The sequence below is a fragment of the Silene latifolia genome, chromosome 11, assembly GCF_048544455.1.
Source record: "Silene latifolia isolate original U9 population chromosome 11, ASM4854445v1, whole genome shotgun sequence".
Classification (NCBI taxonomy): Eukaryota; Viridiplantae; Streptophyta; class Magnoliopsida; order Caryophyllales; family Caryophyllaceae; genus Silene; species Silene latifolia.
Window position 1 is genome coordinate 3,296,687 of NC_133536.1, and position 72,089 is coordinate 3,368,775.

A 72,089-nucleotide genomic window follows, 5' to 3' on the forward strand; every position below is an offset into this window, starting at 1 on the left:
TGTAAGTTGAATCGGATCTATCATATACCTCAACAATGTAGGCCTTGAGACCGAAAATGTTTACATTATTCAATTTCAATAAGTCGATATTCTTTCTTTTGCGTATTAGTCCATCAATCATCTGCTCGTGTTAGTTGTTATTACTAACTACTAAACAACTTAGACATTTCTTGGTAAGGCTAGGAAGGCCGCGTCCCCTTGAGCTATCTCGGAAATGTTTTTAATTAGATTATGGAGTTGGGATGTAAATTCAATTTGATTGTATTTTCTTGTATTCCTTTAATTGTGTTCGGAGAAAGCCACCCATGACATTGGCCACTACACATGCACACACCCTTAAGTTCTCAATTCGAGTTTGGATGAACTTGTGTATTAGAATATGTCTACATACATAAAATATTCTATGTATGTAGGCATATTCTAAGAGCAAGTCCAATGATTTGTGTTAAGGACTTGCATGCAATTTTCAGAAATTGGAAGCTAGTGACTAAGAGCATCTCCAATGGTTACCTAAAAGGACTTGCTTGCAAATAAAAAAGATTTCAAGCTACTTGCTTAACCATTGGAGCACTTCACATCAACTAGCTTAAATTGAGCTAGTAGCTCCATGGAGCTAGTAGCTCAAATGGTCCCACAAGAAAATATAACCAATAGAAAAATAGTTGTCTCATTTATTTTTTATTTAGTAATTAAGAATTAAATAAATTAATAAAAAAGTGTGTTAGTTAGGTCTCATCAAGCTAATACTAAATAGGATTCACCATTGGAGTAACTTGTAGCTTGAAATTGTTGTTGCTCAAAAAAATGATGTGGCAAAGGTAAGCTAGTATCAACTAGCTTACCATTGTGGATGCTCTAAACCATTGGACAAGTTCAGGTAGAATAGCTTGAGTCAAGCAAGTAGTTTCATTAAACTAGTAGCTTATTAAATGATCCTACCATTAAAATACAACCATTAAAATTAGTTTGATTTATTAAATTTTTTGGTTAAGCTAGTTAAAATACTCCCTTCAACCCCATTATTTTATATCGGTTTTTCTAAAATGTGCCATAAGGGCACATGTTAATAACCTTAATATGGTAAGATTAACAATATATTCTCACTAATTATGGTAACAATGAGTTTATAGTTAAATATCTCATGAGAATATGCTGTCACTCTTACCATATTAAGGTTATTAACATGTGCCCTTAGGGCACATTTTAGAAAAACTCATTTTCTATATGTCGTTTTAGAAATTTTCACAAATATTAAGAAAAACACATAGAAAATATTAATGCATTAATTAGTCATAATAAATTACCATTGAGAGTTGGAAAAAACAAAAACTAACGGTTTATATAATGGGAAATGCTATATACAACCCAATGGGTTGTATTTAAGCATTTAATACCCTTCCAAATTTGGTATTAATTTAGAAATTAAACAACAAATTACACATAAATCCATGCAATTAATGCAAATATTAAGTGTTTATTTCCTTTTTTAGTTTCTTAAATACAACCCATTGGGTTGTATTTATCATAACCCTTATATAATTGGGTTTGTTTTCAAATAATGTCTTTACTACATTAATGCTCCTCCAATAAGATTATACTTCAAGAAGAGATATATGAAAAAATAAATGAGAAGTCCTTGTTTGAATTTATTTTCTTTGTTTATTTAGGTAAAACCTAGAAAATTGTAATGGGGGCAATTAATATGGATTTAAGGCTAAACGTCATATATTGTGGAAAAAAAGAAAGTGCTTAAACGACAAATATTAAGTAATGGAGGGAGTATAAGCTAAACCATTGAAATCAATTAGTAGCCTAAAAACAAACTAGTTTAAAATGTGATATGTTAACTAGCTTACTATTGAACTTGCTCTAATATTGTGCCCTGATGCGATTAATGTTGTTGTCGGACTTTACCTAATTAATAAAATACCCGTTTTTTCCCCCTAAAAAGTAAAATAAATCCGATTTCGATCATAAAGGCTGGCAATAATTCAATGCCAACCATCTCTCGTACGTAGTAGTAAGTGTAGCATATGCCATGTTTATCGATTTATATCTAAAAAGCGTACCACATAACCAATGCCAACCCTCTCATGTTCCTGAATATGCCATGTTTAGTGCTTGATGGACCATTCTTGCAAAATAAGAAGTAATTAATGTGTCGTAAAACGGAGGTATTCATTTTATAGTTAGAACATGTTAAGTAGTAACTACGAGTATCATTTTGTTTCATTTATGCAAGTGGTAATATTATATACTTGATGTTTTAACTCCAATTTCCATCCTAAATAGAAATTTGTCATATCAAGTTATTTATCAAGTATCAACGGTCCATTTATATGGAGTATTAATATGTCTGATTCATCTAGTCTTTCTTAAGACGGAATTATCTATTTTAATATTAAAACTATTGGGGTAGCAACCCAAGTCCCAACAAGTGGTATCAGAGCCAATGGTTTGGCTGGGTCCAGTGTGTGGAGCAGAGGCGATTCTAGGATTTTATGTAAAGGGGTGCGTAAAATTACCTAACAACGAAAATATCGAGTTTATGGAAAAAAAATTGTTTAGTTGGACAAAATGTATAGTGATATACTGATATGGTATTAGATAAAAAATGTTCATTACAAGAATTGAACCCATGACCTCTAATTAAAAATTAGTCTTAACAACCACTAGACCCACGTAATTTATATACTCCTTTAGTAAGCAAAATTGTACTCCCTCTGTTTCTGTTCAACTGAGATGTTTACACTTCCTTTATTTTGTGAGGAGGAAATAAAGGAAGTGTAAACATATCACTGAAACGGAAGAGTAATTATTTTTGGGAAAACGGGGTGCAGATGACCCCCCTGCACCCCCATGAGAAACGCCAATGGTGTGGAGGACAGGGGCGGCCTAGAGAATTTGGAGGCCCTGTTCCAAATTTTATTTTAGGCCCCAAATAATATCTTTGTGATTCTTGTTACAAAAACATTTGAACTTTGTTTTAGACATATTGAACTATTGAAGGTTATTTATACTTTTTTTGTCCCCTTTTTTCATCCAATTTTATTTTTAGGAGAATTGTGAATAAACTAAACTGTTATGGAATGTGTAGTAGCTACTTCAGTAAAGAAAATTTTGAAGGTTCACTTATTTTAGTTAATCACGATTCTTGTTTAAGACGGGTGATATCGTCTTAAACTTAAGAAGGGTCAGGTAGTAAGAATAAAACAAAAGCAAAATGCATGGAGAAAAGTAAAAGATTTGCTTATATGCTTAAATGGGATAATATTTTAATCCGTTTTTAGTGTTAAGACGGATACCTCCGTCATATGGGAGGCTAACTGTTGATTAATAAATTTAGAAAGGGACGATCAATTTATAATATATTTGATGCACAAGAAGGAGAATAAAAACGAGAATAGAAAAGTTATTTATCTACAATAGATGGATTAAGCAAAGCAATTTTTTTGGCAAAGCGTCTTGCTTGTGACGGGCTAATTCCGTCACAAGCTGAAGACCTCTCACAAAAAGGGAGAGGGGACAAGGTGGGGCACTCCCCATGTGCTTCCCCTCTCACCTCTCATGGGTCATTTGTGAAAGAAAACGGTATCCGTCACAAGCTTTTGACGAATATCGCCCGTCTTCAATGAAATTTGTTGTTTTTTTTGGTTTTTTCACACTGTGAAACACATTTACTAGTAAAAAGAGAAGGTAGGGGCCTACAGTAAGCCAAGCAAAATGACAAAAAATGTCAGATGTAAGTTGAACGAGCACCTCTCTTGAAATAGAACTTTACTGCTTTAAGCTTTTAACACAATGTACAACCAGATAAATAGTTGCAAATTTACAATAATGAATGAAAAAGGAGGCCCCTCATTCGGTTGGGCCTCGGTTCCTAGGACCAAATTGCACGCCCAACGGGTCGCCCCTGGTAGAAGAGCCCGAGGTAGTGGGTTGCCTTTGTCAATGTGAATGAGCGCCCTCGGTATGACCTCGTGATTGGAGATCTGTGGTTGCCTTGTGTCGAAAGTCTTCCTGATAATGTGGTGATCAGGTGGCGGGTCCCGTTGGGTGATAACGATGGTTCAACATGGACAGATAATATCGTTGGAGGGGAGAAAATTTTGTGGTCCTTGGTTTGAGGGGAGAATTCGTTGGGGGTGATCAACCTAAGTCCACATTGGAGTAGAAGAGGAGTATTGCCTTGTTTATAAGGGACCCACCACTCTATTAAGATGAGGCCGTTTGGGAAGGAGCCCAAAGACAAATCCGTGCGAGCTTGATCCAAAGCGAACAATATCATACTAATGTGACGGAGTAGTGGAGGCGGCAGACGACTGTCCAACAAAAACCGATTAAATAATTGTCCCAATGTGTATGTAGGACAAATTTCAGCTTTTACCTATGCATTTTATATTCATACTATATGGACATATTTGAGACTTTTTAAGCTTAAGACGGATATTAATACCCCGTATAAATTAGGCAAATGAGAATTTGCCTAATAATTTCCAAGAGTCATGTACGAACTAATGGTTTATTTTGACAATTGTATATGTTGTATACTTGTACGTAATGTTGACGCTTGAGCACTATGCAAAGCCAGGCAATACTACTCACAACCTAATCTAACATAGATTGTCAATTTGTCAAATCTTAATTAATTGTCACAACCTACTACTTTTCGATTAAATCTATGTTATTTTGATTCGGTTGTAAGTTTAAGAGATGATATATAATCTGTGTTGATCAAACACGTATTTCGTAGACTAGTTTCATGTTTTGGACTAAAAAGTCGGAATGTCAATTATGTCGAAAGATAAGAATGTGAAAATATATTTGATACACACGACATTTCTTTGGTATAAAGGAAGTTATAACACAATAATGATTTTGGTTAGGGCAAGTTCGAACCAGGTCATGAGTACTACAGCTCATGAATTTATTTATCAGTTAAGTTAATTAACATTTGCTACTATACACACCACATGCTACTAAAGTATCGGGATAAAATTGCCACAAACTAACATAAGGCCAGATTTCCCAACTTCCCCACTTCCCCCTTCTTGGTGATCCCTTTACCAAACCCATGTAGATAACTAGTTTATCTTCAATGGATCAAATGTCTTACCTACATCATTATACTCTATAGTTTATGCACTCTCTTCAAATTTAATAGTAAGAATATTACTTACAATAAGCTATTATCTCAATCTCTATAAATAATTTACATTTACTTTATTTTATATGTAAGGGGGAAAATAACGTAAATTATTGACTGGTTTGTCTCGGTCATTTGTTTACCTTTATTTTGGTACAAAGACTAAAAAAAAGAAAAGGGGCCATTTGAGGGTAGTGTTATTATAGGTGACAATGCAAGTGGATAATAATAATGAGGTTGGATGAGCAAATGATCATTATATTAGAAACATGTCTATTAGTAAGGTAAACAAAAGAATGAGACATTCAAAAATAAAATAAAATGGTAAATAAATGATTGAGACGGAGGAAGTACGTGAGTAAATATCTGTTTTAAACTTAAAATGTGAAAAATCATAAATAGGATAAAAATAAAATATTTAAATTTTTATCCAATTTATACAACAAAGCGTCTTGCTTGTGATGGGCAGCTAAAGACCTCTCACAAAAAGGGAGAAAGGACAAGGTGGGGCACCCCCCATGTACTTCCCACTCACCTCTCAATGAGTATTTTGTAAGAGGAAACGGTATCCGTTACAAGCTTGTGACGGATATCGCCCGATTGAGTTACATCACTTGTTTTACTCTTACTCTTAAAAAGTAATTAGTCAATAGTATCCTACCGGCTACAAAAATACCACCTACAAGAACTACGCGTCAAACCATGCATGAATATTGTGCATGCAAATTGCAAAAATGTCAATAATCTTGACAATCTTTTGCAAAATAATTAAAGTGATGATCTCATTTAGTAGTGTCGTACTGTCGTATGAATTTGTTCTCCTACCCCTTTATAACATCAGCATTATGTAAAGCTCTTCCAATAATTTTATACTACTAGTACTTAAAATAATACATTTTATAATATTACTCTTTCGTTAAAGATAATCAATAAGTCTTCTGAGAGACCGTTTCTTATTAATGTAATGAGAAACAACAAATAAATAACTAAGAACTAATTAAAAAGAAAAAGATAAAAATTAAATATAAATGATAACTACCTATTATGATTTATGAGAGAGATCTCTTACTAACATTAATGAAAAACCGTCTCTTTTAATAATTTGTAAAAGACAATAGGGATGACGGGACTATTGTTTTTATCTTTTTAATGGGTAATGATAAATACAGCACTAATGACTGTATTTAAGAATTAAATTACTTTCTAAAATGGAATTAAATTAGGAATTTATGACACAATTACGCGTAAATTGATGTCATTAATGCTTGATTTAAGTTTTTCTTTCCTTTTTTGGTACCTTAAATATCATTTTCCTTGTTTTAATTGTAGATATATTTAACAATGATAAATCATAAATAGTTAATATTGTTAATAAACTAAACATTACAGAAACAATAATAAAACAGGACAAAGCTAAGTCAAACAGAAACAATAATAAAACAGGACAAAGCTAAGGCACTATTATTTTATTAATCAAAATATATAGAAAGGTCGTCGACTATTACAGAGTACACAAATTCTCATTTTTGATGTGTTATAAGCTTGTAACGGACAAATATATCATTTATGATAAAATGTAATTATTATCTGATATAGTTACTCTATTATAAAAGGGATATATTTTATCAGTTATAATTTGTGATCCATCGCAAATACTTGCTTCTTATTACACTAATTGTTTTTAAGTGATCGCATCATCGCAATACTAAATTAATGTTTAGGGTTTGTTTGGTCAACTAATTTTTTTGGTCCTTTATTAATCAAGTCAACGAATGTTGCATAGTAAAAGTTAGTATTTTTTTTGGTCTAAAACATTCGGTAATCCGAACCACATTGGGCCGACTAATCCGGATTTCGGGGCGTGTCCAAGGATTATGGTATTTAAACCCCTCCCAATCGCAGTTGTGGGGGATCGATCCGCAGACCTTCCTACCAAGCGCAGCCCCATGCTACCACTGTGCCAACCAACGATTGGTATAGTAAAAGTTACTCCCTTCATTATTTTATATATGTCGTTTTAGAAATTTTCACAAATATTAAGAAAAACACATAGAAAATATTAATGCATTAATTAGTCATATTAAATTACCATTGAGAGTTGGAAAAAACAAAAACTAACGGTTTATAAACTATAATTGGGTTTGTTTTCAAATAATGTCTTTACTACATTAATGCTCCTCCAATAAGATTATACTTCAAGAAGAGATATATGAAAAAATAAATGAGAAGTCCTTGTTTGAATTTATTTTCTTTGTTTATTTAGGTAAAACCTAGAAAATTGTAATCGGGTAATTAATATGGATTTAAGACTAAACGCCATATATTGTGGAAAAAAAAGAAAGTGCTTAAACGACAAATATTAAGTAATGGAGGGAGTAGTATTTGATTCACACATGTATACACCTGAATCTTGATCAACCAAAAGTTAATTTATAATTAATACTCACCTAGATTCTTGAGCAATTCAATTGTCACTTAATTCATATATATCAAGTGAATATATATGAAAAAAAAAATAATTCTTCCACCGTGGTGGCTCTGTCACGATCAATAATTACCTTTTACGGTTTACCCCTTACAAAGAATAGTAAAAGTAAATAAATGATTTAGACGAGAGAATATATGACTGACAAATGCTACAAATTCGATGTTTATACACAAAGATGTAGTAATTTTAGGTTTCCTAATTTCTATATAGGATAAGTGAAGAGATAAAAAAAGGAATGTTAATTGTTAAATTAAGATATTAGAGAAAGGCGCAATATATATAGTTAGTATAGTACAAAATTGTGAGGTTAAAATTTGTGTGAAATTTAGTTCGCAAAATTTCTTATGACACTACTAATAACATTTATTCATTACATACCCTTTTTTTTTCCAATTATCCGAATTCTTGTCCAATCTCCCCGTGAACAACCAAATTCATATTTAAAAATTTGAATACCATATTCTTAAAACTATTACAGTACAAAAATATATACTCCATATAATAATAGCTGAAATAAAACCCTTATATAGTAAATATATTACGGAGTATATATACTAGTACATGTTGAGTATATAATACAATCCTATACCGAATTCAGCTATCATATACTCCGTATTCCTTATTTCCATTTCTTGCTAATTTTACCACTTAAATTAATCAACATTTTAGAATTTTGTCCTCCAATATGTATAAATTCAATTTTTATTTTTCATATTTTCCTATATAATATGTATATACATATATAGATATGTATTCGTATATCACAAATTCTTGTTTTAGACGGACACTTTTGGTCTTATTTGTCAGACGAATAAAATGTTGCCATTTTTTAAGAAAATGTAACCAATTAATTCCAAAATGTTATGACTAGAGGTGTCATTTTTTACCCTGAAAATGATGTGAACAACAATGGTAACATGTTGTCAAAAAATAACAACATTTTATTGTAAAATGATGACATGTTACCCGTCTTATTTCAGACCAAAAGCAATGATCTTAAAAAAAAACGGACCGTTCATATATTAATCTCTCGTATATCTCAACCAAAACACTCCACCTACTTTATTTGTATCCACTCATTATTTTTATTTTTATTTTTATTTATTTTTTGTGGAACAACTCCTTGTTGTCAACTTAAACAACTACACACACTCATCTTCTTATTGGCCTATATATTTAGAAAGTGCTCTTTAATATTTTCTTGCACCATTCTCCTCATACACATTTCTCTCTACCAACTAAGAAATAAATATTTCTTCTTACCATTTTCACATTTTTTTCCCCTCAAAAATGGGTTCATTGGACATTAACAACCTAGAATCATCACAATTGCTTAAAAACCCCCTAGACCCGGAAGAATTCCGAAAACAAGGCTACATGGTCATTGATTTCCTCACTGAATACTTCAAAACTGTTCAGAAGTACCCGGTCCGTAGTCAAATGGAGCCGGGTTACCTAAAAAAACTCATACCCACCTCCGCCCCATATGACCCTGAGTCAATGGAAACCATCCTCAAGGATGTACAAAATGACATTGTACCGGGAATAACACATTGGCAAAGCCCTAATTACTTTGCATATTATCCCAGCAGTGGCAGCACTGCTGGGTTGCTAGGTGAAACCCTAGCAGCTGGTTTTAATGTGGTGGGATTTAACTGGATATCGTCTCCAGCTGCAACAGAGCTGGAGACGATAGTCATGGAATGGCTAGCAAAAATGTTGAGTTTACCGACTTGTTTTACAAAACAAGGTAATGGCGGCGGTGTTATGATGGGGACCACATGTGAAGCCCTATTAACCACCATTGCCGCCGCCAGAGACCGTGTACTAGACAAGGTCGGAGCTGATAATATTAATAAACTGGTGGTTTATGGGTCGGATCAAACACATTGTTCGCTTTTTAAGTCCGCAAAAATAGCGGGTATTTCACCTAAGAATTTTCGAGCTGTGACTACGTCAATAGCTCATGGGTTCGCATTAAGCGCTCCCGATCTTAGAACCGCCATACGACATGACGTCGAAGCCGGGTTGATACCCTTCTTTCTTTGTGCCACAGTTGGAACAACTTCAACTGCTGCTGTGGACCAACTTCGTCCTCTTTGTCAGGTAACCTAGTGCTTGACTGCTTGAATTTTGAATTTGTACTATTTTCCACGTGTTAATACTCAGAATTAAATTTGTCGTTGATCATATGAACTGTCCTACTCCCTGTCAGTAAATAGTTTATGCTGGTTTTGTTTTGCGAGAAAAAAAAACAAAATAAACGTAAATTATTAACTGGGACGGATGAGACGGTTGAATTGAAGTACTTTTTTTAAACAAAACAAAGTAAATGTAAACTATTAACTGCGACGGATGAAGTAATTTTTTTTTAATGCATTTTTTTTGGTAACGCGGAAACCCGCAGCCAGGTTGAATAAGATACAAAGTGGAAAGACTTGACGTAAAATGTTTACCAAAACCCGACATGAAAAGTAGGAAACCGATTATGAAAGATTGTACAAATTTTACGTACAAGTATTATTAACGTAATAAATGTCAATTTTAATATAACACACTGTACTACGGAGTACAGGGTAAATAGTAAGCACGTCTTAATATTGAATTAGAAACGGAAAAAAAATTAATAAACATTTTAAAAGGTTTAATTGAGGTATAAATAAATGATTACACGCTTAATTACGCTCAATCAATAGTTCTATACCTTAATTACGAATTTAATCTAATTCCAGGTTGCCAAGGAATATGACATATGGGTCCACGTAGACGCGGCTTATGGTGGAAATGCATGCATATGCCCGGAGCTCCGGCACAACATAGACGGCGTAGAGCACGCCGATTCCTTCAGCTTTAATGCACACAAGTGGTTCCTAACCACACTTGATTGTTGTTGCCTGTGGGTGCAACACCCAAGTGCACTTATCAAGTGCCTCTCTACAAACCCTGAGTATCTTAACAACCACGCAACCGATTCTCAACAAGTTGTGGACTACAAAGACTGGCAAATCACCCTTAGTCGTCGTTTCCGGTCCCTCAAAATGTGGATCGTGATTCGAAGCTATGGTGTCAATTATCTCCGCGATTTCCTCAGGAGCCATATCAGTATGGCTATCCATTTCGAGGATCTGGTCCTGGCAGATCCAAGATTTGAAATTGTTGTTCCCAGAAGGTTTGCCCTGGTCTGCTTCAGGCTCTCGGCCAAAGCCCTCAATAAGGGCTCTGGCCGAGAGTCAGTCGAGCCAGAGATGCTGAACCAAGTGAATGCTGAGTTACTCGAGTCTGTTAACTCGTGTGGTCGTGTGTATATGACTCATAGCATTGTTGGCGGAATTTTCTTGATTAGGTTTGCGGTTGGTGCGACGTTAACGGAGACTCACCATGTTACGTGTGCATGGAGGATCGTTCAAGAGCATGCAAACGTTGTTTTGGCTCGTAGAACATGACTTAATACGTACGGAACCCAAGAATGTACGTAACATGTCATTTTAAAATGTGTCAATGTCTATTTGATGCATTTATTATTATTATTATTATTATTATTATTATTATTTCCTGCTATGTCATAGCCCTTGTAATTTTATTGCCTACGTGTATTCGTAATAATCGAGTTCATGTCATAATTTTTCTGAATAATGTCAAAGTTCGTGTTGTCACATTCCGAATTTGAGCAATATATTATTAATTATATTGTTTTTGTATTACTTCTTGTGTCTTACTTATTTATTACCTCCAATTTTGACACCTACATTAAGGGCTTGATAGCGATGGGAGTAATTATTAAGGGAGTAATAGAGTTAAAATGAACTAAAAAATGAAGGGAATGGATGAGGGTTGAAGGTAGAAATGGGGAAATATAGTGTAAAATCCCTCCATTAAGGGAGTAATTGTTACTCCCCTCCCCCCTCAAGTAATGCATTACCTCCTTGTGGAGGTAATAATTCCTCCCTTACCTCCTATTTCCACACTCCACAACCACCACTAATCACCAATCTCCTCCCATTTCTTCTTATTTTAGCTCTCATTACTCCCTTATTAATTACTCTCATCCCAAGCAAGCCCTTAAAGAAGAGGAGGGAATTATTTATAGATATAATTATTGGATGACATGCGGATCAAGATAAGATGCCTAATTAAATAATTTAGGAAAAACATTCCTAAATTAAAAATAAACAAATAAATGTAACACCGAAAAATGAAATAGTAAATAATAAATGACAGGATTTGGACGAAGTATTAGTTTATCATATATTATGTTGAAAATTACAATTTACCACGATATACAATTTACCATAATTTCTCCAACTCCCCCATTTTCACTATAGACCCCGGCAATTGACCCCAAAATTTATTACTCCCTCCGTTCCGGTTAATTGTTGTCCTTTGGTTTTGGCACAAATACAAGGAAAGAGAAAGGGGCAAATTACTAAATAACAAGTGAAACAAGTTGAGTGTGAATGATCAAATTGTTCATCAAGTTCATTCTTAAAATCGAAAAGACAACAACTCACTGAGACACCTCAATATGTAAAAGGACAACAAATGACCGTGACAGAAGGAGTATCATTCGCCGGAAAAACCATTGTTCGAAATCGGTAACTGCGATAATTGATTTCGATATTCCGCCCGAAAAATTATTGTAGAGAGCTCGAGGCTCGAGCAGATAAACATGCGGAAGTCCCCAAAACTCTAGAATTAGGATTGTCGTAGATGGCGGGATCGGGTTTTGGGAGGTGCATGTGTAGGAGGTCGATTCGTTGGGTTGTGATGGAGGGTGATGCTAGTGGTAACACTGTGAAACTAGTGATGGAGTTTGTGGTGGGATTAGGTAGTTTAGGAGATAAGAGGTGAGCTAACCAGGGTGGAGAATTATTGTGAGTTTGTAAGGGTAGTTTAGTTATTTCATTGTTTATCCACTTAAAATGTCGAAAATTAAGTTAAATGAATATCAAGACAGAAATACAGTGAGAGTTGAATTGGGGAGTATATGGTAGGAGTATAACTTAGGTGATAATTTGTAATAAACGAAATACTCCGTACATGGTAGTAAATTGTAAAATAGAGGAAATACATGGTTGCAATAAATTGTAATTTTCACTATATTATGTGTGAGCATAATCAAGTAGGGTAACGTGAATGTCATGATGGGATTACATACGTATGATGATAGCTACACTCCGTAAAAGAGTACGAGAAACTAACAACTACTCCGTATTGATGAATAGAAATGGACCATTTTTATTTGTTTTACTTGTACCGTGATTGGTAGAGCTGGCCATCAGCATGGATTGACTATTCCGATTCGCCCTTAGCCCGTTATTTTAGGCAATCTGGCTTGGCTCAACCCAGCCTTAGCCCGAGTCCGACCCGGGTCAAACATACTCCCAGCCCCACGCGGCCAAGCTCAGCCTTCCCCTGGCCGGTTCAAGGCCTAACCAGAAGAGCCTGACCCGCGCCAAGCCCGACCCAACCCGAAGACAGCTCTAGTGATGGATGGGTGAACGCACATTGAATATACAAAATCTTAACTAAATCGTTTTATGGCGAACAACAACCTCATAATTCTGTGTCACTTCCCCTAGTAAACACCTACTTTCCAAAATATGGAAATTGTACTATATAAGAAGAATTAATGTAAACAATAAAACACACATAATAATGAAAGTGGGTCAAGTCACTAAATGTATGGCTTTGATAAAACACATAAAATGCAAATGGAATCTTGAATTGTATGGTAATTCAGAGACAACCAAATAGTAACACAAACTAGTTGATCCTGTGCAACACGGCATATAGATTTTTTAATTTTGAATAAATTTCTTAATAATAGTTATATCTTTTTAATTGTACATATTTCTCGTCATTGTACATTAGTTTGATAAAAAAAAAGGAATGGGAAATTAATCAATGTACTACAATGTATTTTACAGAAAAAAAAAAAAAATTATACCACAAAACTAATTATTTCAATTTATAAATCCTCTCAATTTTCCTTTTTCTTACCACAAAAGTAATAATAGTGTTTTACAACTTTGTTTTATACATAGTATGGTTTAAATCATTCTCAAATATACAAACAACTAGTTTTATGCCCGTGCAGAAAATGCACGGTTTTAAGATTATAATATACAAAATATGTTATATTAATTAATACAAATATAATTAAATATAATACGGTTAATACACATATGTGTTCCATATTAGATAATTTGAAATTTCAATAGTTAGGTAAAAGCGTATCGGATAATATTGTTAGTGACATAGGATAATAATAACTTTTCAACAGTTATTGGCATGAGACGGTCACACACGGTACGGTAAAAATGACCCCATTGATAAATAGCTACAAATATTATTTTAATAATAACCGTCTTACAACCCCTTCTTATTCTATAATTTGTGTTTTGATAAACCCGTCTTATGATTCAATAACAAAATATGAGCCTAAATCTAAACAACTCAACAAACTCCAAGCTATTATATTCTCCTACTCCGTAATACGAATCCTATACTTCCGCCTCCTACCACATAGCCCCTCTCTCCCAAACATTAATACCTCTCATCTGGTCATCTCCCTCATATCACTCCCTCCTAAAGTCCTGATATTTTAGTATAAAAATTAAAAGTCACCACCATTGAAAAGAGATAATATGAGTAATTATTATTTTTTATTATTTTATCATATATCCATCTCCTTATTTGCTTACAAAATTATTTTAATTGTCTTTCTCCTCTTTAATTTTGTAGGACGTTTTCTTTTATTAGCATTCAAGGCATCCCTAATTTTTTTTCCCTCAAATATTCTTGTTAATCGTAGTGAGTTTGTTAAAACGATTTTTCATTCTTTTTTCATTATTAATTTTTTTTAAAATGTTTTGTACTATTATTTTAGTTATTTGTTAGAATTAATTTTCAGAAAATTTACTCGTCTATAATTATTTTGGGTCTTATTTGATGTCTTCTTCTATTTTTTTTTTTTGAATATATTTGTTGCGATTTTAGTATCTGCAATTTTCCCATTTTTTTCCAATAGTTTCAATATTTGAAGTTTTTTTCTTATTTTTTTGTAATTTATTATTTTTTAATGTTTTGAATTATTTTGCATTGATTGATTATGTAAGTTTTCATATTGTAAATTGTAATTAGGAAAGAGAGTAATTAAATAAAAAGTGAACATGGAGGACCCTACTTTTGGGAAAAAAAAGTTTGCTTTTTACAATCTCCTAAAAAAGGGGAGCCAATGAAAAGGCTTAAAAAAACCTAGTTTTTATACTAGGTAGATAGCATTTAAGAGATTTAACAATTTATAATTTTTTATAAATTTTATTTATATTTTAATTAAAAATATTATAGTTTAAATTTTTGTGAAAGTAATATAATTTGATGAATTTAATTTTAATAAAAAGATAATAATTTAATGAAATAAATCATAATTGTTAGTTTTTTTTAGTGAATACTTAATTGTAATTAAATAAAAATATGATTTTTGGAGGGAAAAAGTACGAGATTACCTATTCTTTTAGTAGATAGGTGATGGAACTCAGTTACATTTTCATGTAATGATAGATATAATAATTTCATAGAACAATTTTATACTACAACACCAATGCAAATTGATTAGGTAACTTTATTAACACTTTTATTCTAGGAGTGAACATTAATATGCCGTTTTAAAACGAAATGGATCATCTTCATTTCCTTAAAAAATAGACGTTCATTTTCATCAACCCTACAAAATGCTTTTAAATTTCATCCTACATTGTCTTAAATTTTGTGTCCGTCACTAGAACAAATACCGTCCATTGAATAAGAAATGGTCCTTCAAATCTTTTTAAGAAAAATAGAGATCTATGTTGTACTAAATTTTGGCGTTGTAGTACTAAATATGGTTGTCGTATTTCTGGTGTTATTTAGTCTAATAACTTAATTTGTATCGTATGGGATATTGTAATTAAGTTATTTCTTGGTTGTAAAAAAAAAAAGGATATTCTACGGTGTACCCTCGAGTTTTTCGGTTTTCTATGTTGTATCCCTACATTTTTGAAATTCTATTGTGTACCCCTGAATTCTATACATTAGTCTATACCATGACCTTAATTATTGTCTTTGTTAGAGCATCCACAATGGTAAGCTAGTTGCTACTAGCTTACTTTTGCCACATAAGATTTTCAAGTTAGAATATTTGTAAGCTACAAACTACTACAATGGTAAGCTACTAGCTTAGTGTTGTAGCTTAAATGCACCATATGTCAACTACCTTGCACAACACTCTTTCAATTAATAAATTTACTTATTTTACCTAGAAAATAAAAATTAAAAATATTTAGTGTCGTTTTAATTGGTAGATTTTTTCTTGTAGGCCCATTTGAGCTACTAGCTCCATGAAGCTACTAGCTCAATTTAAGCTAGTACATGTAAGAGCATCCACAATGGTAAGCTAGTTGGTACTAGCTTACCTTTGCCACATCATTTTTTTGAGCAACAACAATTTCAAGCTACAAGTTACTCCAATGGTGAATCCAATTTAGTATTAGCTTGATGAGATCTAACTAACACACTTTTCTACTTCCTCCGTTCTTATATGATGTACCCATTTGTTGAATATATGAGTGTAGTATTTTAATAAAATGGGTACATCATATTAGAATGGAGGAAGTATTAATTTATTTAATTCTTAATTACTAAATAAAAAATAAATGAGACAACTATTTTTCTATTGGTTATATTTTCTTGTGGGACCATTTGAGCTACTAGCTCCATGGAGCTACTAGCTCAATTTAAGCTAGTTGATGTGGAGTGCTCCAATGGTTAAGCAAGTAGCTTGAAATCTTTTTTATTTGCAAGCAAGTCCTTTTAGGTAACCATTGGAGATGCTCTAAAGTGCTCAAATGGTTAAGCAAGTAGCTTGAAAACTTTTTTATTTGCAAGGAAGTCCTTTTGCTTAACCATTGGAGATGCTCTTAACTTAACTTCTTAATTAACCTATTAACCATTTATTTATCATTTTAATTACTCGATAACCTACCCATTTACTTATTAGTTCGCCGAATAACCCATTAACCCACCAAATACAATACGAATCGAACTAAAAATTGATCAAAACTCCATTATCGTATCATGAATCATAACGGATATTTTTAATAGTAGCTAGTGCTCATCAAAAGTGATTTGTGATGCTTCTCATATAGGATGGTGATATGATACAACATTAATGAGTCCGCATAAAGGTCAAAGTACGGTTGTTCGATAGTTATAAAGTTAATTGAAAGTTCAACGAGGTCATGAACTCATGATGGAGAAATAAGTAAAATGTTTAGGGGTATAATGTAGAATATAAAAAAAGAAGGATATAATATAAAAAGCTAAAAAACTCACGGATACACCGTAAAATATCCCAAAAAAAAAAAAAAAAAAAAATCGTCTCCATGATTAGGGTGTTTTGTTGATGTAGATCGATGTTCATATCAAAGGGCCATATGCACATGCCCACTTACACATCTCAACAAAATTTGGAGGCCTGGATAAATAGTGTACACACATTGTCCAATTAAAAACGTGATGTTTTCCCTAGTTGAGAGAGTACACTTTAAATCTAAAAAGATCTGGAATTCGATTTCGATTTTCAATTTCTCAGTGAAGTAGGGATAATATGAATGTGTGATGAAGGGACTGGGTTCCCTACACCCGTGATGAAGGGACTAGGGATACAATTAATCTTCCTCGTGAAGAAAATATTATTCTTGACCTACCTGTCTGTCTATTAATGTGGGTATCTCGGTATTAAACAAACATTTGTGATTAGGAAAGTGTGTTAGAACTTAGAAGCTATGGATACATCTAGGTCATTTTGATTTTCTAGATTTATACCACATAGATTAACATAGATTCGATATATCAAACTTTAAAACTGTTTTACTGCTTAAGTATTTTCTTTAATGACAGCAACAACAATGTTGTATCGAAGCGGTCTTTACCTAGTAATCAAGATTTGGATATATGGTTCAAATCCCCCGTCCCAACATTGTATTGGGCTTATGGCTTATTTTTTTTTTTTTTTTTTGAAAAAGATCATTATCATTAATAAAAAGTCATACGACATCTACAACATATGTCAAGCTCGATCGGATACAAATCGATTACAACCATAGAAAATAAATTCTTGTTCAAAAAATGAAACACTGCAACAGAGTCTCTATCATCGATTCGCCGCAAAAGGCTTTCATCCATAAGAGGGTCTCCGAATCTTCCTTGACGAGTATCCATTTCTTCTGACGTGATTGATTGTAGCCATGAATCGGGCAAAATATGTAAAACCATATAACGATTTATAACAACGCTGATCTTCTGCGGACTTATTAGAAAACTGCAAACGAACCAGAAAACGAAAGCTCTCAAACTGAAAGAAGGACACCACCGATAGACGGGGACAGAGCTCTTATGGCTTATTTGATACTCTCTTTTTTAACACACCAAAGGTAACGTAAGGAAAAATGAAGTATTTAAGAAAATGTGGAAAAAGTAAGGGTAAAGAGGGAAATTGAGGTGAGGTGTGTAATTGTGGGTTTAATTATGAGTTGATAGGTAGGATATGTAATGACATTTTATTTAAATATAATTAAATAAAAAGTTTTTTTGATAGAAATACTCTAAACTACTTAAGTACTTCTCAAAATACTCCAAATTATAATTTAACTACAAATACACCTAACTATTACACCTTTTCTCTTTGTATAAAATTAGTTTTTTATTGACCTATAACAATAGGTAAACATAGACCTGTACTCGGACCGGGCTGGGCTCTTCTGGTCAGACCCGGGCCAAGCCAGAGGGATGGGCGTGGTTCGTCGGGCTGAGATATGCTTGACCCAGCCAGGGCCCGAGGCAGGCCAAAGGCGGGCTGAGCTGGAATTTTAGGATCCGGAGCAGGCCCGGGCCATGACGAGCTAAGGCTACGTCGGGGCGGGTCCTGCTAAGTTACATAAAATAACGGGTCAGGGCGGGTCGGGTCAGAGCCGGGTCGGGCCAACCGGTGGAGATGACCAGCTCTAGGTAAACACAAACGTGGACCCCACATCAAATCAAAAATATCAATCATCGTCTTGGGTATTAGACTATGGTGTATCATTTCACTCTTTTCCAGACAATAATTTTTTTCATAAGTTAGTTGGTGGAAGGTGTGGTACTCAGCTGTACCGATTATGAGAAAAGGTGACATTAAAATTCGTACCCTGATTCGGGGTAGGTGGGAGCTAACAGATGTCATGTTCATCCCGAACTTGAAAAAGAAATTGATATTTGTTGGAAAGCTCGATAAGCAGGCTTTACAAGGTTGTCTTTGTGCAAAGTCAGTGACTTAAAGGCAGAAGGTGGTCCGAGAAAGCACAAGGTGAAACTGGCACTCTCAAATGTGTGTGTGAAAATTCAAGAAGTTCTAATATGGCATGTAAGGGTATTCGTTTAGGTGGGAATGCACGCCCCGAAAAACGACGAATGAAGCTCGACAAGTATGGTTGCCGGTGAGAACAAACTTGAATGGCAAAGGGTTAAGGTTAGGTAGTACCTTGGCTAGACTCTTGCATGAGGCATGAGTTGAACATGGTTGCATTAGGTGGAAAAGGTAAAGTTGATGTTACCTCCATAATTGTCGGGATGTGGGAGAATGTTGGGATTAATTCCCTTCATTATGGAGTGATATGTTTCATGATAAACATATAAGAATGAAGTTCTAACTTACCGAAACTTACCTCTTCTTTGAGTATGGCTATCAATACGAAAATGTTACAAGGAAGTTATAGCTTTGGCATTTAGCTATAAAAGAATGACAAATGCTATGTAATTTTTATCCTCATATTGTGATCGGAGTGATCAATAAAATTCCTAGTGCGACTATAGTAATGATGTAGCCAATTTGGTGAACCTCGTAAGTATTGTCCTTTTTATTTTTCCGGTTCTTATATTTATTATTATGTGTGTGGCTCATACCAAAAATCCCTACACAATAAAACACACATATAATGATAAAAGTGGATATTCCAACATTATATTAATGTTTTCTTGGCCGTAGAGAGAGAAAAAAAAATCCAAAAAAAAACCCCCAAAAATCGATCACCTCCTCGCTGACGACTACTCCGGTCGCCAGCGAGGCACCTTAAACCCTTTATATTTCCGGTTCTCATCGTCATCCGGTGAGCTTTTCCGTGTTTGAACCGGTTTCTTTCTTAAAGGTTTAGATTTGATCCTCTTTTGTATATTTTTTTTACTCGCTTTTGATCGATCGCTTCTTGCTGTGGTTGGTAAATCCGTGGCTGAATTTATCACCATCTTTTTCGACCGACTTTCTTTCGTGTTGGTATTCGTATGCCACTTTGTTTTTCTCGGTTAAGTTTTTCAATTGAAACCTGGTTGCCCCGGGTTTTGTTCAGTGTTGAGGGGTCTGCTCTCGTTTTCTGAGTTTGGCCATCTTTCTCTTGTGATTAGTTGGTCGAGGTGTTGGTTTTTTCAATTGTGATTTCAGCTGGGTTTTTGGTCAGTGGTGAGAGACTATTGTTCTCTTTTCATTGATTTATGATTAAAATCGGGGTTTGAAGTGTATGTGTATCCACTTCTTCGGTATTATAATTATTTCTTTTTTCTACCGGTCACTATAAATTTCTTGAAACTTTTGCTTGTGCCCATGTTAGCGATGGCCCCGATGGGTTTATGGAGAATGATGGGGATAAAATGTTAGGCTATTTTATGAAAATGCTTGGGGTCAGCTTGGTTAGCCTTAGCTGAGGTGAGGGAGCTTAAAGATAAGGGAAACAGTTATTTTAGGAAAAATGACTTTGATCGATATAGCCGCAGCGTGTTACGATGAAACTTGTAATCTGCTTAGTCTGAGCTTGGGAAATATTGGAGGTGAAGATACCCAATTATTATCTGACCTTGATGTTTCCCTAATTTCTAATATAGCTGCATGTGCCTTGAAACTTGAGGAATACAAAGCTGATACGGGTATGTGCTCCATGATTTTGGACACATGTCTTCGTAAACATTTTTTTGAAGGACGGTTGCTTATATAAAGTTGAAAAGGTTTTCGTTAGTTGAATTGGATTTGGTTGAGGCCTTAGTTGTTGAACCTAATAATAAGGATGTGTTAAGGGAATTAGATGTGGTGAAAGGTCACCTCCTCATCAAGGAAAATGGTAAAAGAGTGTTGGAGGTTGCTACTGAAGATGGTGGGACAGAAACAATAAGAAGCATGTTCATATCTTGGCATCTGAATTGAGTATAAAACTATAAATGATAGTGAAAGCGTGATCACAGAGGTGATGGAAAATTATAGTGATGCGAGTATTAAGGAAAATGAGAGTGTGAATATGGAGGTGACGGGGGGCTCAAAATATTTGTGCTAAGAAGTTAGTTCTTGAGTTCTCCAAAAAGGGAGGTGGTGATTCCCGTCTAAGGATCCCCGCATAATCTTATAAAAAGTTGTTGGATGGTAAAAAGGTGAGGTTTTACCGTAAATGTGATTTGTCAACTTCAATTTTAACAATTCGGATTCTTAAGAGTGAGGTTACTAAGGAAAAAGACAGTATAAGAGAACGATGTAAGAAGAAGAAGAAGAGGAGGAGGAGAAGGCCTAAAAAGTGGAAATCTAAGATGATGGGGGCAATGAAAGACATGACTCCTTCTGATATTATCAATGTGAAATCTGTCTTTTCTAGTGGAAGTTTGAACGCATCCTCTACTCAGGCCGTCACTTCTAATGCGTCTACAATTTGTGACAATTTTTCTCCTCCGGGTACTCATATCCCTCGAGATAACATTAGGGATGTTGATAATGATCCAAGCGTCCCATATCTCTCCGGTGAAGGATAAGGCTACTTTTATTTACTCTCCAGCTCCGAAGGATTCTAATGACCATCATCCTTTCATTTTTTCAACTCGTCCTAAGAAGTGTAAGATTTACTCTTTTGAGAAAACCATCATGCGCCCTTTATAAACCCGTGCTTTGCAAGTACCCCTCTGCTCATCATGTGCATGAGAAATGGAGAATGGCCATTTCCAAGAAGAATCATAGCCAATTGGATGAATCTCCAAGACACAATTTATCTACTTTCTCCAAAAGTAGATATCTCTCCCATAAATTTCTATGTCCTCGTGGCGTAAGTGTGTCTTGTTGCAGGTACTCTCCTAAGGCTCAAATGGCGAAGGAAAGAAAAGAAATGACATCCTCAGCGTACTACTCCAGCGACTCTTGAAGAAACCCCGTGTTTTAAGAACTCCCGCCCCTAGTTTAAGTTGTTGTATAATAATGTAGTGTTTGCACCTGATTTAGAGATGTAGGTGTGCTTTGTATAAGGCACTTATTTTTATAGTTGCCAAAAAAAATGATAAAGGTGGGTCAAGTCGGTAAATGTATGGCTTTGATAAAATGCAAATGGATTGGACGGTAATTCAGAGGCAACCAAATACTAAGAAATGAAACTTAGTTATACATTTTTATGTAATGATAGATATAATAATTTCATAGAACAATTTTATACTACAACACCAATGTAAATTGATTAGGTAACTTTATCAACACTTTTCTTCTAGGAATGAACATTTATAGGTAGTTTCAAAAGAAATGGATCATCTTTATTTCCTAAAAGGAACTAGACGTTCATTTCTATCCATGCTACAAAATGCTCTTAAATTTCATCCTACGATGTCTAAAATCTTGTGTCCGTCACTAGATCAAATATCGTGCATTAAATAAGATATGGACCTCCAGATCTTTTGAAGGAAATAGAGATCAATTTCCGTCTCATCAAAGAGCTAACCACCTTATAATCTCATATACCTTGCTCATGTATAAGGTGTGTTGATGGAGAATGGACATCGATGTCAATGTCTAAGGGCTACAATAAATCAATAATCAATGCTAGCCACATTATGTAGTTGCGTACTAATGCCATGTTTAGTGTGTGCTAGGTTAGTGTGGTGCTCGTACGTGCTACCCTCTTTTTTAGGAATTAAGAATGAAATAACTTTTTGTCCTTTATGGTAAATTACTAATTTAAGAATATATCTTTTCGTTTCAATTATGTATTTACCGTTATTTTATGAGAGAGAAAAAGATCGTCTGTGATTATTGTTATTAGATGTCAAATGGATAATAATAGATATGAAAGATCAAATTACTCATTAAAAGCAGATCTAGTATAAAAAGATAAATAAGTGAATGAGACGTGCAAAAATGAAAAGGGTAAACAAATGACCAGAATGGAGGCAGTGACGATTTTAGGAATTTGTTGTTGGGTTGCGAAAAATGAAATATCACACACGACATTAGGTTAGTTGAGTATCCGAAACTCCGACATGGACTCAAATTTGAAAATTACAAAACTCAGGTAGGCTCGTCGATGTATGAAAACTCTCAAGTTAAAGGGAAATAAAGGACTTGATAAGTACTTTTGACTCCCTATTGAATTTCAAGGCTAAAAAAAGGAGTTATTTAAAGGATTAATTGACCATGTCATGAAATAAAGGACTTGGTAAGTACCTTTGACCCTCTACTCTGAAGGCTTACCTTAATTTCTTCTGTCTTTTCAAACTTATTCCATGTCTTTCTATCGCTATTCAAAATACCGGTAAGTGTGGCGAATAAGATTAATTCTCTGTTGTCACATTTTTGGTGGACGGGTTGTAAATTGGGGAAAACCGTTAACTGGTGTAGTCAGAAATTTCTCAGTCTTCCGAAACGGGATGGTGGCCTGGGTGTAAGAAATATTGAGTGTTTAAACAAGGCTATGCTGGCTAAGCATGCTTGGAGGCTGCTATATGGGCATGACTCTTTTTTCAGCCGTGTTTTTAGGAAGAAGTTACTGAATGTCGATGCCCCCCGAGAGGCGGGTACAAAGAAAGAAGGGTAGTAATTTATCCTGGGGGGGAAGAAGTATACTGCATGGCTTGGATTTTGTTTGTGAACATGTGGGGTGGAAGCCGGGCTCTACGTCAGATTTAAATGTTTGGACAAATAAATAGGCCAATGGGGAATTCTCTCAGCCTAGGAATGACCTTCTCTCGATGGAATCGATAGAGTTAATGAACTTAAGAGTGAGAGATCTTAGAACAAATAATGGTTGCAGGGAGGGTGGAAGTTGGAGAGAGGCGATGGTTCGGGCTATTTTCTCTGAGGAAAGTGCAAGTAAAATTCTGGCCATTTCCATCTGTAAATCACATACAAAAGATGACATTTATTGGCTGTAAAAAGTGGGTATGGTGTCCTGTTTAGAAGATTTATGGTCTTAAAAGGGTCAACTAAGGACAAAACAAGGCTGGATAAGGGAGGAAGGAGTTTCTGCAAGAGGAGGCTTTGGGAGATTACCGGGCCCAATGATGTGAAAAATGCTTCTTTGGCGGATCGCTACTAACTCCCTCTCTATGGGAACTAATTTTGTAAAGCGCAACATTGACATGGACCCATCTTGTAAGGTTTGTTTTAATGATGATAGGAGAATAGAAACTATGGAACATCTTTTTCCGGGACTATGATATGCCTAAGAGGGTGTGGGCTTGTTCTGAGTTAGGAATTAGGGTTTCCCAGAGTGAGAACTTATGGAGCGTTTGGTTGGAGGTCTATAAAAAAGGGAAAGGGAAACAAAGTTATTGATTTCCTTTGTTGGTGTTTGTTTGACACAAACAAAGAGAATGAAAATTCTCTTCCTTACCCCTCAATCCATCTAATTCATTACCCCCACCCAAAAATATGAGATTTCATACTTTACCTACCACCACACTTGCGACTCTCACCACATCAGTCACCATCACCACCATCACCACCACAGCCACCCATAACACCACCACCACAACACCACCGCCACAACCACCATCACTACCACGACAGTTGACAACCACCACCACGACGCCACCGCCACGACCACCATCACCACCACCATCACAACCACCCCACCTAAACCACCACCCGCACACCAAAACAAACCACAACCCACCACGCTTCATTTTTTTAAGTAACCAAACAACTAGTTAAGTTTTAGGTAATCCTTTACCTTTCCCCCACTTATCTTTCTAATTTCTTTTTCCTTTCCCTTTCTCTAACCAAACGTCCCCTTAAGTCTCGGAAAATGGATCATAAATTGGATAAACTACTTGTGCAAGCTTGAGGATGCCGAGTTCCGTGTGACGCGGTTTGTTGCGACGATATGGTGTTTATGGAGTGTGAGAAATAAAGTCCTTTTTAGGGGGGGGGGGGGGAGTGTTCCAACCTAGCATGTTTGTGAATTTATGGTCACAAATTGTGGGAACTGCAGATCAGGTGATCACTACTAGCAAGGAAAGTCAAGAGGTAAAAACCATAGGAAATCCGAACATGGAGGATGAACGCATGAAGTGGCTTCGAGAAAGTAAACCAGTCCATGTGATTGAATCTTTGCGCACTTGTGACTGTGTAAGGATTATGGTTGATGCAAGATGGAAAGCTAAGGAGAATGCGGGTATCAGATGGGTTGCTTTTTCGGCGGTTGGGGATATGTTCTTTGAAACTAGTAAGGCGATAAAGGCTGAAAGTGCTATGCAGGCTGAAGCACTTGGGATTCGTGAAGTCCTTTTTTGGGCGTTGGATCAGGGTTTGTGGCATTTGGAGGTTTCCTCTGGTTGTCTTCCTATTATTGCGTTCATTGCAGGGATCAGGCAGACGCATCACCTCACTAAGGAGATCCTTGATGATATCCTATCTCTTAGTTCCTACTTTCATTGTTTATCTTTTAGCTATATTCCTAGGTTGTTTAATGATATTGCACATGGTCTTGCATGTAAGGCCATGATTAGTTAGGGTTACCTTCCTTTACAACTGCAAAAAAAGAAAAAAAAAGTATATTTAATTATTTACTCCCTCCATACCACATCAATGGTAACATTGACTTTTTCACACTTGTCGAGATACGTTTTGCAGCGTGAATATCTTTAGTTACACGTTATTAAAAATTATAAAAATTTGATATTTCTTATAGCATTATGAAGATAAATAAAACAAGATCTCACATGATTATATTTTGTCTTATATAATATCGAAGATTTCCTACGACCATGAATACTTGAATAGTGCCAAGATTCTCAATGTTGTCATTGGTGTGGTATGGAGAGAGTATATAATAAGAGTCAAAATTTTTTTCCCCTACAATCTTTTAAAAACCGTCCACTTTATTAACACATACTCTCATCTAGTCACTCATTTCTTCTCCCTTTCACTTTGCATAAGAAATAATGAATTGATGTTGAACCACACAAAACACTCTACCTCATATGCAATTAACTTTGGATCACATATAAAATTCCAAAAAAGAAAAGAGGTAAGAAAATCCGACTAATTTCGAAAAGGAAAAAAGGAAGAAATAATTGACTAAAAGGGAGTACGTAAAATACAAAGAAAAAACAATAATAAACAATTTTGCTTGCCATATGAATAGAGCATGTGACCTCTTCACTAGATTGAAATCACCTTATCAACTACACTCATTAACTTCTAATGATACAAAATTAAATGGACTTTGTTTTATCTCTGAATTATTGGAGTTAAAATTCTCTTTATTTTCTAAAAAAAACGGAGAGTCCATTTCCTTTAACGGTCCAAATTACATCTAAGTAACATCGAATTGTTGTACATTTATACATAGAAATAAAGGGTTAATAGTGTTTAAAGGAGATAATATTATTAAATGGGTTTGTGAGAGGGAATGAAGAAAAAGAAATGGAGAGGATCTTAATTGAAATTATAGGGAGGGTCAGATGCATCAACAGAACTCCCCATAGAATCGCCCATGAACAAAGGGAGTAAATTTTGTCCGAGCCTATAATTATCTAATTTATTTTAAGGGATCCCCTATTTACTAAATGAATAGGCGAAACTCCAACTTTTCCCGCCTAAAACATATTTCCTAAAATAGTGTTTGATATTTTTAGTATATACTATAGATGTGGACACGATAAGTTGTAAATGAATATAATCATTTGTATTTAAATATTTATAACATTTAATATTTCACATTTTGCATAAATTTATCTCCGATCTTTTTGGAATAAGGAAGTTCTTTTTTTAAAGAACATATTGATAAAAATTTATTAACTTTTTATGATAAGAAGTTGCGGCTAAAAAATATGGTATTAATAAATATTTTTTAAAATTCATTGACTTTTTATGATAAAAATTTGGAGCAATGTTATAGTAAATATTTGTAAATTATCATCGTTAATTTCTCGGTAAAAAAAAAATACTCATTTTATTACTTCTTACGATTTAAATTTTTATTTATTTCTCTAATCAAATACATTAAGGAGAAACATGAAAAATAAGTGAATTGTCAATTTAAATTCTATAAATAATACACTAAAAAATAAAACTCTATGAATTCCGTGCATATATTGCATGGGGTCTATATTAGTAACTCTATAAATACCGCGCATTCATTGCGCGGGATCTAAACTAGTTATAAATCAATAGCTATCTAACTTCTTAATTTTTTTTTTTATTTTTTTTTTGAGTGATATGTAGACAACTCTTGGAATTCAAGGCAACTTGTGATCGACACTCCAAAGGGCTATGAGAAATCCACCAATCCACATGAGATACGTAAACAATGAATAGGACCATGCATATGCCTACTTGCACATCTCAACAAAATTTGGAGGCCAAGAAAAATAAGCAAATATTATCGTCGAATTAAACGTGATGCTTTAGCAAGGTGCGAGTAAACTATGAATCTAAAAAGATCTGAAATTTTATGTTTACCAACCAAAAATTCGTTTAAAGATCACATAAAATTCAATTTCGAATTTCAATTTCACGATGAGATAAGAATAATATGGATGTGATGAAATAGGATAATAAGACTGTGATAAAGGGATTAGGATACAATTAGTCTTCCTTAAAAAGAAGGTAGTATTTTCATAGTTAAAATTGGTTAAGGACTAACTAAACTACTTAGATAAAAATGAGGACAAACTTCTTAATATTTCTTAGGAAAGAGTGATGTAGAGTAAATGCCTTCATTTAATACAGAGTAAAAAAATTATGGGTCGTCTCTAAGGACAAATTCTCATTTGTGACGAGCATATCCGTCGCAAGCTTGTGACGGGTCAAATAATACCCACATGGGGAGATAAGAGCAAGTCGGGATTTTGTGTTTTGCAGTCCAAAATTCTTCTCACTTCTTAGTACTTCCCCTAATTTGTTGCGTTATGCGAATAAATTACAAATAATCACCATATATTTGCCTATTTTTACAACACAAATGACCATTCATCGAAATTAATGGGAAAGATATGTGATATTATGTGCTTGATTCTCTCAAGTCCACTGAAAATTGAGTTGAAATTCTCTCCATTTTCTAAAAGAAACCGAGAATCTATTTCTCTTTCACAAGACAATTTTATAATGCTTTTCTCATTTTATTTTATTTTCTTATTATTTTTCATAACGAAACTTAGAATCACCCGTTGCAAAATAAAATCACCAATTCTCATTGAAGACGGACACTTTTCATCACAAGCTGAAAACGGGCTAAATGTCGCAATTTTAACGACAAAATATGACCATTTTAATGACAAATTATTATAGCTTAGGAAATTGTTCTCGTTACTTTTTAATTAAAATAGTTACATTTTCATCTTAAATAAGTCACATTTTACTCTATCTTCAACTTGTGACGAAATGTACCCGTCACAAGCAGGACGCTTTGAAATAAAATAGAGCGTTGAGAGAAAACAACAAACAGACACTCTCCCTTTCTTCTAGTAAACGAAAAGAATCTCGAATCTCGAATCTGGAATCTCAAATCTACAGTAAACATAAGTTTTTCCTTTTATTTTTTTTTGGAGTGATACGTAGACAACTCTTGGGATTCAGGACCATGCATATGCCGACTAACATAGTAACAAATCTCAACAAAATTTGGGGGCCAAGAAAATAAGCAGACATCATGGTCGAATTAAACGTGATGCTTTAGCAAGGTGAGAGGAAACTATGGATCTAAAAAGATCTGAAATTTTATGTTCACCTACCAGAAATTCGTTTGAAGTTCACATGAAATTCAATTTCGAATTTCCATTTCTCGATAAAATAGGGATAATAAATTAAGTACTAAGCTACTCACATAATGAGGACATAGTCACATAAATGAAGACAAACTTTTTATTATTCAACAACAACAACAACATCAGAGCCTTAATCTCAAAATGATTCGCACGCCTCAAAATGCGAATAAAAAAAGAGAAAATGAAAAAAAAAAAAAAAAAAAAAAAAAAGAAGAATGAAAAACTTTTTATTATTCCTTAGATATTATTCTTGCCTCCTCTATGGATGTGGCCTGTGGGTAATACTTGACCCACTTTGACTATAAAACTGATACCTCGGTATTAAACAAAAATTGTGTTTAGGAAACGAGTGTTAGAGGCCATGGACAGTAAGGTCATTTTGATTTGCTAAATTTATACCACACAAAACACTCTACCTTGATAAACATCAACTCGATAGATCAAAATTTAAATAAAATCGTAAGTATTTTCTTTAAAGACAGCAACAATGTTGTATTGAAAAGGTCTTTAATTTACCTAGTAATCGAGATTTGGATATATGGTTCAAATCCCCCCGCGCCCCAACACTGTATTGCTCTTGTGCCTTATTTGCTACTCCGTATTAAGAAAATAAAAAGAAAAGGTCCCAAATGTCCTTTATCGATGTGTAAGTAGAGCCGGTAAGTCTAACCCCACCCAAGCCGAGCCAAAGCCGAGCTCACTTGCATTGAAAATCAATAATAGTTTTGTCACCGGTTTTCATGGAAGACTCGTGGAAATCAAGATATTGAACCAGAACTTGAGCAGTAACTGAATTGTAGAACGAGACACAAATCCCGGTGTATGAGATAAGGACACTATGCTACCTAACTATCCATTTGTGTATCGGTAAAATGATGATGTTGAGCGCAACGCCCCAACATGTCACTGAAGCAATGTGATGCTAATATTTACAAAGAGCGATACTTTGGTTAACAGGATTAACAGGCCAAGCTAAGAGAACTAAGCAAATATCATCGTCGAACAAAATGTGATGCTTCAGCAAGGTGAGAGTAAAACCTGATGATGTAGGATAACTCGAAGCTTGGATATTAGTACACAACAGTGAACATCAAGGCCTATGTCGGCTTTAAGACTGCTTCTTGGATGCAAAGTAAAAACCATAACCGATTGCTGCTCCGGCAACACTAATTGCTGAGAGGACCTTCACCACGGAGATTCCAGGAGATGTGATTTCCAGAAGTTTCTTTAACTGCAACCCAACACAGATGATTGATTATAACCACACCGAAATTTCAATGCAAAAGTTTTGCAGAAGAAAAAATTACTGTACCTGAATGCTCGTCTAAAAAAAATTACAGAGCAACTTTTTGTGCATATTACAGTAGTATATACAAAGACATCCTAGTCGAAATTGTTGCAGAATTTCTCTCAAGAGTCTCAAGGTTTTAACTGTCATACGAACGACTGGAAGGAAAAATTACCTAGGTAATTAGACATATTGGTACTATTGTGGTAATCTAAAACAAACATTACAGAAGTTTCACGACAACGTTGAACACGACAAATTTATTACACCTAATTTTGGGTGAATTTGGGTACCATGAGTATATTTTTTTCTTCACATCATCACTACACCATGATATCCACAAAATATTAACTATGGAATCTCCTCTTAATAGCAAGCCCACTAAGATTTCAAGGTTTCCATCCTAATCCATTTTGGGCATTTTCCCTCCTACGTTTGGGAGTTGTGACGATTCTAATGCCTATGATGAAAGAAAGAATAAGCTACTTTTAAGTTTTAACACATTCATGGCCTTCATCAGCCGCTTAGCTGTGAACTACGTTACTCAGACATGTTTAGAAGTATCCAACATGGGCATCCGTCCAAATGTCGGACTCCGCTATTTTCATGAAGCATATGCATATTTGGCTTTAAATGAGGTGCCTGAGGTGTCCGAGTGTCGAATGTTGGACATGGGTGTGCAAGGAAATAAGAAGAGTCGGGAGTAACATAGGCTGTGAAATATGTTTATCTTAAAACTTAAGCTGTTGTGAGGCATCCAAGTGCGTTGAATTAGGTAAAATACTAACTACGGCCACCCTTGTACCCTTCCAGTTTCCACATGCCTCCAGTTATCGTGTTGAAGTCCATTTAGAAAAGGAGGTGTTTGCCAAATAAGCCGTAAGTCACTGTTGGTTGACAATATGTCTTGCGGTAAAACAATCGGATGGTTCTTACTGAAAAAAGGCAATAGACTAACCTCAACAGGCTGCTTCCAATTCCTCCTTATACCCTGAAGATGACCTTTCCCAACAACAGCAACTACTGAAGTATGCTCACTTGCAATTTGGAACAACGCGCCTGACATGTACCTGAAACAAGAGCAATTCAGCAGTAGTTCTACAGGCAGAAGGGCATGCATGAGTTCAAAGTTAGCATCACAAATTATCCGTTATTTTAACACTTGCAAGTTGCGACATGCGCAAATTCACCAATAGTCTTGCAGGATTAACATGCACATTTCTGATCCTAGGCATCTTGAGGCATTCGCATTTGCATCCACGGCATGAGTAGTGACTTCTGAGTTCTCGCAGATAAGAATTAATGGAACAATGAGAGTAATGCAAAAGAAACATATACTCACTGATCTCGCTCATTAATAAGCGTCTCCATCAGAGAGGGGAACTGCTTGCTCTTCTCTTGAATTACAAGAGTCAACATGTCCACATTCGTTTCTTTTAACTGGGCACAGCATGCACCAGATCAGATCATAATGCATACAAGAACTTGTACGAGAAATGCAAATATTTCAGCTGTTGAACGAATAGAAAAAGCTTTACCAATTTATCAAGATCTTCCCCAGTTGGTAGAAAAGCTGCACCGAAAACCAATGAACACATCAATTTTGTCTTGTGCCACAGAGGCATTGTGTTCCACATCCTCTGCATTGTTATCTGTTCACACCATACAACAACATTAATCTACCACAGTTTTCCCAATGAATACACCAATTTTGTTTTATGCCACAGAGTATTTCAAAGTTAAAACGGTGAACAAACAAGCCGAAATCATCCCATTTATTAGTATATGTGGCAGAGGCCGAAATCATCCCATTTAACAAAGCACAAGTTCTCATTTGAGACATTTTAATGAGTCTCGATTGTTAAACGGACCGAAATCATCCCATTTATTAGTAGGATTATCATTTAAATTCCCACAGGCGATGCATTTGTTTCACAATAATGACCCATACAACAGTCTTAGTGAGACCAACTGGAGGAACATGAAATCACACTTCTTAGTTCTGTGTTAAAATCATATAATTCCTTTTTTTGTCAGAGATCAAATATGTGGCAACCGCCACTCGCTGACCTGCGTCTTGACCTGAGACATGTGCACCAGCTGCCTTGGTGCACCTTAAGCTGTCTGATGCAATGTGGTCAATGCCTCACTAAGCCGTTCGCTTGTATGAAGCGAGTTTTTTCAAAACTAAAATAAAAAATAACAATTGATGTTTCCTCTAGTAATCTGTACTATAACGTAAGTCAGCTTACTTTAATTGGACGATCACCAAGTATAATCTTGCTGCCACATTTCACAGCTTCATCAAAAGCTGCTCGAAACTCACAGCCAGGAACAACTTCAAGCTTCTCAGCAATCTGATAACGGTGTTATATTTACAGGGTTATTAGCTTGTATTCTGAAAATATTATTCAGCTCCATAATTTGGCAAACGCCATTCAAATAAAACTTTCTCCTCTTTTTGTATACTTTATGAAAGTGAGTAATTTTTTTTTTACAAATATCTAACATAATTGTGAAAAAATGGACACACACACACACACAAACTTCCTAAAATGGAAAAAATGTGGAAAAAAAATACAAATTTGAATGTTTTCTTGTTCTTTACTTGGTTAGTCGGTTCGTGCAGTTTAATCGTTTGGACAAATAAGAGCATTGTTTTGGATTCACTCGTTCAAACTTTAACGCCAATTAGTTTAAGGTTTCATTCGTTATGATTCATAATTTCACTAAGTTTTTCCTTCTACACTTTATATGAATTCAGCTCAACTGAAACTATTCTTCTTTTGAGGCAAGTCTCCTGAAAGATCGCCTCACACTAAATTAATGTGAGACATAACATTTACTACACTAAAAACTAGCCAAAGATAACAAAAGGTAAAATAAAATAATAATAACCCAGAACATGTGAGAGGTCTCATATAAACATTATTGAGAAACCGTCTCACATGAGAACTAAAGATTTCTTTTCCCATGTAAGAACAAAGTTTTGTGGTCGAAATGAATGGCAAACGTGAGTGCAACAAACAGCAACCGTCACAATAAAGTAAATAAACCCAGAAGACTGTATGAAGTGATGAGAGTACTGATGACTACTGTAATTACCTTTGCAAAACACCAGCTGTAACCTATATCAAAAACATTCCGCTGCTTCTTCCACATATCAATCATTTCGCTGTAAGTTGGTACCTATGACAAATGAGATGTTTCACCATAAAAAACCAGAATTTAAATAGGTATGTTGCACAAGCTTCATCTTGGTAAACAATTAATGTGAACTCTATTTAAACAACCAAAGGTAAATACCACCAATAATCATTATGCCAAGCTTCAGCTGTCGACTTTAACCCTTATTTCACTAGGCAAAATTATACTAAAAGATGCCACTAAAGTCGAATAACTGCCATATTCCATATCCCGGACAGATAGGAGAAGTTATCCTCTCTGCTTCCTCCATGTCTATGATTGATATTCATATCATATCCATACTTGGAATTTATTAGTGAATTTAAGTTTTCCTCCCATAACTATTTTAATTCATTAGTCTCTGTCCAGTAAATTTGGAATTTAAGAAAAATAATCAACAGACGGTGTAGGTAGAATTAAGCAAAAAAGTGAACAAGATGTTTAAATAAAGCATTTCTAAACATAACTGCAAGTCTGCAACAGCAGCAAGCTTACAGGAACAAAAGGTAGACAGAAAGGGTTTGAAAACTGACCTTGGAGTCCTTAATGAAGAGACTAGGCTTTCGGCTTGAACAAAGCTCAAGAAATACAACCTAAAGCCAAGTGTATAGCAACAAATAATGGATCTTAATATCGACCAACATACATAAACCCAACAGAAACAAGCTAGAAAGCAGTTGTGCAAGTAAACAATCCAACTACGAGTAATACATAAGCGAAGAGACAAATCATAAAGCACCTGTGGTTTTATGAAATTAATAACAGCTTGCACCTCCTGGCATGAGTACTGCAAAAAATAAAGTTATAAGAAATTTATACTTGAGCTTCACCTTCTCGGCATGAACTTCATAACAATGACTAGAATACTATAAGAAAAAGATTGTTCGATTCTTGGAGACAGTTTGAATAAAAAAGAGAAATCTGCACCAAAACCTTAGTTTCGATGTGAGTACAACATTACCCCAATGCCTCAATGGCTCCCGAAAACAATACCCTTGGGCAAACAATTTAGTCAGTGTGCGGGTTATCACATTACGTACCAATAGAAAACATAAAGAACCTAAGAACGCCATCGCACTAACCTCAGTTCCTTTAAGCAGATTCAAATAGTTTACTCAGTTTATCAGTCATCACATAGCGGATCAATAGCTAACATCAAGAACTCAACAATATTTTCGCGATAACCTCAGTACAAGCTAGAAACTACCGCCCTAAACGTCCAACATAACCTTAGTACAACAATTCAGAAGCATTGTTTCCCTTTCTCATCGCTACCTTTTCTCCAATTGTTTTGAACCAAAATTTTCCGACATCTTACAAAATCACAAACAAGAACATACTGATAAAATTCCACAAAGATCAATCTAACAAGAACCTATCAAAGACAATCAAACAATATCATCACAAATTGTAACTCATTTCACAATTTGAATTTCCCTGAGAGACGCGAACCGTCCCAATAAGATAAACATTACAATATCACCATTATCGTTCTTCCACGCGACAAGACGACAGACATTTCTAATAATTCCTTCTCTCATCTTCACGCTTTGACGACATTTCTAATAAAAATTCCAACAAGATAATCTAACAGTAAAACCTAGCTCAGAAAATCAAACAGTATGCTGAAACAAACAAATCAAAGACGATCATCACAAATTTATACTCAAGAATCCGCGACAAGACGACAGACATTTCTAATAATTCCTTCTCTCATCTTCATGCTTTTACGACATTTCTAATAAAAATTCTAACAAGATAATCTAACAGTAAAACCTAGCTCAGAAAATCAAACAGTATGCTAAAACAAACAAATCAAAAACGATCATCACAAATTTATACGCAAGAATCAAAGAAAAGATCATCAAATTCATCGCAATTCAATTCACCTTGGAAACATGAGAAGTTCCGACGAGATAAACATCACAATTATCACCATTAGCATTTTCACACGACAAAACAACAACATTTCTCATAATTTCCTTAATTTTTTCACTTTCTTGATTTTGCACAGTTAATACTTCAGAATTACGCTCTTCAACAACGCCATCGCCATTATCATCCTCAATATTATCAATTTGTTCATTTTTCACAGTTAATACTTCGGAATTTTGCTCTTCAACAACTTCATCACCATCGCCATTATCATTCACATCAACATGAACAAAATTAGGGTTTAGGTTTTCAATCGACGAAGGAGAAAGTCGCGATTGTTCAACTTCAGGATTTTCGACCATTACGAAATCGTCGATTAAGCTGCCGGAGAGATTTTCCGGCGAGCTAGGTTCCATTTTCCGGCGAGAAGGCGGGAGAATTTCGCACGGAGGGTAGAATAGTAATTTTGTGAGTGGTAATGTGGTTGTTGAGATCGACGGTGGAGATTAGATTTTACGGAGGGTAGAAGAGTAATTTAGTGTTTCATGAATTTTACTCCTGCTTTTGGGTGGGTAACACACTAACCCAAATAGTTGTAAAAGACGGTTTTATACGAATTTATCTTAAAACGGAATCTTTTAGTAACAAACTTGACCCACTAACTAGAAGTGTGTAGTGTATTTGAATTTGTTCCTTATATCGCCTTACACAAGGCTAACTCGATGGTTATGTAAAGAGTTTTTTGTCAAAAACTACCTAATATTTACCTTATTTTCATAAATACTACCTAAAGTTTTTAATTTTGCGAGAAACTACCTAATATTTTTTTACTTTTGTCGAAAACTACCAAATTGAAATTAATGAGCAAATTCGACAATTTTTTTTCCAAATTAACTAAACTTCCGACAAATAAGTCAAAATGCCAAACAAATTAATCATAATTTTATCCAAATTAACCACAATCTCGGCCAAACTAGTCAAAATTGTAGTAAAAAAAATTAAAATAAATGTGTTAGTAGCTAATCTAAACAATTGGCGGTGGTTAAATATAGTAAATAATGTATGTTGAATGCCAAAAATAATGTTTTCGAGTTAGAATTTTGTCTAATTTGATCGAATTTTTCAATTTGGTAGTGTTCGACAATAATCAAGAAAATTTAGGTAGTTTCTCGCAAAATTAAAAACTTTAGGTAGTATTTATGAAAATTAGGTAAATATTAGGTATTTTTTGACAAAAAACCCTTATGTAAACTATACTCCGTATGGATTTGTGATTTGACCAAAGATTATTACAATGAAGTTTCTTGCAAAAAGAACTTTCTGTGAGCATACATTTCATAATACTTAAAAAAAAAATTAAAAAGAAAAGTGTGGTTACGAAATTAAAGATCAGTAAGTAGACCATACATCCGATCTACTACCACCAATTTTATAGTTTCTGAGCATTATATTAAAGTTTTTGAGTTTTGTTTTAAAAACTATGAGTTTTACAATAAAGTTTCTGAATTCATTTACTTAAACATTAAATTCAAAAAATTACAACAAAACTCAAAAATATTACTTATAAGTCGGTTAAATTTGAGTTTTGACGGAAAAAAAAATTAAAATCTAACTTATAATAAACTCAGAAAAAATACACAAAAACAAGTAAAGTTCGAGGTCATAAGCTTAGAAAAAATACACATATGCTCAAAAACAAATAAATCTGAGGTAGTATATCCTATGTATGTTCCTTTTTCTCAATTAAAGATTGCCATATAAATATATTATTTTACTTCTATCTCATCATCATTTCCTGAAATTCCGACCAGCTAAAGAAAAATGAAGAGCGGAGAAAATGGAGAAAATCCTAACCGCTATCTATAATTTATAAACCCTTATAAAGCAAGGGAACGAAAAAGTACTATTCACCCTACAACAGTGAAAAATCCCTCCCGGAGACACCCGTTGTCTAGTTGTGTCTGTTCAGTGTTCGTATCTGTTTTTAAAAAGAATGGGTCGCTGTGATAACTTGAAGCTTGGATATGGTACACAACAGCGGCCATCAAAGGCCGATCTTGAATCTAAGACTGCTTCTTGGATGCAAAGAAACAACCATAAACGATTGCTGCCCCGGCAACAGTTACACCAATTGCCGAGAGGATCTTCACTACGGAGGGTCCAGGAGATGGGATTTCCATAAGTTCATTTATCTGCAACCCCCACAGAGATGGTTATACCACAATGAAATTTAAATGCAAAAAAATCAATCTTAAGCTGTTGTGACTAGGGGTGTTAATGAGACGAGACAGCTCGCGAGCAACTCGAGATCGACACGGTCAAAGCTCAGCTCGTGCGAGCTCCACTCGGGCTCGAGATCAGCTCGAGAGTTTAACGAGTCACGCCGAGCAAACGCTAGCTCGACTCAAAAAGCTCGCGAGCGGCTCGAACTTATGTGATTATATATAAGATATGGCCCATATGTTATAAAAATATTCTATCATGATTATATATTTGTATCACACATATCAAATGTATCGGTAATTTGCCAAATATTTTTACATATAACCTTCGAGCCTTCTTATTGAAAATATCGGAAGTAAAAAAAATCAAAAAATAGCAATTATATATAGGCTCGATTTGAGCTCGAGTTTGGTTCGAGCTCGCATTAAAGCTCGCAAGCTTGATAACGAGCACAATTTTTTCAAGCTCGGGTAAGCTCGAGATTGAGATCGAGATCGGCTCGAGCTCGAGTTTTGGTTCATGAGCACAAACCGAGCAAGGCCAAGCTCGGGCTCGGCTCGTTAACACCCCTACTTGTGACTTGTGAGGCATCCAAGTGCGAAAAATTAGGTCAAATACTACTCCGTAACTACTATCATTCTTGTACCTTTCCACATGCCTATAGTTAGGGTCTTGGTGAGTCATCATATATGTTCACCATTTAGAAAAGACGGTGTTTGCCAAACATGCCGTAAGTCAATGTCAGTTGACAATGTCTTGCGCTAAAATAGAAGGATAGTGTTTTCTCGAAAAAAGGCAGTAGTCACTAACCTCAACAGGCTGCTTCCAGTTCCTTTTTATGCCCTGAAGATGACCTTTCCCAACAACAGCAACTACTGAAGTATGCTCACCTGCAATTCGGAACAATGCGGATGACATGTACCTGAAACAAAAGCAATTCAGCAGTAGTTTTACAGGCGAAGAGCATGCATGACATAAAAGATAGCATCACAAAATTACTCCTTATTTTAACACTTGCAACAGCAAATCTTTTTTATATTAGGCGTATGCTTCTTAGAATTATTATCTTGGGAGAATCAACATGCAAATTTCTGATCCAAATCTTTTTTATCTTGGGCATTTGCATCCAAATCCCTCCTCCCATGACTAGTTTGACAACGCAAATCAGAAGCCTACCCTTACCCGATTTTAGTTTAGAAAAAATTGCTCCAATCAATTCTGCTTCACAAAGAATTTTTTTTAGATAAATATCTCCTCCGTCCCCAAATCCCAAATTCATTGTTCCCATTTGAGTTTGGTAGGCAACTGATGTCAACTTTAAGCATTAATTTGTAATGAAAATTCAGCAAAACAACTTTTTCTTATCGTTATTTCCAAGTAGTTGCAACTCTTATATTTGTCAGAAAGTATTGATCGGAATTCACTTGTTTGAACACCAAAGCCGAATGGGGACAATAAATTTGGGAAGGAGAGAGTACGAGCACCCTTGTGAAACTTGCGTTACTCAGACACGTCGACACGTGTCGGCGTGTCGGACACGGCTATTTGGGGTGAATTTTCCTGTTTTGTGGTCTAAATTGAAGTGTCGAGTGTCGTGTCGTGTCGGACACCGACACGTGTCTGACATGCGACACGGCAGTTAAGCGAAGTGTCGGAGTAACATAGTGTGAAACAAAGAATCACTGAACTACAACACCACTGATGGGATCTGATCATTTCACAGAAAAAAAAAAAAAAAAAAAAAAAAAAAAAAAAAAAAAAATTATAACACCCTTCATGTTCTTCAAGATCTTGGCCCAAGAAAAAGCTAGGTGAACTAGCGGAAAAAATTCTCAATTCAGTCCTTAAACAGAAGCACCAATAACATAGTGGTGACAACGGAAACTATGTATCATTCATAAAAAGAGCAAAACGCAGCAAAGTACCCAAAAGTGGATAGAGAAAGCGTGAGTAGTGACTTCTGCGTCCTCACAGATAAAAAACTAATGGAACAATGAGAGTAATGCAAAAGAACCATATACTCACCGATCTCGCTCATTAACAAGCGTCTCCATCAGAGTTGGGAACTGCTTGCTCATCTCTTGAATTACAAGAGTCAACATGTCCACATCATTCATATCTTTTAACTGAGTAGACATGCAACACATCAGATCATAATTCATACAAGAGCTTATATGAGAATGCAAAAATTTCAGCAATTGAACAAATAGAAAAAGCGCTTAACCATTTTATCAAGATCCTCTGCACTTGGTAGAAAAACTGCTTGAAAAAACAATGAATACATTAATTTTGTCTTATGCCACAGAGACATTTTGTTCCACGTCCTTCGTATTGTTATCTGTTAACGTCATACAAAAACACTAATTTAGCGCAGTTTTCCCAATATCCTCTCCAGGAGTATAGAGTATTTCAAAGTTGCAATGGTGAACCAAATAGACCGAAATCAAAACACCAGAAGCTAAACCCGGAAAACATTATTGTTGACATAAAAATCAAACACAGAGAATCACAAATCAGCACTGTTTATAAAAATGGCAACTGCCATGAAATGATGCAAATACTCCAGGATCTAGCTCATACGTCACTTTATGACTAGCGCATCCGCATATTCAGGTCATACATTACTCATCTTCACTACAAAATAAAGGAGTCTCTAAGTGTACTACGCACATCCGAATTTTATTATTTAGTATACTGAAACTGAAAAACAATCTTAAAGGTTGCCAGATGCCTTTTTATCCAGTAATCCAAAATCATCAATGGCTAGTACTCTAGTAGTACAAATGATCATGTAAAGTAACTTTTTAAAATCCAATAGAAATAAATTCTTATATTAATTGGAAAAATATTAACTTACTACTTTGCATAAATCTAACATAACAAATTACACATTCGTATGTGAAAGTGAAGTGAAACTATTTGAATTAGCTGAACCAATATAGGTCTATCAAAGGGAGCTAAAATAGACATTAACTATAGGGGAAAACTTCTATTCTTGATATTTGATAATGTTCTAAATCCCAATCAAGGGCCAGTACATAACTTCCACTCAATATTGCACCATAACCGTATGTCCGTATGACCAGTTAAGCTAAAGAACTTAAGGCACCCATTTTAATCATGGTACTGTAGTACATTGTGGATGCTCACTATCCTGGTAACCGTTTATCAGGACCTATTTTCAGCAATGAAATATGATGTACTAGTCTTGGTACTGTGTTAAGTAGTGCTAAACCACTTTTTCTGTCTATAGTGTAAATCTGTCACTTCTTGTTATACGTGTAATTGTGTGCGTCTTCCCACCACCCAAAAAATATTATGCAAGGTACAAGTTCTCACTTAAGACAACTAATACATTGTGAGAAACAGGACCCAAATCATCCCATTCATTAGTAGGATTATCATTTAATTTCCCTAGGGAGATGATGCATCGGGTTCACAATAATGACCCATATGCTTAGTGAGACCAACTGGAGGAAAGAGAATTCAGAGTTTTTTAGTTCTACATCAAATCTGCTATTTTTCCCTTTTCTGTCAGGGATCAAAGATGAGTCAACTGCCTCCAACTGACCTGCATCTTGCGCTCTTGGCCTGAGACACATGCATCTGCCGCTTTGGTGCAACTTGTTGAAGTGGCTGCACCTTAGGCTGTCTGATGCGATGTGGTCAATGCCTCACTACACTTTCGACTGGGCGTGCCTCACGCAAGCTTTTCAAAACTAAAACAAAAGGTCACATATTGATGTTTCCTTTAATAATCTGAACTAATGTAGATCAGCTTACATTAACTGGACGATCACCAAGTATGACCTTGCTGCCACACTTCATGGCTTCGTCAAAAGCCACTCGAAACTCATAACCAGGAAAAACTTCCAGCTTCTCAGCAACCTGATGAGGAACAGCACCAATGAACTTAAAATACAGACACCAAACTAAAATTTCCAAATATGATTATTAGCTTGTATTCTGATATTATTTTCCAGCTCTGCACATTGGCAAAAAAAACAGCAAAAACACCATTCATATAAAACTTTCTCCTCTTTTTCTATATTTCTTGAAACTGAGTCATAAAATTTAAAAATACATCCAAAATTAATTAGAGAAAATATTTCATAAGAAAAATATGAAAATATACATAATATACGCCTGAACTTTCTAAAACGGAAGAAAAATACAAATTTGAATTGTTTTTTTGTTATTTACTTGGTTAGACAAGTCATTGGCTTTCATACAGTTTAATCATTGGGACAAACCGACAAATATGAGCATTTGTTTGCATCCTCTTTAAGCCGTTCAAACCCTAAATGAAAACTAATTTAAAGTTCCATTCGTTGTAAATTATAATGCAAAGTTTCAATTTTTTTTTCTTTTACACATGAAATGAATCATTCATCTAAACTGAAACTAATTTTCTTTTACCATGCAAGAAAAAAATTTTGTGGTGGAAAATGAACACCGTCACCGTGTAGAACCTGAGTGCAGAATCAGAATAAGATATCAAAACTTTTTAAGATTTATTTGGCACGATGACAACATGAGATTAATAAAAGGAAGACAGGACAAACTTGGGATTGGTGAGGGCAAATGTTCCATAAGAATGTCTTCAACGATGATATCTCTGTTTCAATATGAGTGAGTATTTATTGCAGGAGGAACAATAATAACTACTAAAGGGAGACTACAGAGGACTGCAGAACGCAGGCAGAATATGTAGTAATATTGTGGCACTAATTGCATAGAAACAAGTTTTTCCAATCATTCATATCTTTGCGTAGCAACCAAACAGCAACCATTACAATGAAGTAAATGAACCAAGAAGACCCTACGAAGTGATGAAAGTGCTGATGACTACTGTAAGTACCTTTGCCAGAAACCAGCTGTAAACTATGGCCAAAACATTCTGCTGCTTCTTCCACATATCAATCATTTCACTATAAGTAGGTACCTATGACAAATGAGATATTTCAGCATATATTTTTGCTATTATAGAAACAAGGTTCTTTTCAAACCACGATTTAAACTGCGCAAGCTTCATCTTGGTAAATAATTAATGTGAACTCGATCTGAAGAGAAGGAAAAAACACCAATATTCATTATGCTAAGCTTCAGTTGTCGACATTGACCTTTATTTTGCTAGGGGAAGTTATCCATATCTCGGACAGATAGGAGAAGTTGTCCTCTCTTCTTCCTTCAGGCCTATGATTAATATTCATATCAAAATCGTACTTGGAATTTATTAGTGAATTCAAGTTTTCTTTTACATGTCCTCCCATAACTAGTATTATTCATCAGCCTCTGTCCATTAAATTGAGTAAGAAATTAAGAATCAACATTAGAAAGAAGAGGGGGATGGACGTCGAGGATAGGGCATGGGATTGCAGGGACTTGGTGTAGAATGGGGACGGAGGAAGGTTACATGATGACATGGGTAGAATTCGGCAAGGAGGAGAACAAGATGTTGAAAAAAGCATTATACTAAACATAAATGCAACAGCGGCAAGCTCACAGGAACAAAAGGTATGCGAAAAGGATTTAAAAACTTACTTACCTTTAAGTCCTTAATAGTGAGAATGGACACTCGACTTGAACAAAGCTCAAGAAACACAACCTAAATCCAAGTTAATAGCACCAAATAAGGAATCTTAATATCAACAAAATACATAGTTAACAGACACAAGCAAGAAAACAGTTTAGAAAAGAAACAATCAAACTATTACAGAAGCGGGGAGACAAATCATAAAGCACAGCTCACCTGTGGTTTTAAGAAACTAATAACAGCTTGCACCTCCCGGCACGATTCCTGCAAATTAAGATATAAAAATTTATACTTGAACGTGACCTTCTAAGCAAGAGCTTCACAACAATGTCACTTCGAGATAATTACAATAAAAAAGACGAAAAGAATCAATATAAATAAAAAAAGGATCATTGTGTTCTTGGAGATAGTTAGAATAAAAATGATAAATCTGTTAAAAAAAAATTGTTTCAATGTGACTACAGCAATTGTAATTTTTGGTTACAGATTCTTTCAGCAACATTTTGAATAATACAAGCCACCCAACCAAACCTAACATTGTAGAAGCCTAAGGCCCTGTTCTTTTGGACTTAAAGTCACCCTCTTTAAGTTCAGTTCAGCTCTTATAAGTTCAATTCAGCTCCTATAAGTTAAGTTCAGTTCAACTTCTATAAGTTCAGTTCAGCTCCTATAAGTTCAGTTCAGTTTAGGGTTTAGCTCCTATAAGTTCAGTTCAGAAAAGCTATACTTCTATAAAGTCCACTTTAGAAAAGTTCCTAAACCTTAAATAAACAACAGAGTATAAATTTATCGTTTCCAAATATTTAAAAAATGGCACGATTTTCATTTAAATATATGGCAAAAAAATCCAACATTAAAATTATCCTATACATTTTTCTTAAAAAATAAATAAATAAACTACCCATTTAATTTGTACATAACCCCTCTCCCCATCCACCTCTCTCATTATTCGATTGAATTTGAAAAGTGATGCCACAGTTGGTAAAGATGCACAAATATTATACCAATACAAGGTCTTCAAAGTGCAATACATTGATACATATGAGTGTAAAGTTAAGATTAATATAGGTTCTAGTAAGTTGGGATTAATTTGAGAATGGAAGGCAAAATTTGAGTTACTATAATTAAATAATCCTTTTTTTTATTGTAATGTATTATAATACTATGTAAAAATATATACTAATACTAAGGCTTTGTTCTTTTTTACTTGAACTGAACTTATTAGAGCTCAACTGAAATGGAGCTCAATCTAACTGAAGTATGAGTTAATCTGTGAAGAGAACAACTGAACTAAATGAAGCTTAACTGAACTTAAATGAGCTGAAATTAAGTCCAAAAGAACACGGCCTAATTTTATATAAAGTGTACAATTTTTATTATCTTATCTTCTGAATCACACTCTCTATAAATATATTTTTATCAATGTTATCTCTAAATAAAAATAAAAATAAAAATAATAGAGTTGAATTAAATTAAGTTAACTTAAATTGAGGTCCATTTAGTTTAGAAAAGTTAAGCTCTTAAAAATTCAGTTCAAAAAAGCTAAGCTTCTATAAGTTCAGTTTAGTTGAGCTCTTATTAATTCGATTCAGTTCTTATAAGTTCAGTTTAGCTCCTATAAGTTAAGTCTAGTTCAGCTCCTATAAGTTCAATTCAACTCCTATAAGTTCTACATATGCTCCAACTAACTGTGTTTATCACCGCCAAATTTGACACTCTTCGCACTCTTCTCAGCTCTCAAATACCATCACATACCATCACGATTATATTACACAAAAATGTACTCACATTGCAGAAGCGCAACAAATGTGCTGTTACTTTGATGATATAAAGTACCTCAATACCCTTGAGCAAATAATTTACCCGCGTATCAATGGAAAATATAAAGAGCCTAACAACAACATCATCGCTATAACCTCACTGCCCATAAGCAGATTTAAGCAAACAGTTTACTCAGTTTGGAGATCGTCACATTGCATATCAATAGATAACATCAAGAACCCAGAAATATCATCATGATAACCTCAGCTTAAGCTAAAAATTACCACCCACAACACCCAACCAACATTAGAACAACAACAATTCAGAAGCATTGGATCCCTCTTTCATCTTATCCGTTTTCCAATTGTTTTCAACCAAAAATTTCCAACATCTTAGAGCATCTCCAATGGACAGCTACAACATGGTGCAGCTTGATTTGCCAACTCGGGGTTTTAAGCTACTTTGCTTTTAAGCTACAAACCACTCCAATGGAAAGCTACATCATTTGCGCATCTTGTATCTATATTATTTTCCTCCAATAAAAATTTTTACTTTTCTTTTTTTCATTCCAAGCATGTAGCTTGGTAGAGCTACAATGCTTTCACGCAACACTTCTATATTCCCTCTCCAATGGTAAGCTACTTGCTTGAAATTTTACAAAAAATGCAAGCAAATCCCTAAAAGCAACCATTGGAGACTCACAAACAATTAATGAATATCATCAATTCATCGTCACATTCGCCTGAGAGACATGAGCAGTTCCAACGCAATAAACATTACAATTATCGCCACTACATTCCCGCGCAACAAAATAACATTTCTCATAATCTCTTCAACATTTTGCACTTTGTACTTTATAACACTCCAATAAAAACTTGGGTAAGATGATCAAAAATGATAAGACATCGCAATCTGATAAAAACAACTATTCGCAATTAGAACAAATCAAACAATCATCAAATAACATGCTAAAACAAACAATATTATCGCAAACCACGCCAAAAAACCGAATATAATCAAAATTCAAAATTCACAATTCAAATTCAAATTCAAATCAAAATTCACAATTCACCTGAGAAACATGAGCAGTTCCGACGAGATAAACATTACAATTATCACCATTAGAATTCTCATGCGTTAAAACAACAACATTTCTCATAATTTCCTCAATATTTCCACTTTCTTCATTTTCCACACTTTGAACACTTTCTACTCCAGAACTACGCTCTTCAACAACACCACCGCCATCGCCATCGCCATCGCCATCCCTATCAACATGTACAAAATTAGGGTTTTGGTTTTCAATCGACGAAGAAGAAAGTCGCGATTGTTCAACTTCGGGATTTTCAACATTTACGAAATCATCGATTACACTGCTGGAGAGGTTTTCCGGCGAACTAGGTTCCATTTTACGGCGGTCGGCGGCGGTGGTGAGAAAGCGGGAGAGATTCCGACGGCGGGGGTAGTGTGGTAATTTTGCACGGTGTGGTAGTGGTTGGTGAGATAGGACGGTGGAGATTAGATTGCGAGGAATTGGGATTTTACGGAGGGTTGACTCCGGTAGTTTGACTATGCGAGTTAAACGATTCATACGTTTAACACAGTTGTTTGTCTAACAACTGAAGTGTGACTGGTGTGTCCAATACAATTTAACCCGTGTTTCAGTTCAGTTCATTTCAGTTCAACTTGTATAGATAGGACAAATATCTTTTTATTCCCTAAACATTTCACTTTTGTCTTATTCAACATATTTGATCCGTTTAAATCTTAAAACGGATGTATCCGTTCCTTAGACTAGTTGGTTGTCTAAAACTATTACGATTCCGTTTGTTTCAGATAATAGTTTACGTATTTCATTTTAAACAAATTCTTGTTAAAGAGGGAGGTATTCGTTTTATAGTTAAAACGATTGGAAAACGTTAAGGTCGTGGAGGGGATAAAGTTTTTAGGGTCGAATGTCTTTTATGTTTGGTCTGATGTTGTATGGCTGGTTGTAGCTCTATTTTGCCGTTTTTTTTCTCTTTTTGGGACTCTACTCGCTGTAGGTCTCAGGGTTAATCCCCTTTTTTTATCAAAAAAAAAAAGTTAAAACGAATTAGATATTTACTCAATTTTATAAATAAAGATAAAAGAATAATACATAGAGAATAACAAAATTTGTCTCATTTATTTAAATAGTATATAATACATGACCCGTTTCAGATGGACTGGCTGGTCATTTTATGGTATCTTGGATGCATTGTGTAGTTTTCTTTGGAGACATATTTTCTAGCTTATTGCATTACTAAATAGATAGAATTATAATAAATATCGAAATATAGAATTCTATTTTTATTTTTATAGTAGTATGGAGCATATTTGCATGGCTTGCAACTTGGTTCAAGCATCTCGTGGAAACTGGAAACTGTGTTTCTCGGTTAAGCACAAATTCTGATTTGAGACGATGATAGTCATGTATTGTGTCGGTCTAAGAGGGCGATTTTATCACCCTCGTGTCTTTTAATATGGGTCTTTTGGTACACTTTTCCTAATTGTTCCGGGTATGAATTCCGAAGCAGGTTTGTTTACCACGCTAGCTTTGTCGAATAATGCCTCGTCTAGCCTTGACTGCTCTCCTCGGCCTCTCCTGCAACAACGAGCAAACTGAGGGCTTGGCTTTGTGCCAAGCGTACTCACTCCGACGCTCAAGTCAGTGAACTTATTGTGATTAAGTAGTATGTAGCTCGCGGACGTGTATTGTAGAGAGATGAGAGAGATAATACCAATTTAAGTGGTTCTTAGGTTAGATTCTGGATCCCCTCCTCAATGAGGATTGAGGAGTATTTATAGACTTTCACCTTTTGTCACGTAGTGGCCAAGTGGGCCAAGTGGCATAGCAGGTGGAAAGACTGATCTACCCTCGGCCGAGGGACCTATGGCAGGCCGGCGAGCCTGGTTGACTCCATGCCGAGGGTTCTTGGATGTGAGTACGCGGGTATGGGCCCCGGCTGGTAGGTTGCCATGCCGAGACCAGGCCGGGCAGCCAGAAAGGTGCATCATTTGGGATGTCTAAGTCATTGGCTTTTTGTGGATGTCTCTCGACCCCACTCAATATGTTGACTTGGTCGGCGGGTGCGAGAATATGCCCCATCAATTTGCCCCAGCGTAGTCTATGCCGTGGTATGGGCTCCGATGTATGTTGAGCGTATATTCTGCGCAAGTGAAAATTTTTCGCCCGCTTCTTCTCCCTCGGCTTACTTCGTGCAGCCGTTCCATATCCCCCTCCACATGGATGGGTAATGGACATCAAATGTGGAAGAGAAAATGTTACTTGCCGGCGGACTCAAGGTTGAGAGTGCCGGTGTACTTTTGATTGCCCCGGCCGTGCTACCTAGCTTGGTTAGTCATCTTCTGCGGCGGAGAACGAGATACTTTAGGATTTTTTTGAGGAAGATGAATAGTCAAAGGGATATAAAGGGGCGTGTTGAAGACGCAGTTCTTGTTGCATTGATTGACATTCAACCTGTTGCGTCGATTGACATTCGTGTACGCATGCCGACATGTGTCTCTTCGTTGATTGGCCGACGCTTTATGGGTGCGTTTTGATTGGTCCTCCTTTATGGGCTTTTGCCTATAAATACGGACTTTTGAAGTGAAATTGGTTAGCAATTTCATTCATTCTAAAAATTTTCTTCTTTCCAAAATTCCAAGTCTTTCCCTCTCTTCCGATCTTCAGAATTTTTACGTCGGCGTAGCACTTTTCTTCAAGGTAAACCGAGAAACCTTTTCAACTTTTTGTTTTGTTTAAGTAATTGTTGTGAACCATGTCTTCTACCGATGCCGGTCCCAAGTGCCGTGCGCGGGGTTCCCCGTCGCGTTTTGATGAGGAGGAGGTGGTAGCCGCAATTCCGTTAAGGTCGAGGGGCCCTAGGTCTCCTTCCCCGGAAGTTGACCGCAGAGTTCTGGAGGAGTGGGAGGATGATGACGATGTGGATGACGGTGATGATGATGAGGAAAGGAATCCTTCCGGGGCGGAGAGGGCGACAGTCTTGCATCATTACGATGCCCGTACTACGGCGCCGATCGTGGTTTTATCGATAAGTTGGTCCGCCGCTCGCTGAATTTTTCAAGAGCACTTCTTTTTTGGCAAGGGGTACAACATTGTCATCCCTGGGGAGGGTCAGGCCGTCTGTTGCCCTCCCCCGGGTCACATCGGCGTATATATGAGGCACCTGGAGTATGGTCTCTGGTTTCCTCTCAATATGTACGTCTCTTCCATAATTCAGGCGATGAACGTTGCAAAGGCGCAGCTTCACCCTTTGGCCGTTAGGACTATAGTCGGCTTCGTGTGGCTGTGCCGTCGGGGGTGATCCCAACGGTAAACTTATTCCGCCGAATTCATTTTCTTCGAATGAATGTTCAAGGTGGCCGGGGGGGGTGGTATAGCGTCCGACCGAGCGGGCTATCTCACCGTGCCTAAGCTCACCTCTTGCAAGGGCTGGAAGGAACGGTGGGTGTATGTCGAGGTCCCGGATGATTATCCGTTGCCTCGGTCTTTTGAGCACCATGTTAACTTGCGGTGCGAGAGCAAAGGGGAGCGTGAGAAGATGATCCCCAAGGGCAAGAATAAGATGGACGCCGGGAATGTCTATCTTAATGAGGACGAGAAGCAGGCACTGAAGCTTTTCGAGGTCGATGATGATGGGGCGCCGAAGGTTTGGTTGCCCCCGACGCAAGTCATCCAGATGGATGAGCCGCTTTGCCACGTCGGCCTCATACCGGCCCTAGCACAGGGTGAGTGGGGTCGGTGTGAGGCCCATTTCTGCTTTAATGTTTTTCGTTGTTTGTTTCTTGACATGTCCCTTTGCCTAAGTTTTGCTTTGTTTCTTTTACAGAGCACTTTGGTCCCGAATCGTCCGAGCAACTCCTCGAGAAGATGGGGTGGACAAAGACGGAAACGTTAAGGAGAAGAATCCGAAGGTCGATGTGCATGACCGCCGTCCGTCGCCTCGACCTCCGAAGGGCTTGGACGATACGGCGGCCCTGTGCCAAGGTAGCCGCCATTCCTCGCCGGTCCGAAAAGCCAAGTCTACGGCGGCGACGGTGTCAACCTCTGTTCCGCCTCCACCAGAGGTGGAGGTCGTTGACATTGTCGATGGAGAGGATTCCGATGCTGAGGGATCTCCGCTTAGGCGCAAGAGGAAAAGATCGACCCATGACACCGATGCTTCTGCTTCCGTCGCTCATGTTAATGCCAGCGCCGAGGAAACGGATCAACTGGCCAAGAAGAGCAAGCCCTCCGGTACAGGTCTAACTTGCGGCTCAGATTTAGCCGGCTCATTAGATATACCTGATGACCGGCTCTCTGGTATGTCCATGAACGTTGACGTGGACTCTTTGGTTGAATTTTTTGTAGATCAACCGGCGCAGTCTGTCCCAGTTACTGAGCGGCGAGTTGAGAAGAGGCCTATGCAGACGGCGGGAAAAAATGCCGACTCCGTACTCGCGTCGATATCCAACGACCGGCTCATAGCGGAGGGTACAAAGCTGAGCAAGAAGGTTGGGATTTGGTCCGATCTGGTCGGCTCTCGTATTAGGGAGCAAGAAAAGGCTTTGGCCGAGACGGGGCCGTTGATAGAGCAAACGAGGCTCGATGTTGTTGCCGCAAAGGGGTGGCGGAAAGGCTAAGCATGACCTCCTTGCCGCACAAGCGCGGGTCGAGGAAATTGAGAAGTCTTGTCGGCCGAGAAGGCCAAGGTAGAGGGTGCGACTCGCGCCGCCAAGTCGAAGGAGGAACGGGACAGTACAAGGGCGGCTACGACGTCGTTGTCGCCCAAAGGGAGGAGTCGAAAAGGGCGTATCGGCTCCAAGCAGAGTCGCATAGGGAGACTAGTGCTATCCTTGCCCAAAGGGAGAAGGATATTGAGACACTTCAAAACACGCTTCTCCCACGCATGTGTGCTCAGTATAGGGACCTGACCGAAGAAGCTTTCGGGGAGGTGGTAGATGAGGTCTATCCGGATGGCTCCTTTCGGTGGACAAAATTTGGTGTTCGATGATAGGCTCGAAGCTAAAGAGAAGGCTGCGGAGATAAGGCCGCCGAGGATGCCAGGGCCAAGAAGGAGGAGGAGGCGCCGCCGCAGGCGGCCCTTGCGAGAGAAGACGAGGGCGGCCGAGGAGGAGTCTCGCTAGATCGGAGGCGGTGAGGATGCTAAGGCCGCTAAGAAAGCCGAGGATGCTAAGGGCCCAGAGCAGCGCATCTAAGTCGCTCACCGAGGGTAACGCTTCGCGATGGCGGTAAGGGCAAGCAAACAAAGGCATAGGGAGACGGGCGGTCGTCACCGAGGCTCACCGGCGTCTCGGATAGCTTCACTATTCGGGGGCCAACTATTAAGCCTTTTCTCCCTGCCATCCTTTTGGCGCTTCAAAGAACCAGTCCGTAACCTTTTGCTTTACTTTTCCTTGTATTTTGTAAAACCTTGGTAGGTAGAGTCTTGGCTTATCCCAAAGGGGACGGCCGTCGTCTGTATTTCTCCTTCTTGTAACTTTGTTATCTTTTCTTAAATGAGAACTCGCTTGTTTTGCCTCTGGCTTGGCCGAGGCCTTTGATTTATTCCTTCACTTGTCTTCTTGCGTTAATTAATTGAGCGCTTTTTCGTTTCTACCTTCGGCTTCGGTCACCGAGGCGATTTAGGATGCGTATCTCAACCGTGTTTAACGTCTTTAAGCTCGGTCTTAATTTGCCGAGGCGATTGCGTTAATTAATTGAGCGCTTTTCGTTTTTACCTTCGGCTTGGCCGAGGCAGTTAGAATGCGTATCTCAACTGTGTTTAACGTCTTTAAGCTCGGTCTTAATTTGCCGAGGGCAGTTGCGTTAATTAATTGAGCGCTTTTTCGTTTTTACCTTCGGCTTGGCCGAGGCAGCTAGAATGCGTATCTCAACTGTGTTTAACGTCTTTAAGCTCGGTCTTAATTTGCCGAGGGCAGTCGCGTTTCACTCGTCTCTTCCGGCCGAGCCACGGGGCAACGGAGTTTACGTTTTGACCGCCGTTGAACATATGTTAGCATATCGGCTCGTCCCCCCGTCACTCCCGTTAAAGGCCGGGATGAGACGAGGTTTTGGCTCCGTCTGCTGTGTACGTATGTTAGTATGCCTTCTGATTGGGGTGGATTAACACTTTGATGAAAAACTTGGATGACTCCTCATTAGATATGAATATGCATTGGGGTGCCAACAATTGTTTTGGGCAACTCCGCTGTTAAACAAAGTATTTTCTGAGATTGTCGGTGTTCCAATGGCTCATCAAAGGTACATCTCCCATGTCCGTCAGCCGGTATGTACCCGGCCTCATTTCTTCAACTACCTTGTAGGGACCCTCCCAGTTGGCCGTCAATTTGCCATGGATGTTTCCTTTGTTGGTGGCAGCTGACTTCCTTAGGACCAGATCTCCTACTTTTAAGTCCCTTTTGTGGACTCTTCGGTTGTAGGCCCTTTTCATTCGGCTCTGATATACGGCTAAGTTGAGGCGTGCCGTATCTCGGCTTTCTTCGACCAGGTCCAGGGAGGTTCTTAGGCCTTCCTCGTTTTCATCTGGGTTAAAAGTGGCCGTTCTGAATGTTGGCACCGTTGCTTCAATCGGCAGGACTGCTTCGGACCCGTAGACTAGGTGAAAAGGACTGCACCCGTTGCTTCTTTCTCCGTGGTCCGGAGAGGGGGACCATAGAACGCCGGGTAGCTCATCGGCCCATCTTCCCTTGAGGTCTTCAACTGTCTTCTTCAAGCCGTTGAGGATCGTTTTATTGGCTGCCTCCGCCTGTCCGTTGCTCTGGGGGTGGCAGACGGAGGAGTATGCAAATTTGATGGCGAGCTCTTCCAACCAGCTCATTATTGTGTCACTCCAAAATTCTCGGCCATGGTCGAACACCATGACTTGGGGTAACCCAAAACGAGTTATGACATTTTCCCAGATCACCTTTCTTACGGCCGCCGCAGTTTTCGCAGGCACTGCCACGGCCTCAACCCATTTGGTGAAGTAGTCGACGGCGACGATTAGGAACTTTCTTCCTCCGGATGCCGTTGGAAATGGCCCTAGTAGATCCATTCCCCACTGTGCAAAGGGAAGGGGATTAAGCAGCGGTTGCGAGTCTCGGGAAGGTGCGTGTATCACCGGAGCGTGCATCCGCAAATTGTTGCATTTTCTGGTTTTGTTTCTGGAATCCTCAAGCATGGTGGGCCAGAAGTAGCCGGCTCGGAGAGCTTTGTGGGCTAGTGTTCTTGCCCCCATGTGATGACCACAGATGCCTTCGTGTATTTCTGTCAGTATTAGCTCTGCATCGGTTGGACCGACACACTTCAGGAGTGGCCTTGTCACGGACCTCCTGTATAACTCTCCTTCAAATACCAAGTACCTTGCTGCGATCCTCTTTATCTTTTGTGAGAGATTGCGGTCCTCCGGTAACTCATTTGTCAGTTTAAACCTCTTTATCGGACTCATCCATGTCGTCTCAGCTTCCACGTCGCACACCATGCCGATGGTTTCGTCAATGCTTTTAGCGTTCCTGATGTCCACCAGCACGGTACGGCTGATATTCTTTATGGTCGAACCGCCCTTTGAGAGAGCGTCGGCCGGTTGTTCTCGGACACTGGGATGTGTCGCATTTTGAATGACTTCAATTTTGAGGTCTCGGCTCTTACCTTTTCCAGGTACCTTACCATCCCATCGTCCCGAGCTTCGTACTCTCCTTCGTATTGGTTAGTCACCAAGAGAGAGTCTGTTTTCAAAATGATGTGTTCTGCCCCGGCGGCTCTGGCTAACTCAACTCCGGTTATCACTGCCTCATATTCGGATTCGTTGTTTGAGGTCGAGAAGGTAAACTTCAAAGCGTACTCGAATTCGTCCCCGTTTGGGCTGATGATAAGGATGCCGGCTCCCGAGCCGTTCGTTGTGGAGGATCCATCGGTATATACCTCCCACATGCCGGGACACGATTCTTCCTGATACGTGCATTCGGCCAAGAAGTCCGCGCGCCGCCCTTTATCGAAGGCCTCGGTTTGTATTGAATGCCGAAGCCGGATAGCTCTACTGCCCATTTGATAAGTCCGCTCGATCGTTCGAATTTTTCCAATGCTTTTTCCAATGGCTGGTCGGTTAAGACCGTCATGGGATGTGCGTCGAAGTAGGGTTTCAACTTCCTTGCGGCAACAACCACGCAAAGGCTCTTTTTCAATCGGCCGGGTAGTTTCTCTCAGTGCAGGCAACGTGTGTATGGCCGATAAAGTAGATTGGTCTTCTTCGCTTGTTTTCTTCTCTCGACGATTACAGACCGACCGTGGCCGAGGTTATTCTGCTAGATATAGATATAGTGTTTCCCCGGCGTCGTGCCCTGGGAGGGGTCGGGAGTTTGCGAGATGGGCCTTCGATTGTTTGAAAGCCGTGCTCTGTTCCTCCCCAGCCAGAAGTCCTTATTCCCCTTTAGCACTTTGAAGAATGGGGTGCTCTTGTCGGCCGACCGAGAGATAAAACGGGCAAGGGCCGCCATCCTCCCGGTCCAAGATCATGACCTCTTTGCGATTCCTCGGCTCCGGCAGGTCTAGAATTGCTCGCACTTTCTCTGGATTGGCATCAATTCCCCGGCGCCGATAAGCACGCCGAGGAATTTGCCGGCCCGACACCGAAGTTGCACTTTGTAGGGTTAAGCTTCATCTTGTATTTCCTTAGTGAACAAAATGTCTCGTGTAAATCGGCTAGGTGCTCGCCGTCGGACTTGCTCTTGACAATAGCATCGTCGACGTAAGCCTCAATGTTTCGTCCTTTTTGATTTTGGAACACTTTGTCCACCAGTCTTGTGTAAGTCGCGCGGCGTTTTTTCAAACCAAACGGCATCATCTTGTACATGTAGGTGCCGTGTATGGTGATGAATGCGCATTTAGGCATGTCTTTCTCGCCATGAATACCTGATGGTATCCCGAAAGGCGTCGAGCAGTGCTCGGCGATTCGTAGCCCGCCGTTGCGTCTATTAAGCTATCTATCCGAGGCAAGGGGTAGCAATCTTTCGGGCATGCTTTATTAAGTTGCGTAAAATCAACACACATCCTCCACCCCCCCGATGACTTTTTAACCATTACAACATTAGCTAGCCATTCAGGGTATGTACAAGGGATGATAAAGCCCGCATCTAACAACTTATCGACCTCGGCCTGGATGGCATCTTCTTTTTCGGCCGAGGAGTTTCTCACCCTCCGCTTCACGGGGGCGGGCGCCTGGGAGTACGTTCGGCTTGTGGACGATGACCTCCCGGCACACACTGGCATCTCGGTGGCCGAGTATGCAAAGACATCTTTGTTCCTTTTCAGCAGTCTCAGGAGATCGGCCCTGATTTTGGTTCCGTGCCGACACCGACACGATTACGGTGCGCCCCGGATCAATCTCTATCTGTTCGGTCTCGGCCCCTTCGACCATGGCGACGTGGTTGGTGCTCATCGGTTCGTCCTCCTGTCTTAAGGATGGGTTCTTCCCTTTTTCCTCTTTCTTTGCCACTTTGAAGGATTGCATGTTGCATCCTCTTGCCGATATTTGGACGTTGACCACCTCGTCTTTTTCGTTCTTTGAGACGAGTTTATGAACCTCTCCGCGGTCCGAGACATACATCGTGTCGGGCCCGGATGGACATTACAAAGATCGACCTCACTCAGGGTGACACGACCGATGAGAACGTTGTATGCGGATGAGCCGTCGATGACCACGAACTCGGACATCACATTCTTGGCCGCGTCGGACTGGCCGAACATCACTGGTAACTTGATAGACCCTAGGGGGACCAAGCCCGCCGGAGAAGCCGTACAATGGGTTGGTGCATGGGCTAAGGTCCTCAATTTTCGTGCCGAGCCCCGTAAAGCACTCCCGAACATGATGTTCGTGTAAGCACCCGTGTCAATCGTGCATCTCATGACCAGGTGGTTGGCTATGTCTAAGTGGACTACGAGTGGGTCGCTATGCGGGGCGATGACTCCTTCGTAGTCCTTCCTCCCAATAGTTATGTTCGGGATGTTGGAAGGGCGGGCGTGTAGTGGGCACGAAGTTGACGGCCCGATACGATTCGTTCAGTGTCGCTTGTGCCCGTGAGCGGATCCGCCGTTCTCGTTTCCCCCGATGACAACATGAATTGTTCCCATTCGTTAAAAGACGGATTTTTTATCTGAGCCGCCGGTGCTAGTCTTTTGGCCTCCGGCAACATATTTGCCGAGGTCGCCTTTTCGGATCGGTTCTTCAATGGCATTCTTCAAATGCCTGCAATCGTTGGTTAAGTGACCTGTGGTGTGGCGTGGTACTCACAAAGATGGGCTCGTGTCACCGTCCCCCTAGGTTTGGGGGCCTTTCCCACTTCGCCCCTCGTTTCGCTCGGGAGAAGACCTCGGCGGCCGATACGACCTGTGGGGGGTGTGATCTTTGTACTTCTTATGGTAGTACGGACCGAACTCCCCGGCGTCACGGGGTTTCAAGGGCGGGCTGTGGTCCGCGACCTATTATTGTCACGGCGCCCTTCATCCGGCTTGTCCTCCCGGTGGCTCTTTCTTTTCGAGTGCCGGCCTCGCCGTGGCCTATCCATATTTTGTGATAGTCTTCGACCTTAATGGCCTGGTCGGCCAATTTCCTGGCGGACTCAAGGCTCAAAGCCACCGCACTTGATGAGCTCGTTTTCAAGTCCCCTCCGGGAGGCCTTTCATCAGTGCGAAGGCCGCTAGTTCGCTGTTCACTCCCTAATGGCCGAACCCCGGCATCGAACCTTTTCACATAGCTTCGGAGTGACTCGCCTCCCTCCTGCCTGATGGTCAGGAGATCCGACGTCTCGACGGCTCTCCTTTTATTGGTAGACTACTGGGCCAAAAACGCGTCTCTTAGGTCGGAATAGGAGTATACCGACCCATCGGGTAGCCCCTTGTACCAGCTTTGCGCCATTCCAACCAAGGTCGTTGGGAAAACTCGCACTGCACTCGTCAGTTGCTCCCACACCGACATGTGAGACTCGAAAGCCTCGGCATGATCGGTTGGGTCGCCCTCTCCTTTGTATGATATAGACGGTAGCTTTAGCTTTGGCGGCACCTGGGTCTCTAGGACGTAGGCACTGAGGGGCTGTCTGACCACGTGTCTAATGACACGCGGCGATCGGCTCCTCGTATCCCTAGTCCGGCCCCTCTCCCTGTGGCGGGAAGGGCTTCTTCTCCGACTCTGGTGAGTCGGACTCCTTCTTCGACTCTGGTGAGTCGGACTCCTTCTTCGACTCTGGTGAGTCGGACTCCTTCTTCGACTCTGGTGAGTCGGACTCCTTCTTCGACCTACCAACCGCCTCAAGACACTCCTATGTTTGAGGCCGAGGGTTCTTCAAGTACACCTTTACCACCATGGCAACACAAATTGTTTAAGTACTTTGAGGATACCCGGGGGACGTTGGAAACGATTAGTGGGAGGGTTGAGAGCTCCCATTCTTGGCAACAACAACAAACGCCAAGATTGGAGAGTTTTGATCAATTCCGAAGATCTTTTGAGGAGCATAGACGGTTGGGAGATGAGGCCGAAAAGGCCCAAAAGAAAATTCTTGACGACATTGCCAAGAGGCAAGAGGAGTCTCTAGCATGGCAACAACAATGTGCCAAAGCTTGGGCGGAAAATCAAGCTATGTGGCAAGCTCAAAACAAGTGGCGGGAAGAAGTGAGTCAACAATTTGGGGTGCAAAACGAAAGGCACCACCAATACCTTGACGACTCCTACTATGACGCCAAAGCCCATGAAGACTCCTTTGGCCTTATTCAAGGCCTTTTCGGCATGACTCTTCACTCCAATGACCCAACCTATCAACCCACCATCGATGAGACTCAAGTTAATGCGGCCTACATAAGGGCCCAACAAGAAAGAGAAAGAAGAGAAAGAAGAAGAAAGAACCGGGGGGCATATGAGCAAGGCGAAGGCTCGGGCCCCTCCAACTAATTTTTTGAAGAAGTTGGCACTCCCTCACATTGAGGACAATGTGACATTTAAGTGTGGGGGAGTGAGAATTGTAAAATATGTAAATTGTCTTTCAAGTCAAATGCAAGTGTGAAAAAAAAAAAAAAAAAAAAAAAAAAAAAAAAATCCGGCTAGGTGAAAACCCACAAGGGTGGGCGCCTAGGCAAGATTGGGAAAGGTGGCCGAGGACGGGATGAAAACCCGAAAGGGCATTCCGGGTAAAATGAAGAAATGAGTTGCGAGCCACCATGAGAGGAAAGGAAAAGCTAAGGTGAAAACCCGAAAGGGCACCTTAGGCAAAATGAGGGATTTTCACCAAAAAAAAATTGAAAAATTGAAAATTGTAACACCAAAAAGATGGAGGGATAAGAAGGGAGTGATAAGGAGGGTCTTGGAAGGAGGCTAGAATAGGATTTAATTTCTTTTTGAGTCACAAAACTTGTCCCAAATCGGTGGATTTTTGCTTTGGCTACTTTGGTTGTTGATTTATTTCGGAGTGTGGCCAACCAAGTAGCATGATCATACCTTGCTTGGAGTAATAAGGGGGTGATATAAGTGGTGAATTAGGAAGTTTTAGGAGTTGCTTAGGCCACTTTGCTTACACCTTGGGATAAGGTGAGAGTGGCCATCTCTTGTTGGTGATATAAGAAGGGTGGAGTTGAGTAATGAGTCGGAGTTGGTGGTATGTTGTGTCTTTGTAAGAGGGAGTAATAAGGAGGGTGAGAGAGTGAAGAGTGTGTGCAAAAACTTTGAGTCATGTCTTTTTCTTTTTAATCGGTGGTTGTTTTGAGGGAGATATAAGAAGGAAGAGGAAAGGGAAGAGTGGTCATACTCTCCTACGCTCTCTTGTAGACTTCATGGTTGCTTGTTTCGGGTTTTGCTCGGGACTAGCAAAAGTCTAAGTGTGGGGGAGTTTGATAGTCATGTATTGTGTCGGTCTAAGAGGGCGATTTTATCACCCTCGTGTCTTTTAATATGGGTCTTTTGGTACACTTTTCCTAACAATTGGTAATCGGTTATATGGTGGCAACTTGTGCATTTTACTCGGTTGGGCACTCAATCCTTATGCATGGAACCCGAGTGGCATTAGAGCACCTTTCAAAGGTCAAGGCAAGGCACAAAAGGATCACTTGTAACCCGGAAATCAATTGGGAGAAGTAAGAATGAAGACTAGAAGAAATGAAGGCTATTGTAGAGGTCTAGCTCGTGGGAAAAAGAAGTTCAGATTTGCGAGACTGTGCGCAGCCTGCGCAAAACAAAAGCAGTGCGCCAAAATGCGCAGTGCATGAGCATGAAGTGCTTGCGCAGCCTGCGCAGCCTGCGCATCCCTGCTTTACGGGTTTTTCTAATCTTCTTCGTGGGCTTGTTAAGTGGAAATCTTTCTAGGTTTTCGTGAAGGCCTATAAATACCCGAGAGTTTGAAGACCTGGGATTATCACCTACCATCATATCATCTCTTTTAATCTCATTATTAGGGTTTAATCTTGTAATAATTTAGAGGACTATTTTGATGCAAAGTTGTAATCTTTCTTCATTTCTTTGGGTTTTGAAGACTATGGAAGGCTAAATCCTTCCCATCTTGATGTAATTTGATCAAAGTATCCAACTTTGGTAATTGTAAGACTCTTTTACCTCTCTTTATTTATCTAAAGTTCTTTCCTTGTGCTTAATTTCTTTTGTTGAGTAATTGAATGTTTGGGTTGGCCATCCTTGCATGTTATTTACTTGACTAGTGCAAATCCTAATGAAATGGTTTAATTTAGTTGGGATTGTTGAAGCAAATTTGTTGTTAGTTGATTTGGTTTAAAGGATTCTTACAACAAATAGGAAAGTTCTTGTCTTTTGCTCATTTGTATGGTTTAATCTCATGAGGAATTGATCCTAGCTTCATCTTTTGGTAAATTCTTAATGCTCATGCTTAGTCTCTTTTCATGGTTTAATGATTTGTTGCTTAAGCTTGAAGGGTATGTGTAGATGGTTTAATTTACATGTATCAACATCTTGAGGTGATAGTAGTGGGTAGAAAATTGTGAGAGAGTAAAAAGAGTCAAGCTTTACCATTGTTGGGTTACTAAGAGAGAATTACATCAAGTGCTCCCCCTTACATTGAATCTTGCATACTAGTTGTTTGTAGAATTGTCTCATAGGAAGATATTCAAGTTCTACTCATATTTCCATGTTTGTTTCTCAAAACCAATCTTTTTCCATCTATGTTTTCTACTTGTTGACCTTTGTTAATACCCATTGTTTGTGATTAGTGCCCTTTTGATTAAGTTTAAAGTGTCATTAGCATCTTAATTAGTAGTAGAGACCCACTTAGTAGCCATTAATTTACAATTCAAGCTCTAGTCTTATCCCCTTCTCTTGGGTACGACCCTTTACTTCCACTTTGCTATTGTTTTAAGTTTAAAGTTAGTAGAGTCAAAGTTTAGGTTATAGATTGTTAATTTGGTGGTTTATTCTAGTATATTAGCGACCTAGTTTTATTGTTACCAAATTTTGGCGCCGTTGCCGGGGAAGGGCAACATAGCTAGAACTTGAGTTTGTGAATTTATGTTTAGTTGTTTTATTACTCCTCTTGTTGTTCGAAGTAATAGGAAGTTCTAATTTGTTTGCTTAGTGCGAAGGTATATGTTTGGTTCCCCACAACACGGTGAATCAACTCCCGTGGAAGAAGACGCTTTTGGGGCCTATTCTTGGCTATTCACTAACCCTTGGTACCGAAGGGCCCAAAGAGAGCATATAGTGGAAGAACCACCCTTAGAAGTCCCTATTGAAGAAGACCATATTGACGTGGAGCCAATTGAAGTGGAATACCCTTCAATGGCGAATGATACTAGAACTATTAGGGAGCTCCGGGCAAGAAATTATGACACTCAACCTCTTTGCATTGCCTACCCACCCATGGGGGCTAATGCCAACTTTGAATTGAAGGGCTATTTCATTCACAACCTCCCAAAGTTTCATGGACATGCGGGGGATGACCCAAATCGCCACCTTTCCGAATTCCATATGATGTGTGAGGGTGCAATTCCAAATGGTGTCACGGAAGATCAATTTAAGTTGAGAGCTTTCCCATTTTCACTTCAAGATGCGGCAAAAGATTGGTTGTTTTACCTTCAACCGGGTACAATCCGTACTTGGAAGGACATGAAGGCGGCTTTTCTTGAGAAATACTACCCCGACTCAAGACATAACCATGCAAAGAAAGCCATCACTTCTCCGGAGCAAGATGCAAATGAGAGCTTATATGAGTATTGGGAGAGATTCAAGAAGCTAGTTGCTCAATGTCCTTACCATGGCCTTAGTGGTGATGACCTTTTGGTCAACTTTTGTGATGGCCTTACCGTACAATACCAAATCATGGTTAATTCCGCTACGGGTGGTGGAGTTGACAACTATTCCGTGGCGGAGGCAAATGAGATCATAGAAAAGTTGGCCGCTAGCACAAGGAACTATGGAAGAAGCCGAGTGTCAAAGAATATTAACTCCATTGAGACATCCTCTCCTTCCTCCCACAAGCTTGAGAAAACCGTGGATGATCTCACAAAAATGGTTGCTCAACTAGTGGGGAACAATCAAGGAGGAGCACAAGGATCTAATGTGGAGTGTAATTTTTGTCAAGGGCCACACCCAATGGAAACTTGTCCCATCATGGAAGAGCAAGGAATAAGCAAGGAGAATGTGAGTGCCATGATGCACGGTCAATACAACTCTAGGAACCCCAATGGGGGAGGGTATTATAAGTATGATCCGAGCGGCAATACTTACAACATTGGGACAAGGGACCATCCAAACCTTAGTTGGGGAGGGGATACTTCCAAGAGCTTCCAAAATGGTCAATTCAACCACTTGAAGAACTCCAACTCTCAAGGACAAAACTCCAATTACCAAAGAAACAACAATCATCAACAAGCCAAGGGAGGATCCTTCCAATTTGGAAACCAAGGAAACCAAGGGAATTTCCAAGGTAACCACAAGAACTTCCAACAAGGAGGGGGCTCTTCCTCCCAAGGAAATGAAGATTTGTCTACAAATGAGATGTTTAAGATGCTCATGAAAGGGCAAGCCGAAAATACCAAGAGATTTGACAAAATGGATGCGGACAAAATTTCAAGTGATGCTAGAGTGAAGAACCTTGAGATCCAACTTGGCCAACTTGCACAAGAAATGGCCAAGAACAATCAAAGGAACTCTAACTCAATTCCATCTACAACATTTCCACCAAAGGAAAATGCAAGCTCCATGACTTTGAGAAAGGGGAGAACCTTAGAATCTCCCCCGAAGAAGAAGAGGAAGGCCAAGTCACATGAGAGGGTCATTGACATTGAAGAACAAATTGAAGAAGAGCTAGTGGTTGAGAAAGAGAAAGAGACACCCTCTAGAGCTAATGGGGAAGAGGAGAAGACTCCCTTGAGGAATGACAAAGAAAAGAGTGAAAGCAACAAAACCAAGGATCATGTTGAGGAGATCGAAAGAGAATATGTTGTGGAGGTACCTTTTCCTAGTGCTCTCACACATTCTAAAAGTGTCGCAAGAGATGAGGATCTCTATGAAACTTTTAGGAAGTGTGAAGTAAATATCCCTTTGCTAAATCTTTTGAAAGGTGTGCCTAGGTATGCAAAGTTTCTCAAGGAGCTTTGCACACCTAGGAGAAGCCCAAGGAAGGGAACCCAAAGAGTAAGGGTAAGTGAACATGTTTCCGCAATTTTTAAAAAATCACTTCCCAAAAAGTGTGGAGACCCGGGAATGTTCACCATACCATGCTCTATTGGGGACAAAAGTTTCACTCATGCTATGTTAGACCTTGGTGCATCAATCAATGTTATGCCATATGCCCTCTATGAGACTTTGGGACTTCCACCATTGAACAAAACCGATGTAGTGATCCAACTTGCGGATCGCTCAAACATATACCCAAAGGGGATGGTGGAGGATGTGTTGGTAGAGGTAGATCACTTAACCTTCCCGGCCGACTTCTATGTTCTTGACATGGAAGCCGACTCGAGGGCCACTCCAATCCTTTTGGGGAGGCCTTTTATGAAGACCTCTAAAACCAAGATTGATGTGTCTAATGGGAACCTCACTATGGAATTTGATGGAAAGAAACTCACGTACAACATCTATGATGCTATGAAACAACCTAACGATTCACATTCATGTTATTTCTTAGACATCATTGAACCAATTACCTCTCAAGTTTATATGTTGTGTCATAGGGACCCACTTGAGGTGGCCCTCACTAACAATGTCGAGAAGGAAGGGTTGCGTTTTTTGTTGTCTAATGATGTGGGGAAAGTGTAGAAGAATTGGAAAAGGAAGAACCACTAGAAGAATCAAAAGATGAAAAAGAAGTGAAAGAAATTGAAGAAGGAATGTCGAGACCATGCGCACTGCGCACCACAATGCGCACTGCGCAATCTGCGCAGCACTGCGCAATTCCCCCCCATCCGAGTCATGTTTTTCTTCCTACTCTTATGACAACCCGTCCCATTTTCTATCCTTAGAGGCCTCCCTTGAAAGGCCCCTTCCATCCATCATTAAGCCACCCACCCCCAACCTCAAACCACTCCCCGACAATTTGAAATACATCTTTCTTGGGGCAAATGACACTCTACCCCTCATAATTTCAAACCAACTTGAGGGTGAACAAGAGAGGAGGTTGGTGGATGTTTTGCAAAAGTATAAAGAAGCATTTGGATGGAGCATCGCGGATATCAAGGGGATAAGCCCAAGCACTTGCATGCACAAAATTCGATTGGAAAAGGATGCAAAACCCGTCCGACAACCACAACGGAGGCTTAATCCACCTATGATGGAAGTTGTCAAGGAAGAGATCATCAAACTCCTTCAAATGGGTATTATCTTTCCAATTAGTGACTCCCAATGGGTAAGTCCTACTCAAGTTGTGCCAAAGAAGGGAGGGGTGACGGTAGTCAAAAACACTCAAGGGGCATTGATCCCCACCCGTTTGCAAACGGGATGGAGGGTGTGTATTGATTATCGCCGCCTCAACCAAGTCACTTGGAAGGACCATTTCCCCTTACCCTTTCTAGATCAAATGCTAGAAAGGTTAGGTGGGAAAGAGTACTATTGTTTTTTGGATGGATATTCCGGGTATTTTCAAATCCCCATTCACCCGGAGGATCAATCCAAAACAACTTTTACTTGCCCATTCGGTACTTATGCTTACCGCCGCATGCCTTTTGGATTGTGCAATGCCCCCGGCACTTTCCAACGATGCATGATGAGCATTTTCTCGGACTATGTGGAGCGCATTTTGGAAGTCTTCATGGATGACTTCACCATCCATGGGGACTCATTTGACTCGTGTCTAGACCACCTCGCTATGGTCCTATCACGGTGCATAGACTCTCACCTCATTTTAAATTCTGAAAAGTGTCACTTAATGGTGAGTAGTGGAATCGTGTTAGGACACATAGTGTCGAAAATAGGGATTGAGGTGGATACGGCAAAGGTGGATGTGATTAAAACCTTACCGTATCCATCTAATACTCGAGACGTGAGGTCGTTCTTGGGCCACGCGGGTTTTTATCGAAGGTTTATTAAAGATTTCTCCAAAATCGCTAACCCCTTGTGCAAACTTTTGCACAAGGATGTGGAGTTCGTGTTTGATGATCATTGTAGGGAAGCATTTGACTTGTTGAAGGAAAGACTTGTATCGGCCCCAATCATTCAAGCACCCAAGTGGGATCGACCTTTTGAGATCATGACCGATGCAAGTGATTTTGCCATTGGAGCCGTATTGGGACAAAAGGATGACAAAGCTTCTTATGTGATTCAATATGCTTCATCTCTTTTGAATGATGCCCAACGAAACTACACCGTCACCGAGAAGGAATTCTTGGCGGTGGTTTATGCTCTAGAGAAGTTCCGCTCATACTTACTAGGAGTCAAGGTGATTGTCTATACCGATCACAAATCCATCACTCAACTTGTGAGCAAGAAGGACTCCAAACCAAGATTAATGAGGTGGGTTCTCCTACTTAGTGAGTTTGACATAGAGATAAGAGAGAAAAAGGGATTGGCAAATGTGGTGGCCGACCACCTAAGTCGACTACAACTTAATGATCAACAAATGCAACGAATGGGGGTAGTCGATGGGAGTTTGCCTCATGAATCTCTTTATAGTTTGAGGATGACGGAGCCATGGTATGCCAACTTGGTAAACTACATGGTCACCAAGAAGTTTCCCACCTCTCTTTCATCTAGTCAAAGGAACAAGATCAAGTCCGATTCTAGGTTCTATATATGGGATGAGCCATATTTGTGGAAAATGTGCCAAGACCAAGTCATCCGCCGTTGTGTGCCGGATGTGGAAATCCCGTCCATCCTAAAGCATTGCCATGAGTACGCTTGTGGGGGTCACTTTGGGCCTCATAGAACGGCACGTAAAATCCTTGAGTGCGGTTTCTATTGGCCCAAGTTATTTAAAGATGCTCATATTTTCGTTACTACTTGTGATAGGTGCCAACGTTTTGGCAACATATCACGTAGGAACGAAATGCCCCAACAACCGATGCTCTACTTGGAAATTTTTGATGTTTGGGGAATAGACTTCATGGGGCCATTTCCTAACTCCTATGGATACATCTACATCCTCTTGGCGGTCGACTACGTGTCTAAGTGGGTGGAAGCCATCCCCACAAAATGTGATGATGCAAAGACGGTGCAAGCATTTGTCAAAAGCAATATATTTTCAAGATTCGGCTTCCCAAAAGCCATTGTGAGTGATAGGGGGACTCATTTTTGTAACAAGGTGATCTCAACCTTGCTTCAAAAATATGGTGTGCTTCACAAAGTTTCTACGGCATATCACCCCCAAACAAATGGCCAAGCGGAAGTCTCTAACCGGGAGGTTAAACACATCTTGGAAAGAACGGTCAATCCCGACCGAAAGGATTGGAGCAAGAGGCTTGAAGATGCTCTTTGGGCTTATAGAACGGCCTATAAGACCCCAATCGACATGTCCCCATATAGGCTAATTTATGGGAAGGGATGCCACCTTCCCGTAGAAGTGGAGCACAAAGCCTATTGGGCAATCAAAGCTTTTAATCAAAATGTCGATGAGGCGGGATTGCACCGAAAGCTTCAAATACAAGAATTGGAAGAGCTTAGGCACAATGCCTATGACAATGCTAGCATCTACAAGGAAAAGGCTCGGTCTTGGCATGACAAGATGGTCACAAGACGAGTTTTCAAAGAGGGAGAAGATGTGTTGGTTTTTCAAAGTCGCCTCAAGAATTTTCCCGGCAAGCTAAGGTCAAAGTGGTTTGGACCTTACAAAGTCAAGAAGGTTTTTCCCCACGGAGCGGTGGAGGTGGAAGACCCGACCTCGGGAAAAGTGATAAAGGTAAATGGGCAAAGGTTGAAGAAGTACTACAAAGGAATCGAACTACAGCAGTGAAGAGGATCTTCTTTTAGAAGATCCAATTTATAAAGATTGATTCTCCAACTTTGACTAAGTCGAGCCATCGACGTTAAATAACGGCAAATTTGTAAATATTCTATCCCAATTTCATTGCTTTCTTAGAGTAGTTTATTTTCGCAATTTAATTCCGCAATTTATTTACTCGCATGTTAATTTTCGTTGAATTAATTTCATTTGCATTTGACATGTAAAAAGGCACTTGAGGTTTGTTTATTGATATAGTGATTTGCAAGAACCCTCTTGGAAGGCGTGCCCAAGAGGAGATGAGAGTCGGGTTTGATGAACAAAGTTATAGGAAGAGACCAAGGAAAAGAGAACAAGAAGAAATGGGAAAAATTTTGGCTAAGGAGTGAAATTGGAATTACAAGAAAAAGAGCCAAAACTGCGAAACCCTGCAGCCTCGCGCATAAGGCTTGCAAGCAGTGCACGCAATTTTTGCAGCGTGAACAAGAATGCGCACCGCGCAGCCGCGCAGTCCTGCAACCTCGTTCCCTTATCCTCTCTTATCCCGTGTTTCATCCTTTCATCTTTACAAAAAATTTTCGACAACACCCAAAACCCCCTCCTCTCATTCAACAAATTTTCAACCAAATCACTCCACATCAACAACAAACCTCCTTTTCATCACCAATTTCTTCACCAAACTCATCCTTGACATCAAAAACACCATCAAATCTCCAATTTTCTGACAAAAATCCCCAAATCTCCCAAACCCTAGAATTTTTCCGGGTTGAATTGAAGCTTGTTCAAGTGGATTTCTGGGTTATAAAGGGGTTTTTATGCAACATTCTTCCATATTCAAGCAAGGTTGAGGATTTTTTCGGGAAGGTATAACAACTTTCTTCACTATCCTTGTCTTATTTTTTTCAATTCGATTTTCTTTGAGTAGTTGAGTTGATTTCTTGCTTGTAATAGCTTGTTTGGGGATTGTTGGCAATCATTTTCTGTTAGGGAAGGCAAATATTCAACAAAATTACCTTAGATACACAATTTGGTGCTAGTGCACATAAGGTGTTTGTTGAATTGCCCCTTAGAAAATTTTTCAGATTTTTGGTTGTATTAAGTGGTTGTTTTTGAAAATTTTTTTTACAAGCACAATATGGTTTTTGGTCTTGGAAAAGGGAAGTCTAAGAAGAAGGGGGAAGCCTCAAACCAACCTCCACCAAGTGCACCACCCAAACCTTTTAAGGGGGATGAAGGGTTACCAAACAACATTAAGACTTACTTTAGGTTCCTTGAGAGTAAGCCCCTCCCAATTTCCAAATTCCTTCACCCGGAAACCTTGAGGGATATGGGAATCCTTGACCACACCCTTGCCTTCCTCACTAAGGTGGGGTTAGAGAGGTACCTTAACCTTCAACCTCGCACCTACTCCGCTTACACCTTAGAATTCCTCTCGACCATCGAAATCACGGGGGAAAGAGGGAATGAAAGGGTGAACTTTAGGTTGAACAAAACTTGGCACACCATAACCTTTGAGCGGGTAAGGGAAATTTTGAGGATCACCAAACCACCCTCCCCAATAAACCTACCGGGTACGGCCTTGGATGATTCTTGGTTTGGGCTCACAAGGAAAACACCCCGGACAAACAATGACAAAATAGCCTCAATCACAAACCCTCCCATCCGGATTCTCACCCGAATGATTTCATGCTTTTTCTTTACGATGGGGGAGCCCACCAAGCTCAATGATGGGGTCCGTGAGTGTTTGTGGGCGATGTTGCCCGAGGGGGAGGGAGTGCCGGATTGGGCAAGGCTTTTTGTGGTGGGTGCAACTAAGCAACGTGAAAAGAAAGGAAGTATAAATTGTGGAGGTTTGGTCACTCTTTTTGTGGCTAGTTTGGTTGGGGACATTCCGGACGAACAACCTCATGTGTGGGGGAATCACCTCTACAATGAAGCGGGATTGGTGGAGTGTCACATGATTCATTCTTTGGACACGGTTCCATGGAGTTGTCATTGGTTGGGGGAGGGGGGTGTACCTTACATGAAGCTTCCCTTGAATGGCCCCCTCCCGAGTGGACCACGAGTCCGCGATTTCTTTTGTCCTCCCGAGGGCAACCTCCCTAACCCACCACCGCAACGAATGAGGAAGAGAAGAGCCGTTGAGCCTTCCCGAGGTCCCCAACAAGAAGAGGAAAGAGAAGTCGAGATTATTGAGGGGGGCTTCCATGAGACCCCACACATTCCGTCGACCTACCAACCGCCTCAAGACACTCCTATGTTTGAGGCCGAGGGTTCTTCAAGTACACCTTTACCACCATGGCAACACAAATTGTTTAAGTACTTTGAGGATACCCGGGGGACGTTGGAAACGATTAGTGGGAGGGTTGAGAGCTCCCATTCTTGGCAACAACAACAAACGCCAAGATTGGAGAGTTTTGATCAATTCCGAAGATCTTTTGAGGAGCATAGACGGTTGGGAGATGAGGCCGAAAAGGCCCAAAAGAAAATTCTTGACGACATTGCCAAGAGGCAAGAGGAGTCTCTAGCATGGCAACAACAATGTGCCAAAGCTTGGGCGGAAAATCAAGCTATGTGGCAAGCTCAAAACAAGTGGCGGGAAGAAGTGAGTCAACAATTTGGGGTGCAAAACGAAAGGCACCACCAATACCTTGACGACTCCTACTATGACGCCAAAGCCCATGAAGACTCCTTTGGCCTTATTCAAGGCCTTTTCGGCATGACTCTTCACTCCAATGACCCAACCTATCAACCCACCATCGATGAGACTCAAGTTAATGCGGCCTACATAAGGGCCCAACAAGAAAGAGAAAGAAGAGAAAGAAGAAGAAAGAACCGGGGGGCATATGAGCAAGGCGAAGGCTCGGGCCCCTCCAACTAATTTTTTGAAGAAGTTGGCACTCCCTCACATTGAGGACAATGTGACATTTAAGTGTGGGGGAGTGAGAATTGTAAAATATGTAAATTGTCTTTCAAGTCAAAGTCAGTGTGAAAAAAAAAAAAAAAAAAAAAAAAAAAAATGAAAATCCCGGCTAGGTGAAAACCCACAAGGGTGGGCGCCTAGGCAAGATTGGGAAAGGTGGCCGAGGACGGGATGAAAACCCGAAAGGGCATTCCGGGTAAAATGAAGAAATGAGTTGCGAGCCACCATGAGAGGAAAGGAAAAGCTAAGGTGAAAACCCGAAAGGGCACCTTAGGCAAAATGAGGGATTTTCACCAAAAAAAAATTGAAAAATTGAAAATTGTAACACCAAAAAGATGGAGGGATAAGAAGGGAGTGATAAGGAGGGTCTTGGAAGGAGGCTAGAATAGGATTTAATTTCTTTTTGAGTCACAAAACTTGTCCCAAATCGGTGGATTTTTGCTTTGGCTACTTTGGTTGTTGATTTATTTTGAGTGTGGCCAACCAAGTAGCATGATCATACCTTGCTTGGAGTAATAAGGGGGTGATATAAGTGGTGAATTAGGAAGTTTTAGGAGTTGCTTAGGCCACTTTGCTTACACCTTGGGATAAGGTGAGAGTGGCCATCTCTTGTTGGTGATATAAGAAGGGTGGAGTTGAGTAATGAGTCGGAGTTGGTGGTATGTTGTGTCTTTGTAAGAGGGAGTAATAAGGAGGGTGAGAGAGTGAAGAGTGTGTGCAAAAACTTTGAGTCATGTCTTTTTCTTTTTAATCGGTGGTTGTTTTGAGGGAGATATAAGAAGGAAGAGGAAAGGGAAGAGTGGTCATACTCTCCTACGCTCTCTTGTAGACTTCATGGTTGCTTGTTTCGGGTTTTGCTCGGGACTAGCAAAAGTCTAAGTGTGGGGGAGTTTGATAGTCATGTATTGTGTCGGTCTAAGAGGGCGATTTTATCACCCTCGTGTCTTTTAATATGGGTCTTTTGGTACACTTTTCCTAACAATTGGTAATCGGTTATATGGTGGCAACTTGTGCATTTTACTCGGTTGGGCACTCAATCCTTATGCATGGAACCCGAGTGGCATTAGAGCACCTTTCAAAGGTCAAGGCAAGGCACAAAAGGATCACTTGTAACCCGGAAATCAATTGGGAGAAGTAAGAATGAAGACTAGAAGAAATGAAGGCTATTGTAGAGGTCTAGCTCGTGGGAAAAAGAAGTTCAGATTTGCGAGATCGTGCGCACTGCGCAAGTCTTGGGGTGCGCAGTGCGCCAAAATGCGCAGCATGAACGGTGAACTGCGCACTGCGCACCGCGCATCCCTGCTTTACGGGTTTTTCTAATCTTCTTCGTGGGCTTGTTAAGTGGAAATCTTTCTAGGTTTTCGTGAAGGCCTATAAATACCCGAGAGTTTGAAGACCTGGGATTATCACCTACCATCATATCATCTCTTTTAATCTCATTATTAGGGTTTAATCTTGTAATAATTTAGAGGACTATTTTGATGCAAAGTTGTAATCTTTCTTCATTTCTTTGGGTTTTGAAGACTATGGAAGGCTAAATCCTTCCCATCTTGATGTAATTTGATCAAAGTATCCAACTTTGGTAATTGTAAGACTCTTTTACCTCTCTTTATTTATCTAAAGTTCTTTCCTTGTGCTTAATTTCTTTTGTTGAGTAATTGAATGTTTGGGTTGGCCATCCTTGCATGTTATTTACTTGACTAGTGCAAATCCTAATGAAATGGTTTAATTTAGTTGGGATTGTTGAAGCAAATTTGTTGTTAGTTGATTTGGTTTAAAGGATTCTTACAACAAATAGGAAAATTCTTGTCTTTTGCTCATTTGTATGGTTTAATCTCATGAGGAATTGATCCTAGCTTCATCTTTTGGTAAATTCTTAATGCTCATGCTTAGTTTCTTTTCATGGTTTAATGATTTGTTGCTTAAGCTTGAAGGGTATGTGTAGATGGTTTAATTTACATGTATCAACATCTTGAGGTGATAGTAGTGGGTAGAAAATTGTGAGAGAGTAAAAAGAGTCAAGCTTTACCATTGTTGGGTTACTAAGAGAGAATTACATCAAGTGCTCCCCCTTACATTGAATCTTGCATACTAGTTGTTTGTAGAATTGTCTCATAGGAAGATATTCAAGTTCTACTCATATTTCCATGTTTGTTTCTCAAAACCAATCTTTTTCCATCTATGTTTTCTACTTGTTGACCTTTGTTAATACCCATTGTTTGTGATTAGTGCCCTTTTGATTAAGTTTAAAGTGTCATTAGCATCTTAATTAGTAGTAGAGACCCACTTAGTAGCCATTAATTTACAATTCAAGCTCTAGTCTTATCCCATTCTCTTGGGTACGACCCTTTACTTCCGCTTTGCTATTGTTTTAAGTTTAAAGTTAGTAGAGTCAAAGTTTAGGTTATAGATTGTTAATTGAAGATCAATTTAAGTTGAGAGCTTTCCCATTTTCACTTCAAGATGCGTAAGAGAGTGGTTGTTTTACCTTCAACCAGGTACTAATCCGCACTTGGAAGGACATGAAGGCGGCTTTTTGCGAAATACTACCTCGAGCTGCAAGACATAACCCATCTGCAAAGAAAGCCATCATCTTCTCAGGAGCAAGATGCAAATGAGAGCTTATATGAGTATCGGGAGAGATTCGAAGCTAGCTTGCTCAATGTCCTTACTACGGCCTTAGTGGCGATGACCTTTGGTCAACTTTTGTGATGGTCTTACCGCACAATACCAAATCATGGTTAATTCACGCTACGGTGGTGGAGTTGACCAACTATTCCGTGGCGTGAGGCAAACGAGATCATATGAAAAGTTGGCCGCTAGCACAAGGAACTATGGAAGAAGCCGAGTGTCAAAGAATATTAACTCCCATTGAGACACCTTCTCCTTCCTCCACAAGCTTGAGAAACCGTGGATGATCTCACAAAAATGGTTGCTTGACTAGTGGGGAACAATCAGGAGGAGCACAAGGGATCTAATGTGGAGTGTAATTTTTGTCAAGGGCCACACCCAATGAAACTTGTCCCGCATCATGAAGAGTAAGGACTTAACCAAGGAGAATGTGAGTGCCATGATGCACTGGTCAATACTAACTCATAGGAACCTTAATGGGGGGAGGGTATTATAAGTATGATCAGGTGGCAATACCTACAACATTGGGTCGAGGGACGAATCCAAACCTTAGTTGGGGAGGAG

General features: G+C 38.9%; 4 protein-coding genes across 4 annotated transcripts; 2 read left to right on the forward strand and 2 right to left on the reverse strand.

The window, feature by feature from the left end:
• The first annotated feature begins 8,811 nt into the window (after positions 1-8,811).
• LOC141610655 (tyrosine decarboxylase-like) lies at positions 8,812-11,335 on the forward strand. The gene is made up of 2 exons (XM_074428852.1): positions 8,812-9,740; positions 10,367-11,335. The coding sequence occupies exons 1-2, from the start codon at positions 8,925-8,927 to the stop codon at positions 11,075-11,077; spliced, it is 1,527 nt and encodes a 508-aa protein (XP_074284953.1). The 5' UTR covers positions 8,812-8,924; the 3' UTR covers positions 11,078-11,335.
• Positions 11,336-24,987: 13,652 nt separating this feature from the next.
• LOC141612600 (uncharacterized) lies at positions 24,988-25,449 on the forward strand. The gene has a single exon (XM_074431411.1). It carries the CDS (start codon positions 24,988-24,990, stop codon positions 25,447-25,449), a length of 462 nt encoding a protein of 153 aa, XP_074287512.1.
• A 4,023-nt stretch (positions 25,450-29,472) lies between these two features.
• Positions 29,473-35,712, reverse strand: LOC141610656 (uncharacterized). Its single transcript, XM_074428853.1, has 9 exons — positions 35,070-35,712; positions 33,920-33,967; positions 33,714-33,773; positions 33,100-33,183; positions 32,247-32,351; positions 31,533-31,646; positions 31,337-31,434; positions 30,953-31,064; positions 29,473-29,937 (listed from the first exon to the last, which is right to left on the reverse strand). Exons 1-9 carry the CDS (start codon positions 35,469-35,471, stop codon positions 29,815-29,817), a joined length of 1,146 nt encoding a protein of 381 aa, XP_074284954.1. The 5' UTR covers positions 35,472-35,712; the 3' UTR covers positions 29,473-29,814.
• Positions 35,713-36,708: 996 nt separating this feature from the next.
• LOC141610657 (uncharacterized) lies at positions 36,709-46,203 on the reverse strand. Its single transcript, XM_074428854.1, has 9 exons — positions 45,648-46,203; positions 43,031-43,078; positions 42,827-42,886; positions 42,140-42,223; positions 41,062-41,166; positions 39,503-39,616; positions 39,304-39,404; positions 38,089-38,200; positions 36,709-37,247 (listed from the first exon to the last, which is right to left on the reverse strand). The coding sequence occupies exons 1-9, from the start codon at positions 46,164-46,166 to the stop codon at positions 37,119-37,121; spliced, it is 1,272 nt and encodes a 423-aa protein (XP_074284955.1). The 5' UTR covers positions 46,167-46,203; the 3' UTR covers positions 36,709-37,118.
• Between the last annotated feature and the right edge of the window lie 25,886 nt (positions 46,204-72,089).

Excerpts from the sequence above, each read along its gene's own strand:
- LOC141610655 (XM_074428852.1), top strand. The coding sequence starts at position 8,925 with ATGGGTTCATTGGACATTAACAACCTAGAATCATCACAATTGCTTAAA. Across the intron at positions 9,741-10,366 it reads AACTTCGTCCTCTTTGTCAG|GTTGCCAAGGAATATGACAT; the intron begins GTAACCTAGTGC and ends ATCTAATTCCAG.
- LOC141612600 (XM_074431411.1), top strand. The coding sequence starts at position 24,988 with ATGGAGGATGAACGCATGAAGTGGCTTCGAGAAAGTAAACCAGTCCAT.
- LOC141610656 (XM_074428853.1), bottom strand. The coding sequence starts at position 35,471 with ATGGAACCTAGCTCGCCGGAAAATCTCTCCGGCAGCTTAATCGACGAT. Across the intron at positions 31,647-32,246 it reads TTGGTGATCGTCCAATTAAA|ATAACAATGCAGAGGATGTG; the intron begins GTAAGCTGACTT and ends TGGTGTGAACAG. Across the intron at positions 29,938-30,952 it reads ATTGGAAGCAGCCTGTTGAG|TTAAAGAAACTTCTGGAAAT; the intron begins GTTAGTCTATTG and ends GTTGGGTTGCAG.
- LOC141610657 (XM_074428854.1), bottom strand. The coding sequence starts at position 46,166 with ATGAATCGTTTAACTCGCATAGTCAAACTACCGGAGTCAACCCTCCGT. Across the intron at positions 39,617-41,061 it reads TTGGTGATCGTCCAGTTAAT|ATAACAATACGAAGGACGTG; the intron begins GTAAGCTGATCT and ends TGACGTTAACAG. Across the intron at positions 39,405-39,502 it reads CAGAGGATCTTGATAAAATG|TTAAAAGATATGAATGATGT; the intron begins GTTAAGCGCTTT and ends ATGTCTACTCAG.